The sequence below is a fragment of the Helianthus annuus genome, chromosome 5, assembly GCF_002127325.2.
Source record: "Helianthus annuus cultivar XRQ/B chromosome 5, HanXRQr2.0-SUNRISE, whole genome shotgun sequence".
Lineage (NCBI taxonomy): Eukaryota > Viridiplantae > Streptophyta > Magnoliopsida > Asterales > Asteraceae > Helianthus > Helianthus annuus.
In genome coordinates, this window is record NC_035437.2 from 36561836 (window position 1) to 36633924 (window position 72089).

Sequence of the window (72089 nt, forward strand, 5' to 3'; positions counted from 1 at the left end):
CTGATAGAATTTAGTGAAGCTCAGAAAATCTGATGATTAATCAGAAATTCTGGTAATTTTTCAGAACACCCATCAAACCATCAGAATCTATTCATACACCAGAAAATTCTCAAGATAAACTGAAAATCTGATAATATATCAGATAATCAATTTTTTATCAGAAAAATCTCTTGACAACCAGGAAGTTTGACAAGTCAACAGAAAGAAGCATCAGAAAATACTGTCTTTAACCAGATTCAAAGAAACTTATGACCATCTAAATTTTTGAAATAAGTTTCTCTCAAAATATTTTTTTTCTGAGGACTGGAACAAGCTATATGACAAATACTTCCTGAAAATCAGAACAAAGATGTGGAATTCAAAACTGCAATGTAAGTAGAAATCTTCAAACTCTACTTATTCCCTCTCATCTCAAAAAAAAAAATGCTGATTCAATTTCTGTAAATGAATCAAATGCATTCTGATGATATATAAAGGAAATCCAACTCTCAAAAGCATTACTCAAAGTTTTTCTGATATATATCATCAAGAGGAAAACTTGGGAAGATACATAATCTTAGAAAAGGTTTTTATTGGACCTTTTGAAACAGAAGGGGTCCCACATGGAGAAAAGGTACAAGTTGGACATTAGTGTTTATCCGCTAAATCCTTGGTATCTCTAATTTTCACTAAAAGATTTACATTAAATTAGAGATAAACCAAAGGTTTTTCAAAAACGGTTGTTTCCTAAACGGATTAAAATATCATTAAGGTGTCATTAATCACCTTGAATACAAACAACCTACAAAAAAACACTCAAAGATCTCTGTCTTTGTTCACTATAAATACATCATTCAAAAAACAAAGACTTCCATCTTCAACCTTCAAACTCAAAACCCTAAAACCCTTTTCCGAAACAAAAACCCAAATTCTCAATGGCAGCTATCAACATCAACATGCCACTAATCGAACACTCTGTTCCTTTAATCACCGAAGCTGAATTTCTTCCATTAAAGAGCAACAATGAAGCAACGAATGACAATATTGAAGAATATGGTATAAAGTGTCAAATTCTCATTGAATTTCTGATCACAAGACCGATAGCTCAAGCTTTAACAAAGACCAGAGAGGTACCAGAAAAACTCTTACAACAAGCTGTAAAAACTCTCAAAGTCTCAAATCAGATTGAGCTAACATCACATGTATGGGGAAATATTTTTATTACAATCTCACCGGAGAAAATAAGGGAATGTTTGGAACTACCCTTAAGCCAAAGCTATGAAGAAGCACCAGAAAAAGAAGATATGTTCTCACAACTTGATGCTGTAATGGGTTACAAGACAAAGGTTTCAAAAATCAATGAATTCAAGAGAAACAAGCTACCTGCCTTCTGGAAAGTGTTAATGGAGATTCTGAACAAGTGTTTATCATAAAAAATTGGAGGTACAGATCAGATAAATATGAATTTCTGACAATCATGTTCAGTCTCATTAGTGGGTTGAATATTGATTTTGGAATAGAAATATTTAATTTGAACAGAAGATCAATTCTGGCTAAAACTGGAAGGATAGATTCACATCTACCCTTTCCCAGATTTTTGTCAATCATAATTTCTGATGCATTTTCTGAAAGGAACCTAGAAATTCCAGCATCAGAAAATATGTGGAAAACAGAAATCATGAGACCTTGGACTGCTGTAGGGTCTTGGAAGTCATTTTATGATGTACCTGTTCTGTCAGAAAGAATGATGTATCTAATACCAGAAGATTCACCATACAGAGCAGAATACCTGAAGATGTTAAGCAAAAAGCCAGAAAATAAAGAAGGTTTTCAAAATGTTTCCCCATGGAGCATGATGCACAAGAGTCAAGCACACCAAGAATGGAGCAGCAGGGTGAATTTGATCCTCATCCAGCTGATAAAGATGTGAATATGAGTCCTGTGGCAGAAGAACATCATGCTGAAATCTCACATATGCGAGAAACAGGTGCACAACACTCTAAACTCAATATATTTCATAATTCTGAGAGTGATTCTGATGAGTCAATTCAAGGAAAGTTTGAAATTTTACATAGAGGCACTGTTTCTACAAAACAAAATGTGAGCGAAACTAAAGACCCATTTTCTGAATCAGATTCTGAGGAGGAAAATGTGGTGGCAACAGGTGGAGATCAGGTTACTGATCAAGGAAACCTGGATGAGAAAACTAAGAGTTTCTCAACAACTCATGGAGAACCTGAAAGGGTTCAAGGATATGAGGAAAACCAGGACTTGAATATGTTTCAGTTTTCTGGTGAGGGAACAGAGAATATGGAATATTTCCATCCTCTTAACCTCAGAACAGCAGAGAATGTGTTTTCTGCTGGTGTTAGAGGTGGAACATCTGTTGTTTCTCCTATTTACCAAGGACATCAATCTATGTCCACTAAACAACCTCACAAGGAACTTGAAGATACAACTGCCACTGAGAAAACAACTATAGAAAGAAAACTTGATCTGATACTGGGAGATATCAGAAATCAAAAATCAGAGATCAATGTTTTATCAGAAACTGTCAAAGTTGTGCAGAAGCAGACAGAAGATAACACTGCAACTCTCAACAAACTATAAGAGTCATCAGAAAACAGAGAGAGCTCATCAGAATTCAAGAAAGCTCTCAATGACACATAACTTGTTAACCTAAATGTCTTAGTGTACCTAATATAGCTGTGACATATATTAAAGCTCATTAAGGTAATAACGGTAAATTTGTGGATGTTTCATCAACCATAACTCATCACGTTAACATAGTGTGACCTGATTAATAAAATGCATTATGTAGTTTGTTTTTAAAAGGTAATTATTGTAGATTATGTAAAAAGAAGTTATTTACAAGATGTTTCTGTTTATTTAGAATTAAATGTGCTATGATTTACACAAAACGACAAATATATCATATTTATCCATTTCATTAGAAACAACTATTACGAGTGGGTTTAATATTAAGTGAAAACTTTATGGTGATATCATCATCATTGAGCCGCTAGCAATAACCATCAGTGCTCTGAATGTGTTGTTGACTATTCGTAAATATAAATCAATTGGTAATCTGTATTGCATGTAAGCTCAATAGGTAAAGTTTTTACTACGTCCGGTTTGCCTGTGGAAATTCACTTATGAACCATATTCAATAAATAATACATATTTTGTGATGTCTTTTAGCTTTGACTTAATGTTAATATTTTTAACATATGTTATTTTTTCTCACTAATAAAAATTATGGATCCCTCATGGCCACTTGATTATTGTATAATTCATCAGAAATATGGAAATGAATATTTCCTCATGGCCACTCAAAAATGAGTCGTAAAAGCCATTTGCAAATGTAATTTCCTTGGTCAAGCAAAACAAATAAAAGAACGAGTCATATGAATAAAGACTTTGGATGTATTCATGTATTATATATTATTACACATGTATATCACAATTCACAATACATTTCAAGCTTATTCTTACTAGAAAGGCAAGATCACATAAGACATTTTTTTTGAGGGTAGGGGGTTGTTTGAAACACTACGTAGTTAACATCAAGGAAGTATTACATACATCTTCATTGTTCAATACTTAAATATGGGTTCCAGTAACCCTTAAGAAATGCTTTGCATATTTCTTGCCAGCACTTGTTATCTGGATCTGCAGTTTCCAGCTTTGACCTTGCAACATTAGCTAGTTCAGTCTGTCATTTTATGTTCAATGCTAATCAGTTTTGTTACTCAAGAGACCGCAATTGAGTTGGGGTAGATGAACAAGGAGATTGAGATGAGTTACATACCTCAATGGAATCTTGATTGAGAAGGCGGTCTATAAGATTGTTTAAAATGTCTTTGGGGTACTCTGGATGACCTTGAATCCCTAGAATATGATCCCCAATTGTGAACATTTCGACTCCTGTTTTATCAGAGAATGCTATCACTTGTGCTCCCGTTGGCACCTCCCACACCTGCGCTCGTTCATATAATATGGTATAAGTTCCTTTACCATGATGTGGTTGCATGAGGGCACATCATTAGCATTTTTAGGAGTTTCTAGCAGGTTCTTGAACTTTTTTTAGTCCGAGTCAGTTTGTCAAAGAAGCACACTCAATTGGAGTATACTGATCAACAGAAGAGACTCATTTTTTTTTTTTTAATTTTCCCATGTCAGACTATTCGAGAAGTTCACTTACCACGTGAATATTTGGTGTCACGTTTTTAAGAGTCCACTACACAAGGTAGAGAATTGGCTAAAAACCATAACTACTTCAAAAATCTACTAGAAAAACTTTGCTAAAATGGCCACAAATCAAATAATTCTAGGGTATATGTGATTTTTGGAAGAGATCAAACAAAACTCGATCAAATGGGTTTGCTAAAATGCTTGAGCATGTCTAAGACAAGATGAGCAAATCTTTTCAACTGTTTTTTTAAGAGAGAGAGAGAGAGAGAGAGAGAGAGAGAGACCTCATCTTGGTGGCACTCAATGATGATGAGAGCTGGGGGTGTCTCAATGAAAGTTTCCAGAAAGCTGCAAGGGGAGAAATCTTTGACAATGTTCACTTTCCTTAGGCCAATGTCCCAACCACTATCTGATTTTCCGACCTTTCCTCCTAATGCCCTACACAAAACCTATTTAACAGAAAAACATAAACAAGTTAGTTCATGGTCATTAGTCTCGTACGTTTTAGGATACAAGATGCATCGTTAATTAATTACTTGATTTAAAAAGTAATATAAAAGGAACCGAATGCTCGATTGGACCATTGGCATTGATTTATTTCCCTAAAACATAATTTTCTACAAATGAATTATAAATATAGAATCTTTTTATTATGTTCAGATGTATTGTGATTGGCACTTCCCATACAACCAGTCTACATCTCTTCATAGGCGGCACTCCCGCCCTCTCTCCACCCCTCTCACATCCTCCTCACGAACGCCTTTGTACAAGGATTTTTCGGCGTCTCTTTCTCATCCACGTCTTCCCTGCCCGTTTCTCTTTCTTCCACATCGGACCAAGGGCTTCCATGGGCTTGATGGATGAAAAGAAATAGATGTTTATGTGTGTGTAAATCCCTAAAATCATACCATTGACCTTTTCCCTTTTGCACCTTTTCTTTTCAGTGCTTTCATCAATTTGAGAGATTTTCTGAAAGACTGTCAACTTCATCTCTATCATTTGTAGTTTATCACTTTTCCTTTCAAATTCTAGTTTCTAGATTTAGTTTACCATCAATTCAGTATTTATGGTAAAAATGAATGAAAAAAAAACTAAAAATAAGATGAGTAATCTTTATGGTACAAAAGATTGATATTAAGGCACCTTTTAGGTTTTTCTTTTTTATTCAAAATCAAATAACTCACCATTTTTGGCAAAATATGCAAATGGAAATTTTGGTACTTACCAATTTCTCTAGAGCAAACACTAGCAGTCTCTAAACAAAAATATATAAAAGCAGGTTACATTACAGCTTATCCTTATGTGATTGCCAATATATAGAATACACATAAGTCGAGAATTAGCTTTACCAAATAGTTATAAAATCAATAACATTATCGATTATTTTTATTATTTTATTGGGAGAAAGATTTCACCTTATCCAAAGAAAGGGTATTTCAAATTTAAAATTATCACGGACATCGTCTCTGGTCAATTATGAGGAACTGTGTTACTTAAACAATAATTAAGACAGTTAATTAAATAATCAGTATACAAAAACTGATATAATATTTTTTTTTTAACATAATAATTATTTGAGTTTTGGCACTTAGGTAAGACGTGGCAACCAAAACTTATGAAAACATAAGATTAGAGTTAATTTATTAAGTTTACTGACACTGAACTTTTTGAAAAAGTTATAAACTAGAGCTAACAACCCAAATAAGAAAAAGCATGATCATTTGCTTTCACAAAAATTGTAGTCCAGGTTTTGTGAAACATAACAATTTTGCCATGAAAGAAATTGATTAATTTATGATGCAAATATTCTAGTGGCCAAGAAATGTCGCATTTTTTTTTGGTTACAGAAGAAATACTAATGGGACCTCTTTCAGAATCTCCATATATCGTGGATTATATAAGGTGACAGGAATAAAATGGAAAATTAGATTCGTGGCTAAAGATAATTATATGATTATATCTTGTTACTCAATTCAAGTGTTGCGAATATATTTTAGTTAAAGATGATATATTCGATGTTATAATGTTATATAAGGTTGTATTGCATTTGTGATATGAAGTATCTTAGAATTTGGATCACAAAACCCTTTCTAAGGTATGGGAAAAAGGTATCTCTATTATTATAACCAAGTTACATGATTAAAGATACCTGGTGGCCAAAGCAAATGCCAAGGACTTTCTTTTGCATGGAATATAGGGTTTGCAAAAGATGACAAAGTTCAAGAATCCAATTGTCATCTCCATAAGCATCATAAGGGCTTCCACTCACAACAAACCCATCATAGTTTTCAAGCTCATTCATATCAGGGAACTCCCCATCTACAACCCGGTACATATCCCACTTCTCTTCTTGTTCTTCATCGTCCCCAAAAGCCGCAACAAACACATTAAAATACCCTCCGTACACCTTCTTCACATATTCTGAGTCTCTTGCTGCTAACAGTAATGCATACCTTCTCTTGGATTCACATTCTATCCCCATTTCAGTGTGTTTTTAGTGTGTAGAGAAAGAATGCTCTTATATTTTGAGTAGTTTGGTGTTTAACAAAGGATGTGCTGCTTTTATATAGAACATAGAGAATAAAAACAAAGATTCCAGATGGCAGAAGTTGAATAAATAAAGAATAAAGAATCCATATAAGTAAGTGTGAATGCGATAATATAATTTAGTGGGGTGGGAATCAAAGATGACATAAGAAAGCTTAGGTAAAACCATAGTCACAGAATTCGTCCATGAAGCCACGAATTTCGTATTGGTACGAAACGTACCATCCGGAATTCGTATCAGTATTGTACGCTATCAATTCGTGAATTGCATACATCAAATCGGCGTTTTTTATACATCAAATCAGCGTATTTCAGACATCAATTCAGCATATGCAATTCATGAATTTATCCGATTTCGTTTTCTAAAGTAGCGAATTTGTAGGTATAATACGTATTAGGGTTTGGAAACGGCGCGTATGAAAATACGTACAATTGGCGGGATTATATAAAAAGCGGGAAACACAGAGAATACGTATGGTACGTTTCCATAATTCTGACCAGTTACCAAATCCCAGAAATCCATAATCATGTTTATATATACGCTGATTTGTTACTCAATTTCACACAATCACACCTTCAATTACACTGCATTCATTCCAATTTCACACCTTCACAATCAAATGGCTTTCGGAAAAAAAAAGCAATTACAGTGATGATCAAGAGACACATGTAAGCGAGACACAAGATTTCATTAACATTGATGATGAGGTTCAGGAAATATCGGCAGCAGGTGGAAGTCAATCGAAAAAACGAAGTGAAGAAACGTCTTATGATCCAACAAAGCCGCTCGTTAGTGAAGTAACCTACACGGGTGTTGGTACGTTTCTGCAGTTGATTAAATTAAATAGTGTGATTAAATCAGCATGCTTAACTTAATATTTGTTAGCAATATTAGTTTGTTAGCAGATATTTGTACAGATGGCAAAAGTCTGAAACCATTAGTTTATAGTTTAATTTAATCATCAGCATGCTTAACTTAATATTTGTCAGCATGATTAAATTAATATTTGTACAGTTGATTATATTTTCTTTGATCAGAGAAAAAACTTATATTTTATTGCTTTATGATTTAGACAAACAAAAACAACCCCAATAAATAGGGATACAAGAATGATAAATACGGAAATATGAGCTGGATGAAGGATCCAAAAGATCCTAACGGCTAAATGATTGATGCTAAAATGATGAAGGAAATCTCCCAAAAAAAGGAAATGATGAATAATTTCTGATCCTATAATTTTATTTTATAACACTCCCCCTCAAGTTGAGTAGTAGGGTCTCCGAAGCTCAACTTGTTGAGGCAACTGTTGAACAATTTCCCGTTGACAGCCTTGGTTAAAATGTCTGCAAGTTGATCTTTAGAGGGAATAAGCGGAAGTTCTACAATCCCTGCTTCGAGCTTTTCTTTGATGAAATGTCTATCAACTTCCACATGTTTTGTACGGTCGTGTTGGACAGGATTTTCTGAAATCTATATGGCGGCTTGATTATCTCACATGATTTTACTGGGCTCAGTTTGGGGAAAATCAATCTCTGATAAAAGTTTGTGTATTCTGCTAATCCTCGTGCAACGCCTCGGAATTCTGCTTCAGCGCTAGACAAGGCGACAACCTTTTGTTTTTTGCTTTCCATGTAACTAAGTTTCCACCAACCAAAGTAAAGTATCCCGAAGTAGATCTCCGGTCATCTTTGTTTCCTGCCTAGTCTGCGTCTGTATAGGCCTGAATCTTCAAATGTTTGTTTGGCCGAAACAAAATCCCATGGCCTACAGTCCCTTTAAGGTACTTTATGTTCCTTAGAACTGCATCCATGTGATTCGTTTGTGGTCGGTGCATGAATTGACTGACAACTCCTACTGCGTATGCAATGTCAGGGCGGGTATGTGAAAGATATATAAGTTTGCCCACCAATCGTTTTCCTTGTCTGCCAAATCTTTTCCTTCTTCTATGTAGAGTTTCTGGTTGGTCATTATGGGAATGTCAACTGGTTTGCAGTCAATCATCCCTATCTCAGCCAGGAGATCAAGAATATATTTTTTCTGACATATGAAAATCCCTTGTTGAGATCTAAGAACTTCAATCCCAAGAAAGTACTTCAGTCTTCCTAAATCTTTCATTTCGAACTCGGTGAAAAGACTTTCCTTTAACTTCTTAATTTCTTCTTCATCATTACCTGTAATAATCATATCATCAACGTATATAATTAAACAAGTTACAAATTTACCAGTTTGTTTAAGGAATAGTGTGTGGTCAGAATTGCTTTGTCGGAAGCCATATCCTTTCATTGCCAATGTAAATCTGCCAAACCAGGCCCGAGGGGATTATTTAAGACCGTAAAGAGTCCTTTTTAATCTACACACTTCATTAGCTTTAAAGTCTTTGGCAAAACCGGGGGGAGCCTCTATGTAAACTTCTTCTTCTAATTCTCCATGTAGAAAAGCATTTGTGACGTCAAATTGATGAAGGGGCCATCCTTCGTTTGCAGTGATGGAGAAAAGGACGCGAATAGTGTCAATTTTAGCAACCGGTGAAAAAGTTTCGAAATAGTCAATCCCATATGTTTGGGTGTAGCCTTTAGCTACGAGTCGAGTTTTATATCTTTCAATGGTTCCATCAGCTTTGTGTTTGATTGTAAAGACCCAACGACATCCTACTGGTCTTTTTCCTAAGGGAAGAACACCTTTTTCTCATGTATCATTTCTTTTGAGTGCTTCATTTCTTTTTCCATAGCATTTTTTCAATTTTTTGAATTCAAGGCCTGTTCTATAGAGGTTGGTAGTTGCTCCTTATACAAGGAAGTTGTGAAGGCTTTGGCTTCTTTCGATAAGTTACCATTTGCAGTATTTGCCATGGGATATCTAGATGACCTCGTTTCTTTTTCTGGAGAGTATCGTTCTGGAGGAATCCCCCTATTAGCTCTTGGAGGCAAGACATATTTTCCTGTTGTTTCTTCTTCCATATCGTGTTCTTCTTGTTCTTGTGTTGGTTCTTCTTGTTCCTGTATAAACTCTTCCTGCAAATTTTGATCTAATGCACTCTCATTGTTGTTAGTTTCAGTATTTTAAGTTTCATTTATTTCAACGTGACTTACCTCAGTATCTGGACTAGGGAAATCTTGGTTAGTGGCACTAACGGTGGGAGCATCAATTTGTGGACTAGGAGCAGGTGCCTCATCCCGGTTATTGTGATGGACTTCTCCTTAAAAAAGGAATCTTGGTTATCCTGCTTAGTGTGTCATATGCCTTCTCCCCCTGACCACTGTGCTGGGGGGTATAGAAGTATTCGGTTTCAAGAAAGTCACAATTAAGGGTAGTGTACATATGTCGTCGTTTTGGACTATAGCATCGATATCCTTTTTGATCGACACCATAGCCAACAAATACACACTTCTCAGCGCACGGGCCAAGTTTGCCTCGATCATGTTTAGGTATACGAGCATAGACCGTGCATCCGAAAACCCGTCGTTGTAACGTGAGAGGTGGAGGAATTTTAGTTAAATCGGACAAAATTTGGATGGGAGTTTTTGAATCAAGAGCTTTAGTTGGGAGACGGTTGATCAAATAAGTTGCAGTAGAAGCTGCTTCAGGCCAAAAAAATGTAGGAACCCTTGACTCAAGCAATAGGGCGCGTGTAATTTCTAAGAAGATCCGATTTTTTCGTTCGACAGTGCCATTTTGTTCAGGAGTATGTGGACATGTTTTTTTAATGCCTTTGTCTTGACAAAATTGTTTCATGGAATTGTTGACATACTCTCCTCCGTTGTCGGATCGAGGGATTTGAATATTAGTCTTAAATTGTGCTTGTATCATGGCATAAAATATTCTAATTTCTCGAAAACTTCATTTGTGTTTTTCAAAAAATAAATCCATGTCATACGAGTGCAATCGTCAATAAAAAGAACAAAAAAACGAAAGTTTTGTCCTCCAATGACCTCAGCGGGTCCCCAAACATCTGAGTGAATAAGAGAAAAAGGTAACGCAACTTTGGTGTTATTTAATTTATAAGTTTGTCTATGACTTTTAGCTAAGACACCCATTATTATTAGAAAAAAGTTTTGGAAATAAAACACGTAAATAGCCAATAGATGGGTGTCCTAATCTCCTATGATCATTCCCAGTTGAGTCACTTCATCCACATAGTACAATCCCAATCGTTCAGTGCCACGCCCAATGATCATTCCCGTCCTGATATCCTGGAGAATACAAAAGGTTGGATGCATCAAGATGGTGCAATTTAACTCTTTTGTAACATGACTAATGGATAACAGTTTACGCGACAGGGACGGGACGTAAAGACAGTTTGAAAGTTTTAAAGTGGGAAATATCTCAACAGTTCCTCCTCCTTTGACAGGAACAACCCCCCCCCCCCCCGGTTAGCGGTTTTGATATGGTCAATTCTAGGAGTATTTTTATTTCTAATATCGGATAAATCATATGTTAGTTTCTCCAGCGAAAGCAACACCGCCAAATCCCCCACTGTTCTGCTCGTCGCTCCTGCCAGAATCTTCGCCGCTCCTGCCGAAATCTTCGGTACGGTTGGTGGCGACTGCTGCTTTCCCTCCATCTTTAGTACTCTTCTTATGGCCATCGCTCCACCATTCAGGGTAGCCAACAATTCTGAAGCATTGGTCTTTGGTATGCCTCATCATTCCACAATGGTCACACTTAAGGTTAGTTTTATCGATCTTGGGTTTGAACGGGAAGTCTGAGCGGCGCGTCTGCCCCTGGCCGCAAGCCCTAGGGCTCTGTCACTGTGGTCAGGTCGAGTAGTAGCTAGCCCCGCTCCGATTCCTGATTGAGTTCCGGCAGTGGTCCCAAGGATGTTTTGGTGTGCGGTTTCCTTTCGGACTGCCGCATATGCTTCTTCTGCCGAGGGAAGCGGATCCATCCTAAGGATTTATCTCTTGATAGTATGATATTGTCTGTCAATTGCGTTAAGGAACTGAAACAATTTCTGCTCTGTTCTCAGTTTATTGTAAGTGGTAATATCAGCTGGGAATGTCATGGGATTTGGATCTCTTCGATCTATTTCTCCCCAGATTCCTTTCATTATGATCCAAAATTCCTCAAGAGGGGTTCCATTCTGTTTAATTCCATTCGCTTTGACATGTAAATCAAAGGTTTGGAGCTTATCTTTACCACTGTTGTATGTGGTGACGAGAGCATCCCACAAGGCTTTAGCAGTGGGAAACTCGTTCAAGTTGCTTGCAATTGTTGGTTCAATATTTTGTACTAGCCATGAAAACACTACGAGGTCGTCTTGTTCCCATCGCTCATACCCATCTTCAGTCGGTTTGGGAGGTGCCGGATTTCCTGACAAATGACCGAGAAGAGTTTTTGATTTACCTTCAATTGCTACACGAATCATACGAGCCCATAGGGCATAATTTTGATTGTTAAGTTTAAGGCTGATCATGAGGCTATCGGACAGATTGTGTTTGTGTTTTGGTTTTGGGATGATTGAAAACCATTGAGAAGGTTGGCTAATTGGATTGAAAGGTCGGTATTATTTTGAACAGTCGGGCCGCCGTCGGAAGACATGGTGGCCTTGGCTATGGTTGTTTGAAGCGGAAGGGGTAGATGATGAGCAGTTCCCTGAATCGATTCAGAACTGCTCTGATACCATATTTTCTTTGATCAGAGAAAAAACTTATATTTTATTGCTTTATGATCTAGATAAACAAAATAGAGATACAAGAATGATAAATACGGAAATATGAGCTGGATGAAGGATCCAAAAGATCCTAACGGCTAAATGATTGATGCTAAAATGATGAAGGAAATCTCCCAAAAAAAGGAAATGATGAATAATTTCTGATCCTATAGTTTTATTTTCTAACAGATTAAATTGCTAGCTTAAGTGCTTAACCATTAGTAATGCTGTTGTCAAAAGTCTGAAACCATTAGTTTATAGTTTCTGTTGCTTGAAACCATTAGTTTATAGTTTATGTTGCTTGAAACCATTAGTTTATAGTTTCTGGTGTTGATTAAATTAAATACTATGTCAAAAGTCTTCTGTTGTATTAAATAATAGTATGTTGTTGTTGTATTAAATAGTATGCTGTTGTCAAAAGTCTGCTGTTGTTGTATTAAATAGTATGCGTAATCAGTATATTATGTGGTATTAATTCAGTTTACTTGCTACAGGGAAGAGCAAGAATCCTGGCGGTAGTAAAACATGGGTTTGCAATCGCTGTAAGTGCACGTTTACGAGCACTTACACAAAATTCATTACCACTTTTTAGGGCTGATGGAAAAAAAGCCGACATTAAAAGATGTTCGGTCCTACTTAGAGACCAGGAGAAGTTAAAAAGGCTTTTGAACAAGGTAAAAGAAGCAGAATCTGGTGGAGTTTCAAAGTCGTTAAAAAATTCGGTTCTATCGAAAAACTCATCCTCGAAGAAACTCCTTGAAGAATCGTTTGCCATGTTAAAGAGAAACGAGGTAGATTTGAAGATTGTTCATGGTTTATGTGCTAACGGGATCCCACTAAATGTATTACGCAACCCACAATTTATTGAAATGGTGAGTGCGATCAAGAAGGCACTAGATGGATACAAACCCCCATCTAGTGAAAAAGCTAGATGTCACACCCCAACCGATGGCGGAATCATCGGGGCGCGGCACTGAGCGAAACAGATTGTTCAGAAGTTTCCACAACAACTATCATACAATTCAGTTATATAACACGTCCCATACCGTGTCCCAAACAATAAGAAGTTATCATAGAAAGCAACTAAACAATATGGGAACTGTTCCGACAACTCGGATTCTTAATTATTACAAACCAAAAGTAAATATTGTTTTAAGACCTCTAGACATCTACGGTGGATCTTACTGACTACAGGTGCCAGTGCAAGATCTACAGATAATTATGGCCCTGGAACAGGTACGTGGACACTGTCCTAAGGTCACAGGCTCCTAGAAGTTTATTATTGCCTCGCTGCCCTAGCACGCTAGTAGCTTAAACACCTGTCACATACGTTAAAATAAAAGTCAATACATATAATGTAAAGGTGAGTACACAAGTTTGATATAGCATATAGAGTTCGAATAATTTACGCATAACCAAGCACGTACACAAGGGCAAATGATGCATGTAAATTATCAACATGGGACCATCGGTACCAACGACTTCGGGTTGACTGTCCGAGACAGTTCGCAATACATGATTACCACCGTAATCCATGCAAGTAATTGTCCTTAGCAACCCCCGTGTGAACGGGTGCTGAGTCCAAACTATAGTACTACGTTGCTAAAGCAGGTAGATAGCACTCCACGTGTAAACATAATAAACAGCAATCATTTAGACAAGTAATACATGCAAGTAGGTTAGCGTTCAAATAGTTTGTGTTGATTGTGATTTTGATAGTTTACGTATGTAACACCCAAAAGTGCTGAAAGCAAAAAGGGATCGAGTATACTCACAGTGGTTGATTGTGGATTGAAGGGAGCACTGAGAATAGGTTAGCCTGAATAGTTTTATAACACAACGATGAGTAACGCGGAAAAAGGTAAACAAAGGAAACTGGATTGGATAGGCCAATCGATCGGACAGCAGTTCGATCGAGTGGGCTGTTCGATTGGTTTGAAAGTCCGTTCGAACATCCATTCGATCGGCTGGCTGGCTCGATCGGCTGGTTCCTTCAAGTGGATTGTTTCTTCCTTTGATGTGAAGGATGTGTTTGTGTATGATGGCTTGTACTACCTTTCAAGTTGGTCGATCGAACTGCTGTTCGACCGGTTAGCCCAACCGATCGGTTAGCACTTTGTTGTTTCCAAGTATGTCACTCGATCGGTTGGTATGTTCGATCGGGTGACATTCCAATGCTTTGAAAAGTCTAAGTGTTTGAAAGTATAGTATCTCATGATCCGAGCAGTAGTGATTACAATCGAGTGGCATAGTCGATCGAACAGTACCTCGTCAATACTACACTTTGTGAGTTGGTGGGTCTAAGTGCTAGTCGATCGGTTAGCCTAACCGATCGGCTGGCATAGTCGTCCGGTTGGGCTGTTCGATCGAACAGCCTAGCCGTTCGGCCAGCTTCTCGATTTGGTTAACTTATCACCTAACACTTGGTTATTCCCGTTGTTCGTTGGTGTTTTAGAGATATTTTGACTACGAGTTGAACCACAAAACTGAAGTCCCTATTTAGCCTACTGACTTGAGCAGGAATCACCCAAACTCGGTCAGAGACGGTTTGGAACCCAAGTTTAAGTTTAACCCGGAATCGGTATATCTCTTGGTAGAACCCGAATCTTGAACCATGTGTTTGTTTAGGTCGATTTGTAAATCGGTTCAAGTCTCGTTTTCATCTTCTTGAGTGTAAAAGAGTTGAAAGATAGATGAAAACCCATCTTCCAATCCTTTTCCACCGTGAAATGTTAAGATCTATGGAAGATTTTAGGTTATTGATGTGGAAATCGGTTAGATCTAGCTTATTCATGGTTGAATGAAGTCAAGAACATGAAGTTCTTGATGAACACCAAGAACACCATGATGACATCACTCAAGAACGCCTAGATCTTGGTGATTTCATGGATGAAATTCAGATTTTGAAAGATAGAAAGGTGGAGAATCGATCAATGAACAAAAACGTACAAAGATTAGAGTGAAATACTTACAGGTTTGAGAGAAATCTTGGATTTAGTGAGAAGAAGAGGCTGGTCGGTCAGAACTTTTCCAAAAGTGGAAAGTTTGACAAAGACAGCCCTATTTATAGGCTTCCAAAAGAGGAAAGGTCAGCTGATCGAACAGCATTCCTGATCGAGTAGCTGTCCGATCGAACAGTCCTGTTCGATCGGCTAGCCTGTTCGATCAGGTTGCCCTGTTCGATCGGCTAGCCTGTTCGATCAGGTTGCCCTGTTCGAACGGCTTACCTGATTTTGAGTGTCTCGCGACGATTTTCGATATTTCGAGTTCGATGAACGATGATTTGAGGATGATAGAATTCCTAATCAAATTACTTTTAGTCCCAGCTATTATATCTAACATGCAAGCATCCTTACAACTTGTTTCCAAAGTCGGTTTCGATTGAGTTTGATTCACCTTCGAGTCTTGATTGATTTGATTGATTCACCACACACTTTAACATAAGAATAAACATGCACAAATAACACATAAGACACACACACACACGTATAAAAAGTACTAAAATCCCCACACTTGCGTTTGATGATTGATTTGATTAGCTTGATTATTGATTGACTATCTTTATTGCGTTGTTACTTCCTATCACTCACAGTCGGTCGCTGATTCTCAGTTCGATTATCGGTCGATTAGTTTAATTATACAACACTTACTCCAAATAATACGAAAATCAAAATGAAACTAAAATGAAACTAATCTTTAATTCCAATAACAGTCAACACTTGACTTTGACTTTGACTTTTGGAAAACACGGGGTGTTACAGTCTCCCCTCCTTTAGGGAATTTCGTCCCGAAATTAGGCCGAGAACCGTACATCGCCGTGTGATTTTACCTATTTGATGCTTCAGATCTATCTGAATAACTGCGGGTACTTGGCCTTCATGTCACTTTCGAGTTCCCAAGTGAACTCCGCGCCTCGTTTGCCTTCCCATCGTACTTTTACAATAGGAATGCGAGAGCGTCTGAGTTGCTTGGTCTGTCGGTCCATGATTTCGACAGGCTTTTCCACGAAGTGTAGCGTCTCATTGACCTGAAGATCGTCGAGTGGTATTATTGCGTCGTGGTCGGCTACACATTTTCGAAGGTTTGATATATGGAAAGTCGGGTGGACATTGCTGAGTTTCTCCGGTAATTCGAGTTTGTAGGCAACTTTACCGATCCTTTCCAGAATCTTAAAAGGTCCAACAAATCGAGGCGCAAGTTTCCCTCTTTTGCCGAATCGGACTACTCCCTTCCAAGGCGATACCTTTAGGAGCACGTAGTCGCCAACTGCAAATTCGCGGGGCCTGCGTCGTTTATCGGCGTACATCTTTTGTCTATCCCGGGCCTTTACCAAATTTTCCCTTATTTGGTGGATCTTGTCAGTCGTTTCTTGTAGAATCTCGGGCCCAGTCAATTGTGAATGACCGACCTCGTGCCATACAATAGGCGAGCGACATCTCCTACCATACAAGGCTTCGAAAGGTGCCATTTCGATGCTGGAGTGATAGCTATTATTGTACGAAAATTCGACCAACGGTAGGTGTTTGCTCCAACTACCACCAAAATCAATAACACACGCACGGAGCATGTCTTCAATAGTACGAATCGTTCTTTCAGTCTGCCCGTCGGTTTGCGGGTGGAATGCGGTACTCAAATTCAGCGTCGTACCTAGAGCTGCTTGAAAAGTTTCCCACAATCTCGATGTAAACCGAGCATCGCGATCCGAAATGATGTCTCGAGGCGTACCATGATTCTTAATGATCTCGTCGGTGTAGATTTGGGCTAGTTTGGCCACCTTATAGTCTTCTCGTATTGGCAGAAAGTGGGCTGATTTGGTCAGACGGTCGACTATAACCCAAATACTGTCGTGACCTGATGGCGTGGTCGGAAGCTTAGTTATGAAATCCATAGCTATGCTTTCCCACTTCCATACGGGTATCGGCGGTTGTTCGAGTAAGCCTGAAGGTCTTTGGTGTTCAGCCTTGACTCTTGCACAAGTTAAACAGCTACCAACATATAGAGCAATATCCCTTTTCATCCCAGGCCACCAGTACTTGTAACGGAGGTCCTGATACATTTTGTCCGCACCGGGATGAATGGAATATCGGGATTTGTGGGCTTCGTTCATGATAATCTTTCGCAAATCTGTCCTCCTCGGAACCCAGATTCGGTCCAGATAATAGAATATCCCGTTGGCTTTGCTCACGAGCTGAGTTCCATCGTGATAGATTCGTTCTTTCTTCAACGTACGCTCGTTGAAGCATGCGTGTTGTGCTTCGCGGATGAGAGCTTCGAGGTTATACTGAGCCTGGATGTTTCGAACACCTATCACGTAATTCTTTCTGCTGAGGGCGTCTGCAACTACATTCGCCTTGACTGGGTGATAACGGATCTCACAGTCGTAATCGTTGAGAAGTTCTACCCATCGGCGTTGACGCATATTGAGTTCCCTCTGGTTAAAGATATGTTGTAGGCTCTTGTGATCGGTGAAGATCGTACACTTTGTACCATACAGGTAGTGTCGCCAAATCTTTAAGGCAAAGACAACTGCGCCTAGCTCAAGGTCATGGGTTGTATAGTTCTTCTCGTGGATTTTGAGCTGTCGAGATGCGTAAGCTATAACCTTGTCTCGTTGCATGAGAACACAGCCAAGTCCAAGGTTTGAAGCATCACAATAGACAACGAAGTCATCGTTTCCGTCCGGCAGTGTAAGAACTGGTGCATGGCACAGCATGTGTTTGAGAGTTTGGAAAGCAGTCTCCTGCGCGGTTCCCCACACAAAAGGCTTGTCTTTATGAGTAAGGGAGGTAAGCGGTACAGCAATCTTTGAGAATCCTTCGATGAATCGCCGGTAGTAACCAGCTAATCCGAGAAAAGAGCGAACTTCTGACGGATTCTTTGGCGTAACCCATCCCTTGACTGCCTCAATCTTTGCAGGATCAACGTGTATACCCTGACTATTCACGATGTGACCCAGAAATTGAACCTCCTCCAACCAGAATTCGCACTTGGAGAACTTGGCGTAGAGTTGGTTTCCCTGAAGTAACTCGAGAACCAGTCGTAGATGCTGCGCATGTTCGGCCCTCGATCTGGAATAGATCAGGACATCGTCAATAAATACAATGACAAAGCGGTCTAAGAATGGTTTACACACGCGATTCATCAGATCCATGAAGACCGCGGGTGCGTTGGTCAAACCAAACGGCATGACAACAAATTCGTAGTGGCCGTATCGGGTTCGAAAAGCGGTTTTGGGTATGTCTTCCTCTTGAATCCGCAACTGATGGTAGCCTGAACGTAGATCAATCTTGGAGAAATACTGAGCACCTTGTAATTGGTCAAACAGGTCATCGATTCTAGGTAAGGGGTATCGGTTCTTGATGGTCAGCTTGTTCAATTCCCGGTAATCGATGCACATCCGGAACGACCCGTCCTTCTTCTTGACAAAAAGGACTGGCGCGCCCCATGGAGAAGTGCTCGGGCGAATGAAGCCTTTTTCAAGTAACTCTTGGAGTTGGTTTGAAAGTTCTCGCATCTCAGAGGGAGCGAGTCGATATGGAGCCTTGGCTACTGGGTTGGCTCCTGGAATAAGGTCGATTCGAAAGTCGATATCACGACTTGGAGGTAATCCAGGAAGATCATCAGGGAACACCTGAGGAAATTCTCGGACAACAGGAACATCATTGACTTCAACTTTCTTTTTCTTGTCCGTCTCTGCTACAACAATGTTGGCCAAGAAGGCTCGATATTCCTTGCGGAGATATTTGCGAGCTTGAAGACAGGACATGAGCTTGAGATCTTTCGCAGTAGTTTCACCATAAACACATAGAATATCACCACTAGCTAACACAAAACGAATCATCTTATCAGCACACACAACTTCAGCATGGTTTTCACGAAGAAAGTCCATGCCTACTATGACATCGAAACTTCCGAGCTGCATTGGAATGAGATTAATCGGGAATATATGATTGTTGAGCTTGAGAGTACAATCACGGAGCACAGAATTGACAGCAATGGTTCTTCCGGTAGCGACTTCTACTTCGAAGGGTGTCGAAAGATAAGAGCGCTTACGTCTAAGAAGCTTCTCAAATTCAAATGACACAAAGCAGTTATCGGCTCCAGTATCAAACAAACATGATGCATATATACCATTCACAAGGAACGTACCATTGACCACGTTGTTGTCAGCTTGAGCCTGACGTGCGTTGATGTTGAAGGTTCTGGCGTGAGCGGCTTGTTGTTGAGGCTGTTGTTGTTGTTGCTGTGGTTGTTGAGCTTCTTGTTTCACCACCCTGTTCGGGCACCGGTTTGCGAAGTGGTTAGGGTCACCACATGCAAAGCAGGTCCGAACATTGTTTGCTGGGGCCTGTGCAGCTTGAGGAGCTTGAGGAGCAGGGAGTAGAGCCTGGTTGACAGCGACTTGAGCTTGAGCTTGACGGGGACCATAGCGGCAACTCGCAGTGAAATGCCCGTAGACATTACAGTGAGCGCAGAATCGGCAGGCCACACCCACCGGGTGATGATAAGAACATGTAGCACAGAGTGGGTGGGGGCCGGTGTACGCACGCTTAGCTGGCGGCGCATTGATCACTGGCGCTGAACGCTGTGGCTGTTGCTGCTGGGCTGGTACAGACTGTAGTGGAGTAGCAGTGGTTGCGGCAGCGCAACTCTTCTTCTTTCTTCTCCTTGAGGACTTGGAGGCTTGAGCAGTAGGGTTGTCGGTTGATGCTGCGGTGACTTGATGCAGAGACTTGTTTGGCTTATCCCAGACACCAGCCTTAACTCGCTTGTCGTTAATCTCAGCAGCGAGTAGGTAGGTTTCCTCGATCGTTGCGGGTTTGGCGGCGTGAACAAAATCTGCAACACAATCCGGAAGAGCACGGATGTATTTCTTGATGGTCATGTCAGAAGTCTTGACCTGGTCTGGACAGATAATGCTCAACTGCTTGAAACGGGCAGTGAGACCAGCATTGTCTCCCTCCTTTTGCTTGATACTCCAGAACTCATCCTCCAACTTTTGGCGTTCGTGGGGAGGACAGAACTCGTCCATCATGATCGCTTTCAATTCCTTCCACGTCAGCTCGTATGCAGCGTCGTTCCCGCGCTTGTTCCTTTCTGCGGTCCACCAGTCCAAAGCTCGCGACTGGAAAACACCGGTAGCATTGAGAGTACGGAGGTGATCTGGGCATCCGCTTTGACGAAGGGTAACTTCCACAGAGTCAAACCAATGAAACAGAGCCGTAGGGCCATCTTCACCGGTAAACTCTTTTGGCCCACATGCCTTGAATTGTTTGAAGCTAAAAGTAGCTTTGTTGGAGTCCTTGGGCGTGAGGGTTCGGGATTCCTCAGATGACTTGCTTGCGTTCTCGAATACTTCACTCACAGCCTTTGCTACTGTTTTAGAGAGGATAGCAGCAAGACGACGATCTCTCTTCTCCCGACGAGTAAGACGTTGACGAGGCCTTGATGATGACGACATGGTCTGCAATAGACATCGCCATAGGGCTCAACACAACGAATTTGAATCTCGCACGTCTTAGTTTACTAAAGCTTAGAATCACGTCGCATCTCACGTCACGTAACACATATAAACACATAAACCCATAATCACAGAGACACATAAGCACAGAAGCAATTAGAGCACCTAAGCAATTAAGCAATTAGAGCACTTAAGCAATTAAGCAATTAGAGCACTTAATTTCCTAAACACGTACGAAATTTTATCACAGAAGCAGTCAGAAAACAGAAACCTATATCCACATGTCGAGTGTCGTTTGTTTGCATATCAGATAGTATCACACTGTATCGTCTAACTTAGTCGTATAGCGTAGCCTAGCACACTGGTTTCGTTTAGATCACATCAACAGGGATTTGAATCGAGATAAGATAGCAACAAAGGTCACGCTGATTGATAGCAAATGGAGCAATCAACGAATCTTAAAACACGCAAACAGGTAAATCATATAAAATCAACAAAGCAACACTCAAAATCGGAAAATGGATTGTCTGCGGCTACTAGACTTTGACTAACCACGGCAATTTAACTATTCACAGTTGACTTGTCGTCACTTTCGACTCTAGTGGACATGTTTCTGCCTCGATTCTTGGGCATTACGCATGCGCATTCTAGGTCATACTCGTGAGTTCAGGTCGTTGGAGTCCGTCAATTTGCCTTGGCGAGATAAAATAAAGTCGGAATAACTGCCAAGGTTAGGGTTTCACCCCTAGCTTAGCGATTTCTTCCTTGTTTTAAGAAAATTTAGAGGAAGTTTTCGTCAATTCATGGGTTTCAGCCCCGAATTTGGTATAACTTTCCCCCGTTTGTTGATAGAAAATCACACAAAATAATTAGCAAAATTTTGTATTTTCAGGCAGGAATTTGCGGATTTCACTCCTAATCCCGTCCAAATTACAAAATTTGGCTCGGTGTTCGGATGTAATGATAGAATAGAAGGAAACAACATAAATCAAGCACATAAACTTGGTCTCTTGGTTCCTAACTATAGTCTAGGTTTCTAAGACAGCGATCCGGACTAGATCGTGTCTAACCTAATTCCCTATAGTTATGGCTCTGATACCAATCTGTCACACCCCAACCGATGGCGGAATCATCGGGGCGCGGCACTGAGCGAAACAGATTGTTCAGAAGTTTCCACAACAACTATCATACAATTCAGTTATATAACACGTCCCATACCGTGTCCCAAACAATAAGAAGTTATCATAGAAAGCAACTAAACAATATGGGAACTGTTCCGACAACTCGGATTCTTAATTATTACAAACCAAAAGTAAATATTGTTTTAAGACCTCTAGACATCTACGGTGGATCTTACTGACTACAGGTGCCAGTGCAAGATCTACAGATAATTATGGCCCTGGAACAGGTACGTGGACACTGTCCTAAGGTCACAGGCTCCTAGAAGTTTATTATTGCCTCGCTGCCCTAGCACGCTAGTAGCTTAAACACCTGTCACATACGTTAAAATAAAAGTCAATACATATAATGTAAAGGTGAGTACACAAGTTTGATATAGCATATAGAGTTCGAATAATTTACGCATAACCAAGCACGTACACAAGGGCAAATGATGCATGTAAATTATCAACATGGGACCATCGGTACCAACGACTTCGGGTTGACTGTCCGAGACAGTTCGCAATACATGATTACCACCGTAATCCATGCAAGTAATTGTCCTTAGCAACCCCCGTGTGAACGGGTGCTGAGTCCAAACTATAGTACTACGTTGCTAAAGCAGGTAGATAGCACTCCACGTGTAAACATAATAAACAGCAATCATTTAGACAAGTAATACATGCAAGTAGGTTAGCGTTCAAATAGTTTGTGTTGATTGTGATTTTGATAGTTTACGTATGTAACACCCAAAAGTGCTGAAAGCAAAAAGGGATCGAGTATACTCACAGTGGTTGATTGTGGATTGAAGGGAGCACTGAGAATAGGTTAGCCTGAATAGTTTTATAACACAACGATGAGTAACGCGGAAAAAGGTAAACAAAGGAAACTGGATCGGATAGGCCAATCGATCGGACAGCAGTTCGATCGAGTGGGCTGTTCGATTGGTTTGAAAGTCCGTTCGAACATCCATTCGATCGGCTGGCTGGCTCGATCGGCTGGTTCCTTCAAGTGGATTGTTTCTTCCTTTGATGTGAAGGATGTGTTTGTGTATGATGGCTTGTACTACCTTTCAAGTTGGTCGATCGAACTGCTGTTCGACCGGTTAGCCCAACCGATCGGTTAGCACTTTGTTGTTTCCAAGTATGTCACTCGATCGGTTGGTATGTTCGATCGGGTGACATTCCAATGCTTTGAAAAGTCTAAGTGTTTGAAAGTATAGTATCTCATGATCCGAGCAGTAGTGATTACAATCGAGTGGCATAGTCGATCGAACAGTACCTCGTCAATACTACACTTTGTGAGTTGGTGGGTCTAAGTGCTAGTCGATCGGTTAGCCTAACCGATCGGCTGGCATAGTCGTCCGGTTGGGCTGTTCGATCGAACAGCCTAGCCGTTCGGCCAGCTTCTCGATTTGGTTAACTTATCACCTAACACTTGGTTATTCCCGTTGTTCGTTGGTGTTTTAGAGATATTTTGACTACGAGTTGAACCACAAAACTGAAGTCCCTATTTAGCCTACTGACTTGAGCAGGAATCACCCAAACTCGGTCAGAGACGGTTTGGAACCCAAGTTTAAGTTTAACCCGGAATCGGTATATCTCTTGGTAGAACCCGAATCTTGAACCATGTGTTTGTTTAGGTCGATTTGTAAATCGGTTCAAGTCTCGTTTTCATCTTCTTGAGTGTAAAAGAGTTGAAAGATAGATGAAAACCCATCTTCCAATCCTTTTCCACCGTGAAATGTTAAGATCTATGGAAGATTTTAGGTTATTGATGTGGAAATCGGTTAGATCTAGCTTATTCATGGTTGAATGAAGTCAAGAACATGAAGTTCTTGATGAACACCAAGAACACCATGATGACATCACTCAAGAACGCCTAGATCTTGGTGATTTCATGGATGAAATTCAGATTTTGAAAGATAGAAAGGTGGAGAATCGATCAATGAACAAAAACGTACAAAGATTAGAGTGAAATACTTACAGGTTTGAGAGAAATCTTGGATTTAGTGAGAAGAAGAGGCTGGTCGGTCAGAACTTTTCCAAAAGTGGAAAGTTTGACAAAGACAGCCCTATTTATAGGCTTCCAAAAGAGGAAAGGTCAGCTGATCGAACAGCATTCCTGATCGAGTAGCTGTCCGATCGAACAGTCCTGTTCGATCGGCTAGCCTGTTCGATCAGGTTGCCCTGTTCGATCGGCTAGCCTGTTCGATCAGGTTGCCCTGTTCGAACGGCTTACCTGATTTTGAGTGTCTCGCGACGATTTTCGATATTTCGAGTTCGATGAACGATGATTTGAGGATGATAGAATTCCTAATCAAATTACTTTTAGTCCCAGCTATTATATCTAACATGCAAGCATCCTTACAACTTGTTTCCAAAGTCGGTTTCGATTGAGTTTGATTCACCTTCGAGTCTTGATTGATTTGATTGATTCACCACACACTTTAACATAAGAATAAACATGCACAAATAACACATAAGACACACACACACACGTATAAAAAGTACTAAAATCCCCACACTTGCGTTTGATGATTGATTTGATTAGCTTGATTATTGATTGACTATCTTTATTGCGTTGTTACTTCCTATCACTCACAGTCGGTCGCTGATTCTCAGTTCGATTATCGGTCGATTAGTTTAATTATACAACACTTACTCCAAATAATACGAAAATCAAAATGAAACTAAAATGAAACTAATCTTTAATTCCAATAACAGTCAACACTTGACTTTGACTTTGACTTTTGGAAAACACGGGGTGTTACACTAGAACCACATTACTTGACGCATGTGTACGGGATGTTGAGAAGTAGCTAACACCGGTCAAAGACACTTGGTACACACAAGGAGTGTTGATCGTCTCGGACGGGTGGACGGATGTCAAACATAACCCATTGATTAATGTTCTCGCGGTAAATTCTCTTGGTGCCATGTTTATGCACGCGTGAGACTTCTTAGGGGTAGATAAAAAGGCTGGGGTGATTGCTAAGTATCTGATTGAAGCAATCGAGACCGTTGGATCAAGCAACGTGTTGCAAGTCGTAACAGACAATGCGACTAATTGCAAAAAGGCTGGGCAAGAGATCGAGAAGGTATATAAGCATATTTTTTGGTCGCCTTGTTGTGTGCATACTTTAAATCTTATTTTTAAAGACTTGGGGAATGAATTTTATTGGCTAAACGACACATATAAGAAAGGTAAGGCTATTGTTAAGTATTTTCTTAACCATACCCATGCCTTCTCGATATTTAGAAAAAATTCAAGATTGGAATTGTTGAAGGTTGCAAAAACAAGATTTGCGTCACATTATATACTTTTGCGAAGGTTATTGGATTGTAGGGAGGCACTAGCCACTACTATCGTCACTACAAAAAAAAAAAAGTCTATTTAGTGGCACACACTTTAGTGGCATTTAGCTTTTGTGCCACTTATTTAGGTTTTAGTGGCACTTTACGTGTGCCACATTTGCTTAGCACACGTTTTTAGTGGTGTTTAGTTCTTATGCCACTAATTTAGATCTTTAGTGATACTTTCCATATGCCACTAAAATATTTGATAACTTTTAATGGTACTTTACGTACGCCACTATTTCGTAAGTGCTTCTAAATTTTAAAATCTTCTTTTAACCCTTCTTAAAACACTTTAATAAAATGTGTCTTGAAATATATACCCGACCCGACTACCTGAAACCACACACCCGTTTACCCGAACTATATACCCGGATTTTTTAATTTATATTTTTATTTTCCATTAACCGTTGTCTATTAGTATTTTTATTTTTGTATGTTCATAATGTGAAAAAATAAATTTTCGTTTAGTATATGTATTTGATAATATTATTTATATTTTGTATGTTGTGAAGTATATACATATAAGTGTACAAGTATAGTAAAGTTATTATTAATTTATGATAAAACTTATATTATGTAATGTACTTTTTTAATTTATAATTGTTGTATAAATAAAATACATAATAATTGTAACAGTAAAAGAAATGTATTTGAAAACCCCAATATATATCTTTTAACAAATTAATGGGTATATCTGATACTTACGGGTATATTCGATACCCGACGGGTAATTACCCGACAAATACCCGATGGGTATTGGGTCGGTTATGGAACACAATTTTACAAGCGGGTATAGACATAGGATTACTAAGGGTATAAGGAGTGGTTAAACACTTTAAAGTGGCAAAACAAAAAACTGACCAATCAGAGCGCGCCATGTCAATTTGGCAAAAGTGTATTTGGCAAAAGTGTTTAAACTTTGCTGAAAAGTGTTGGCATTGGTTTAAACACTTGCTGAAGTGGTAACCTTTTATGATTATTTTTTTTTTGCAATAATTAATTTAATATAAATAAATTAAAAACAATAAAGTTTCATAAATTAAATTAAAAACATCAAAGTTACACTAAATTAAAAACCAATAAAATTACATTAGCATGAAACAATTTAAACTAGTCTTCGTCGGAATCGGCCAAAAGATGGGGTAAATCTTGACTTGCGAGATGATCTATGAGATCGTGTTTGAGTCTCCAATGGGTGTCTTCATTCAACAACTCGCCCAACACCGTATCGTCTAGAGCCGGCTCGACCGGAGGATCCCGATGAGATTTTGAAAAAAAAAGAATGCTACTATCGGATGAATCGTCGCTACTCATGGGTGGGAACCATAACGGGGGGAGTTCATCCGCCATTTTGTAAGGTAAACTTTTAGAAGGAATTGGTTTGTATGAGTATTTGGAAAGTATATGGTTAAATGGTTTGTGATATATATATAGAGTTTAATTTTTTAAAAAAAAAATTATTTTTTTTTTATTTTAAACGGTCATATGACCGTTGGAGTGCCCCCCCCCCCTTTTCCCTTTCTTCTTCTCGAGTCGGCATAGGGTCACCGAGATCCTTGTTTTGCCGCGACCAAACTTGGTCGGCGGCGGTGTTTGCCGCGCGGCAAAAGGCTTTGCCGCCCCCATCTCGCAACCACACCGTATACCCTAATATCCGACCAAAACCCGACCCATTACCATTCGCATCCCTATTCAAATCCCTCTCAAATTCCGCACAACCCCCCCCCCCCCCCCCCCTTTTCCCTTTCTTTTAAACGGTCATATGAGTTTAATTTTTTAAAAAAAAAATTTTTTTTTTTTTATTTTAAACGGTCATATGACCGTTGGAGTGCCCCCCCCCCTTTTCCCTTTCTTCTTCTCGAGTCGGCATAGGGTCACCGAGATCCTTGTTTTGCCGCGACCAAACTTGGTCGGCGGCGGTGTTTGCCGCGCGGCAAAAGGCTTTGCCGCCCCCATCTCGCAACCACACCGTATACCCTAATATCCGACCAAAACCCGACCCATTACCATTCGCATCCCTATTCAAATCCCTCTCAAATTCCGCACAACCCCCCCCCCCCCCCCCCCCCCCCTATTAATATCTTCCAAAAATTTTGAACTCCCTCTCAAAGTGGGTGTTTGGGATTCCTTCTCAAAAAGGACTTTTGAGCTCAAAAGGACTTATTAACCTACTAAAAGTTAAAAGTAATCCCAAACATCATCTAGAAAAGGACTTATATATCTAAAAGGAATCCCAAACACTCTGTGAAAAGGACTTATATGCAGTTTTTTGCCTTCAAGAAGGAGAAGTCAATAAGTAAGAATTTCTTACTTCTTGCTTCTCAAAAGTCCTTTTGAGTGAAAAGGAATCCCAAACATGCCCAAAATTTGCCCCAACTATCTCAGATCTTCCCACAAACCCAAATTTTCCCAAATTCCCTCTCAAAGCTTTGAAGTTGTCAGGAATTTCTCCATAGTTCATTTCCATCTGAGCATTCATTTCCAAATCTTTCTGAAACACTAGGGTAAACAACATATCTGATGCATGCGCTAGGTTTGGAGTGTGTTTGGATGTGGAGCTGAGTTCCGATGGGTCACCAGTGCGGTAAGGGATGGCGGTGTTCTGTTCCGGTACAACAGATGACGAGGGTTATCTTGCACTTCATCGATAGGATGCTTCGAGTCGATTCCGGTAAGTACATCAGCTCTGATTTGCTTAGGAAACCGCATGGTTTATCTAATCTACATCCACCACCGCCATAGAGTATAGCAGGAGTTTCTGATAATAATTTAATTTATAAATGGCTCGTGTTTTCTTGAGTAACTCCGTTTTGTGGTTGTTTGATTTCCACTGCAACTATTCCAATTCAGGGTTCTATCTATTTCCATGAACAAAATCATCAGTCTGAATTTTATATTACTGTAGGTATGATTCCCAAGTTGTTATTTGAAAGGAAAATCTTTGAATTTCTGTTAAAACTGTTTAATTTAGATTTTGACGTGTTTGTTACTCTGTTTCTTGATGCGCTTGGGTTCAAAACCCTAATCCTATTTGTTTTTTTGTTAGACGGTTCACGACACGGATGTTGGATGTGAACACGTATTAGTGTTGATAAGCTTGATTGCGCTTCTTTGTTGCACGGATTTGGGTCTACTTCGTACACTTTAGATGTAGGCATTACAGGCACCAAGCGATTAAGGTAAACAATCGCTTCTTTGCTTTAGGTTTTAACAACCACAAGATGTAACAAATTTTAATCTATAACAAATTTCATTTGATATATGCTGTTACATGTTTAGTGGTGGAATGAGATTTTTAATGAAGTATAAATTACACTTGGCAAACCGAGTGGGTCGGGTCGGGTGGCTCGTCAAAATGGGTTCGGGTCAAAATGGGTTAATTAAAAAAGGGTTGTTTTGGTTCGGGTCGGAATGGGTTCGGGTCAAAACGGGTCTCGGTCAGAACGGGTTTCGGGTCGGTTTATAAATGTTTTTTTACGAGAAATAAACATACCACTTTGATCCAAAATAACAAACATGCTTAATACAGACAAAACCTCAACTAAAAGTATGACCCGTCCTTATGATTGGAATGTAAGCCTAGATTACTTTTATCTCACTGTCCTAACACTATATAAGAACTAGTAACCTCGAAAGAACAGGTAAAACTTATAAGCTTATACACAAAAAATATAAAATTAACATTATAAATGGTACAACGTACCGGAATAGCGTACCGGATCGTAGCGAATTCGTGCCATCTAGTAAGTGGTGGTTTGTTGGTTGTTCGAAAGTGGCTGGGTTGTCTATGTGTAAAGGTAGTAAGATAAAGGTTGGGGAGCACGTGAAGTTTACGTTTCCGATGGAGAGATCGTTGACCGGTCCCCCACCGGGGAAATTTGGCGGTGGCGGGAGGGGTAGGCAGCCAGCTGCGTGTTCGGAGATTGTGAGGTTTTCTACTGTGGCTTCTGGGGAGGTATATGTCTGATGTCTTTTTATATGTTTTGTTAGGAAATGCTAAATAAACAGTATGGACTTATGGTTATACAGGTCATATGTATGATAGGTTAAAATGGTCGTATGACTTGTTATATTGATAGATCATACGGGCCATTATGTTTCATACGGGCGGTATGAGTCGGTGTTCGCCAAAATCATATGGACCGTGTGAGGCGTTAAACTGACATAGAAATGACTGATGTGAGGACACACATACAGGGTTTTACGTGTAAAGTGTATCTATGACTATTTCGCTTTGTCATATGGTCCGCATGATGATGTCATGTAGTGTATCTATAGTGGCACCCGTTTTCTTTTTTGTTATGTGGTCGGGTAGCGATGAACAAACAGTTAAGAATTATGAAGGTTTTTTGCAGTTTTGTTAAGTAAGATGCAAGAAAGCATTTGGTAAAATTCTATGAGCTTATACAATGATACTTGAACACTACTTTTATGAATTACGAAATAAGTTGTTCAGACCAAGCAGTTTGAAATTGCTTATTCACATTTGACAGTGATTATTAAAATTACAAGTTTACCCTCACAATAAGTGATTTTTAATAAGCTGAGTATGCACTTCTACCCATTGCCACAATATGTGATGTGAGTATTGAATCTTTGTTTAACTGAATCGTAAAGTTGATGTTAATCTTGTTCAGATTGATAGGATCCCAAACGAGTGGTCTAGATGTCTTTTGCCTCTTGTGAGAGATAAGAAGATTCAAGTTGAAGGTTTCTGTAAATTTGCTCCTACTAATATGGGACTTATGGATATCCTTAATCTATCTGTTAGGTATGCAAATTTTCTATTTCATTAGAATAAGAGTTAGATGATTTCATATTTACGTTAAAATTTAGATAAATAATTTCTTTACGTATTTTCAACAGGGTGTACATTAATAGTTCCATTTTACACAAAAGTCATCAGACCTCTCTCAAAGTACCCAACAGTTCCACTGATGAAATGTCCATGCATCCCCTTCCGACCTTGTTTCGGTTACTTGGACTAGTTCCTTTCAAAAAGGTATCTTTTCATCGTTTCGTAAAGAGTAAAATGTCATTTTTTTCCTTGAGGTTTGACAAGTTTTGCGACTTTCGTCCAAAGGTTTGTTTTTTTTTTCGCATCTGGATCCAAAAGGTTTGAAATCTTGTCATTTCATCCGTCTCGTTAACTTCATCCATTTTTCTCCGTGAGGTCTGGGGTATTTTCATACCTAAAGTAAAAAAAGACCGAATTACTCTTTAAGTGAATACTTGCACATTATGCTAAATGCCTGTACATAAAATGAAAAATACCAAATTGCCGTTTAAGTTAACAAAAACGACATAAGTACCCCTGACTTAACGGAGAAAAATGGATGGATTTAACGAGCTGGACGAAAATGGCATGGATTTAATGAGCCGGGTGAAAATTACAAGATTTCAAACCTTTGGACGAAAGTCGCAAAACTGGCCAAACTTCAGGGAGAGTATCCTCAATTGTTAGTGTTAAATTGTTATATATATAAATTTTGTATGATAATAAAATTACCGATATCTCACCGTTATCCCACTGTGATAACATATCTCAAATATCGTTCCTTGACCGATATCCGATATTTTACCGCATTTAACTGCATAGTTTGAGATTTTACATAATCCAATATAACGTCAGTAATAGATAATGGGTCCAAATTTATAACTCTTATCTATAAGTTATAATGCACTGCTTGATAGCTAATTCGCCACATCAACTATATTCATTTTATATTTTCTTTTGTTTCTTTATGCAGGAGGAAGTTTATAGTTTATGTGAACGCGTTTTCAGAAGTTTGACTTATTTTCATGCTAATTTATCAACTATAGTATATATTTCCATGCCACATAACTTATCTTAAGGTAACTTTGACTTTTTTTCCTTTACTTTAGTCAACTATTAATGATTTGTGCATTCCTTCTCTTTTGCACTAGCCGTAAATGTAAAATCACTCTTTTTAACACATCTCAATCCAAAGTTGAAAATAACATTATGCACATTATCTCATATGTAAAAAAAATCTTTTGAACTGTTTGTTTGTATTAACTTTAATCCACTTATGCATTATTTTTTAGGTGGCTTTTTGTTACCGAAGAAGATAATAAAAGCTTACCCTGCTTCCAGGTATGTGTATGTTCTATAATTAGCCCTTCTCCTTCTAGTGGGCTATATTTGATTAAAAAACTACATCAATAAAAAAAGAGATTGCATGTTTAAAGAATACACTCTGGGCATCTTTTGATCCTATTGATCTATTCACCACATTTTTAGCATTGTTTTAGTTTACCAATTGACCCGTTTAAGATAGAAGATAACTCAGTTGACCAATTATAAACTAATGGGAAAGATTCTCATCGTGAACCCTCTTTTCGTTAGGTGATGGCAATATAGATAACTAGATGTATTGAAAGAACCACCCAATCTTTGGCTGAAGAGAGCTTAAAGTGATGTCAAAAGAAGTAAATTCGTCTTTTTTTAATTGCTCTTACATCTTTAATGGCTACGATTATGAGATCTAATCATTTGAACATGAATTGTGAAATTTCAGGTTGAATATAGTGAATTGGCTGATGCGGCGACAATAAGAAGTAAGTGCAGGGAACAACTATGAAGTGAAATAGATTCATGAACGCAATGGAGTTTTGAGTTTTTGTTCAAACATTTTTTAAATACTTGTTTTTTACGTTTGATATTTAGACTTAGGTTGACACTTATTAGTTATTTCTTTGCAAACATTTGGAATCTTTGGAAGATGATTGATTGAACATTTTAATTGAATTGATTATATTATTATGATTTCTACAATTTACAATTTTATTTTTATTTTTTAATGTAAAAAAATAATAATTGTAATCAATAAAAATTAATATGATAAATAATTTGATGTGATTTTTGTGGCAAAAAATGTGCCACTAAAAGCCTATATACTTTGTGCGGCAGATTGAAAAAGTGCCACTAAAAGGCTTTAGCGTCAGCGCTTCTAGTGGCACTTTTTTGTGTGCCACCCATTCCTACAGGTGTTTTTAGTGGTACTTTTCTGTTGTTTTATGGCACTTTTTGTATGTCACTAAATGACATTTTTTTTTTGTAGTGCGTCCTCAATTCTTGACGGGATTGGATGAAAAGTGGGGATGAAAAGGCTAGAACAGATGGGGCAAACATCACTGAAACGATTAAAGATGAAGGGTTTTGGGAATCCGTGGAGAATATTTTAGCTATTACAAAACCTATTTTTTTGCTAATCAAGTTTTGTGATGGTGAAGGTCTTAAGATGGGTGAAATCTACGAAAAGATGGACAACATGGTAGGAGAAATCAAAGATGTTATGAAGGATAACAAATATGCAGGTTATTTTGAGGAAATTAATCAGATTGTTTTGGCTAGATGGGATAAAATGTCAATCCCACTTCATTGTTTGGGGCATGCTTTGAATCCAAGGTTTTACGATAAACATTATCTACAACAGTTGGCACCCAATAACGTTAAAAGAAAAGCTCCGAACCTAGACGTGGAAGTTGCAAATGGTGTTATAGAAGCGTTTAAAAAAATCAGGGAAGATGAAGAGGAACAAAGTATGTTGCGGGCACAATTTGCAACATTTCATATGAAAAAAGGTATTTTTTCGAGGACCGCGGCACAAGCTGATGCCGTGACAATGGATGCAGTTGATTGGTGGGGTACATATGGGTCGGAGACACCCGAATTGGCGGAGGTGGCAAAAAAAGTGCTCTCTCAACCGATTAGTAGTTCTTTGGCGGAGAGAAACTGGAGTACATACTCCTACATCCATAATGTCAAGAGAAATCGTTTAAATTGCGATAGAGCAGATAAACTAGTTTTTATTCACTCTAACATTAGGCTTCAGAGTCGTTTTTTAGAATCATATAAATCTGGTCCCCACAAAAAGTGGGATATGAACCTGGAAAGCACGTATATTGAAGGTTCAAGTGCTCATTTGGAAGAAATGGTTTGGGAAAATCTTGTTGAAGAAGACGTCGATAACAGGAAAGGAAAAAGGGCACGTCTAAATTAGGATTTTAAAATTTATGTTTATGTTTTCTATTTGCTAATATGAATAATATGTTTTGATCATTTAGATTTATGAAATTAGTATTTTTGCTTTAATTTGTGTATACCGAACCAGACGTAATACTACACCGAACCGAACCGAATCGTACCGGATCGTACCGAAATAAACCTACCCCCTCCGAACCGAATTCGCACCCACTAGCGAATCGCGAACCCGAAGTTTAAATTCACGGTGAAGACAACATGATAGATTTTTTGTCACTTTGTAGATCTTTGGTAACCCAAAACATAAGGTATACCAAAGACTTTTTTTGACATGAAATATGTATGTTTAGGATTTAAGAATATTGAACATTAGCTTAGGAAAACATGATAGATTTTGTGTCACTTTATAGATCTTTGGTAACCAGAATATAATGTATATTTATGAAAGGCGAGTCCTAATTGAGTGTGGCCATGTCCATACCTTATGGTTATATAGTACGAGTTATAGCAGCATGTAAGAAAAAGTTAAGTTATGATAAAATCAACTTTGAATCAGCATTGTATATTGAGCACAACTCAAATACAATAAGAATAGTAACCCCATTTAGTTCACTTATTGCAACTTATATACTTCGGTTGGGTGATTTGACATTCATGTGACAATAACTTTATTAATTCCTAACTGTTGAGTTAAAAGAAAAATAAAACTAATAACGTTATAAGTAAATAGCACGTACGGTTCAACATTATAATTTGTTCAAAAATTATTGTTACTATATATTTTCCGTCCTAATTATTGTCCATCTTAGGGATTTGGTACTCCATAGAGTTGTAATATGAAAGATGAAAAAGTTACAAAGTGGAACAGAGTGAATCTATGAATTTTTTTTGACAACTTCAAACTAAAATGAAAACTGCTATAGGAACAAATTCTACAATAACTATTCGAAAGTTTCTTTTCAACCTAGACCTTCGCATCAACGTGTAGCTTGGACCAACCTGTATCAAGCTGTGAGGACAACAACCACCCTTTGGCAAGGAGCTCAACAATAAGAACAATAACTAGAACATATCAAACTTTGAGACCATGTTCTAACACCATATGTGATGGTTTGTGTGTAGAACTCAACATGCTCAAGTCCTTGAGCACAAACCGAGAGTATAAGAGCCCGATCAGATCAACTAAAATAATTGATGCACTCCTGGAAATGATGATGTATGTTGAAATGATGACATCAACTTATAGAAGAACATTAAGTAACCGAATCTCATTAATAAACAAACCTCTTAGGGCTTACTTAGGTCTATAGGGTAGCCCACTTGGTAGAGACACACGTCTCTTAAAGAGGAGGTCTCAGGTTCAAACCTGGGCAAGAGGGAATAATTAAGTATTATTGGTGTAAAGAAATAATATTAGTTGTTAACAAATATTAGAGACAATGTAATTATGATTAGTTGGAGGTGATTCTATGTAATATTATGTAAATGTGGTTGGTATTTAACTTCTCATCATTGTAAAACCCTAATTACAATCAATAGGAAAATTGGGTCACATCTTCTTCTATTTTACCAAAATTCTTTGATCAATAATTCCAAAAAAGGAAAGGGAATTGGATCCACTCGCTTTGCTCCGTACCAGTTTGCTATGGAAAACCTTTCACGACGCTCGACCAAGGGTAGAGGAGAAGAGAAGCAAGCCCCTCTAGTCGAATCTATAATCCATAGAAGTCCCAATAGAAGTTTACTGAAATGGATCTTCCATGGACGATACAACAAAATTACAATTACACACACATAAGGGTGTGTTAGCTTGGTATCAGAGCTAACCACTGCCGTCACCACATAACCATCACACCACTACCACCACTCGACTACCATTACTTATCACACTGAAGGTTGTTTTTCAATCTAGGTCATCACAAATCAATCCCACATCACTACAAAGCTTTCTATCAGATTGGTTTTTACATCACAAGTTGATTTCTCAAAAAAAAAAAAAAAAAAAAGACAGTTTTTTATCAGGTTTTTTCGTGGATCTCCCTTCGGCAACAATCAAATCTTCAACTGGCGACATATAAATATTCAGCGACACTCACCGATGGCAGATCTCTTTTGAAAGACAACATAATTCAGTTCACCATTCTAAGTGACATTGCTTAGCAACCTCATGAATGCAAGTTCAAAATTGTCGACACCATTTCCAAGGATAGTTCTTAGCAACACTAAGACATTGTCGCCACATTCCTTGACATTTTCAGTGACAATACAAGTTTCCCTTGAGCAATAATTAAAATTATTGCATTTACATCAATATAGAGGGCATCTAACAACTCACACAAGTTTGCCTTTGCTCTATCTCCAACAAACTATGGTATTGGATGACTATGATTAAGCTCTTCTCGATTACCAACAACTTATTTGGCTACATTGATGGGTATATCCCTTGTCTCCTACTATTGCCACTGCTTCTGATTCAACCACTACTGTCACAACTAATCAAATCTATGAATCTTGGATGACAAATGATGCACATCTCGCATGATCATTATCTTCACTTTTTTCTAAAGCATCTATTGCTCATGTCTAAGGGACTACTACCCGAGAATTATGGGACTCTCTTGCTCAAGTTTATGTGCCACATACTGCCTCTAGGGAGTACATGCTTAAGACACAACTTCTTAAATTGAAGATGAAAGGTGATGAGACGCCACTCAATTACCTCATTCGTGCAAAAGAGTATGCATCTACGCTTGCGAACATCAATGAACCAGTACATGGCTTGCGTGACGAATACGATGGTCTCAAAACACACGTTTTGGCTCGTCCAACTTCTTTGGCACTCAATGTGTTATTTCGTCTACTCACAAACCAAAACCAGATGGTTACACAGTTTCCACAACCCAACCCACTTATGTTACTGCCTTTTTTGCACAACAAACACCTGCTCAAACTCCCCAATACTTCCAAACCTTGCAAGAAATGGCATCATCCCTTGGTTATTAATTGATGTCAGTTATCTCTAAAATAACTTAGCCACCTCAAGCGTACTACAGCGCTCGTCCTCCAAGTAATTGTGACCAAAATCGAGGAAGTTAGAGTGGCCACCAGGGGATACAACAACAACAATGAAAACTACAATAACAACATCAGAAAAGGTCAATCGTCAACTGTAGTTAGGTCTTGTGGGCATCTGCACAAAACCTGGTTTATGGTTCATGTAACCGGTGTGGAATTGTGCATCTTCCTTCTGACTGCCCAAATCATGATCCTTCAACTATCCGAACTCGTCCCCATGCCACTATGCAGATTATCAATCTCAAGTAGGATCACCAAGAGGCTATACCTGGTTTCTTGACATACGAGCAAACAATAACGGAGCACCAAATTTGACAAGTTTTGACAACTCCGATGCATATCATGCAAATAATTCTCTCCAAGTAAGCAATGGTAAACACCTTCATATTCTTCATATGGTTCATCAAAAATTCATTCTTTAAATAATTCTTTCTACATATATGACATTTTTCATGTTTCTAAAATTAAAAATCAACTCCTATCTGTTCAAAAAATCGATTAAGACAACAATCTTTACTTTGAGTTGTAAAGTGGGTCACCTAGTTATGAACATGAAACATGAATATATACTTGACTAGGTAACCCAACATGGCCTCCACGTTCCATTCACAGCCCAAAAGCCTCATACGACCCAAATCCCAATACAGACTAACCAAATTAATCCCAACTCATAACCCATAGCTCACCGAATATATTTAATACACCAGTCTCACATATTTAGACCCTACAGTTTCAATTAAGTGTTTTTAGTTCATAGTTGGGGTATGCAAAAAACCGAATTAACTAACTGAACCATAACCGAATTAACCGATAAAACCGAATCGAAAAAACCGAACCAAATAAAAAACAGGTTGGTCGGTTAATGGTTTTTTTGAAAATCGAAATTAGCGGGTCGGTTATGGTTATCATTTTTTCCATGCCCACCATAACCGAACCGACATGTAATAAATCTTTGTAGGATTTAGGACTTTTCACCATATTTTTAATATTTGATATTTTTGACTGAAGATTTTTAGTGCTTATGGGTTTTTATATCATGTTGTGGTTTTGGTTGAATGTTTATTTGAATTTATGGAATGTATCATATCACTTTATTTGAATATTTGATAATAATTGGTATTAATATTATAGATTATATGTATTTTTTAATGCTATGTAATATACTAATATATACATATATGCAATAACAATTTATTCCATGTTAAAAAAAATTAAGCTATTTATAGCTAAGCTAAATACACGGTTAAACACCCATAGCCGACCCACTATAACCATCAAAACTGAATAACCATAACCACCATAACCGATCGGTTATGGTTATGGTTATCCAATAACCGACATTGCGGTTATGGTTATGGTTTTTGGTCAAAACCGACCCAAACCGACCCATGCACACCCCTCCTGGTGTTTTGGTTTTATTTATCCAATGGTGGTTTATGTTGCAAAAGCATTGTGTTTTTACCATAATTTAATAATTGTCTAATGTACTCTTATACCATGTGAAAATTATTAATAATTAGGGTCAATGGTATAAAAGTAATTAGACAATTTCTACAAATAAAAACCATATACCTCCTGTAAATGTAACACAACATGATAAACTCTTTGTTTCCTGCAAAATAAAATACCATGTACCTACTAAAAAAAACACCTTTGTAGCAACAGAACCAAAAATACCTAGTTAAACGTAATTTTTTTTAAAAATATATAACAATTTAGTATTCATATTAAAGATAAAAAATGCTCGTTATTGTGATGTAATTTATAAAATAAACATGTGTATTAAAAAGTTACCGACGTTAATAAAGATGGGAGAAACTTACATGTGAGTAGCTGAACTTAAGATACGCTGAATTTACCGTTATACCCTTAATCCAAGAAATTAATCAATAAATTTAAAACACATATTATAAAATTGGCACTCGTTTAATCTCATCCATTAATTATTCTAATATAAAGATCCAAGATACTTCTTGCAGTTTTATGAAAAAAAAAAAAACACTTGGTAGCTTAAATCCACCCTATATATGTTGAGGATTGGCTATAAAGGCTAACTTTTCTAAGAAACTAAGAAGCCATAAAATTATGACATGTGGGAATCTCAATTTTTGGGAATCTCAATTTTTATCAACAATGGTATAAAAGTAACTTAGATCATGGATTATGTTTGATAACTATCATGCAGTTAAATTAAACACTATGTACCTTTTACAAATAAAACAACATTATTCCTGCAAAACATACAAAATACAATATATACATGCGACAAATAAAACACCAATGTATAAACACTAACGTTTGATTAGAAAAAAAAAGATCTAATTTCTGAAATTAAAACACAATGGTCTTAGTAGCCTCCATTTATAGATCAATAATACAATAAAAGAACCAAAAACACCATGCACTAAAAACACCTAGTTAAATCGGATTTTATTTATTTATATAGAGCGATAATGTACTTATATTAAAGATGAAAAACGGTCCTTATTATGGTGTCAGTTAAATAAACTACGTATAAAGAATTATGGAAGTTTAAAAATGATTGGAGACTTGCATGTGACTTGCTTGTGGGCTTTTAAATTTAAAACATTTCGAAATTACATTTGTACACCTATACTATCAAATCAATCATTGAAAATAAAACACATATTACAAAAAAAAAATCATTAATATAATCTCATCCATCCAATATTCTAATCCATTGATCCATTTGGTTTCTTAACCTTCTTATACATTATGAAGGAGTTCGTAGACAAACCTTACCATATATATAGATACATACATACATACATACATACATACATACATACATACATATATATATATATATATATATATATATATATATATATATATATATATATATATATATATATATATATATAGGGCAATGCTCTACAAGAAACCTTGAATTTTTAGAAAACCTTGGAAACCCATCTAATGGCCTACATTTGGCCACATGTCCCAGCTTCCATAATATCTTTTTTTAATCTTGAGGGCACATTGGTAATTCTACATATTCCTAGCCCACTCAAAAAGTTATCTTGCCCAAAGTGATTTGACACCCTCATTAATATCTAACATCACATCATTCTCTTCCATCCTCCTCCATTTTCGATGAACCAAATTCAAATTAGAAAGATTCTTTTTTCATAATTTCTTCATCTTCTTAAACCACTTATTTCAAACTAGATCCACCATTAATGAACTATGGAGCATCCATCAACAATGGTAGATCTATGGAGCACCATTAATGTACTGTGGAGTATTCATCTTCCTAAACAAGATCTTTACTACGATCTGGGCTAGTGGGCTTTGGTTCGCTTTTCTTCTTCTTCTTCTTCTTCTCTCACCTTCCAATGTTCGTCCAGATCTTGTGGTGAACAGGGGTGTGAATAAAGTTTCTTCCTTTTTTATTATTTGATTCGATATGGGTCCGATTTTTGTGGTGATATTTGCGATGAGGTAATCTTGATTTAGTTTCTTGATTTGATTATTGCATTGTCGATTTTTGTTTGTTGTTTGGATATGATGATTTAGGGGGATCTCGTTAATGTGAAACACGAACAACAAGTCTATTAATGCTCACGTTTTTATCTTGCTTGTTTGCTTCTGTAGTTTTTTTCTTTTCAGCCGATTATAGAATATGGGTTTTGAAACACGAACACCAAGTATAATAGTTAATGTTCGTAATTAGACCGTTAATGTGTCTTATAGATTACAAATTACAGTTTGTATAATTCCAACCGTTATTGTGAAACACGAACAACCGTTAATGTTCGTATAGATTACAAATTATAGACCGTTAATGTTTCGTATTTTAGATCTTTAATGTTTATGTCATTATCTTCATTTGTGTCCTTATTTGATGTTGTTTTCTCATTTTCAGCCATTACACTTGCTGAATGAAAAAACCATGGTTATGAATGTGTTAATAGTTATGTCTGGTTAACAACTTAACCGTTATCTTATCTTTTTGTTATTAGGATGGTGATGGATACAAGGGAAACAAGATCCAATTCTCGGGACCATTGGTTTCGTCAAACGTGGATCAGATGCTTAAGGATCATGACCATGTTTATATTACAGCACAACACAACTAACATGTGTTATAGTTTGATCTTCTGGACATATGTTTTTAGAAACGAAAAGCCAAGTTTGTCTTACAGCACAACCAACGTAACACGTGTTATAGTCTGAACTCTTGTTTCACAGCTAAGCCAAGTTTGTCTTACAGCGTAACCAACGTAACACATGTTATAGTCTGAACTCCTGTTTCACAGCTAAACCATAGTAACATGTTATAGAGACATGTATTAGGGTATGACGATGTATTAGAGACATGTATTAGGGTATGACGAATTAATTGCAGGTTTTTAGTTCTGTGTACTTTGTTAGTTGTTGTTTCAGTTGTGTAAGATTAATTTACAGGTTTTTATTTTTGTGTCAAAAAATTATGCTTGGTTTGCTTGCTTGTTTGGGCTTTTGATCTAAATAGTAACTGTTTTTTGTTGGTTTGGTTGCTTTGTTTGGGGCTTTTGATCTGAATAGTAACTGTTTTGGAAACCACTAGCTTATACATGACACCATGATGGGTTAAACCAAGATTATAACAGAGGCTTAACACATGTTATCCCAGGTACGGTGTTACAACATTAACTTGTATGTTCCATATTATCAAGATTACGATATTAACTAAGCTCACCATTAAACTCATCGCCACCGTCGACTGTTTTCACCCTTGTCACATGTTAAGAAATTACATGTTCCGAACAAATAAATTGTAACACATGTTAGATCAGTATATACACATCATGGTGTTTTGTAAACCACTAGCTTATACATGAATACATGTCAGGTTACAAAAGATTATAATAGAGGCTTAACACATGTTATACATTCCAAAATGTGTGAAACAAATGACCCGTTTCATATTATATATTCCAAAATTACCGGTACATCATTTTCTTAGTGCTATGTATTTTTGTTTACTAGTAATATGTAATGTGAGACTCTTATTGTTTTGTCTAGTACACGATGTTAAAACAGTATGGACTTAACACATTCTGGAAGTCTTAACACACGTTATAAAAGAGGCTTAACACACGTTATATCAGGTATACTATGTTGTTATCAAGTTGCTATTGGAGTTTATGCATCCATTCTGGAAGTCTTAACACACGTTATAATAGAGACTTAACACACGTTACACATGTTACAGTATGTATATACAAATCATGGTGTTTTGGAAACCACTAGCTTATACATGACACCATATTGGGTTAAACCAAGATTATAACAGAGGCTTAATAAATGTTATCCCATGTATACGGTGTTACAATATTTACTTGTATGTTCCATATTAACTTGTACACGTGTTACGATCAGTATATGCACATCATGGTGTTTTGCAAACCACTTTCATATACATGAATACAAGTCGGGTTATAGTGGATGCTTACATGTTATCATATGTATACAAGTGGGGTTACAACAAGATTACGATATTGTACAAGTGGGGTTACAACAAAATTACGATATTAACTAAGCTCACCATTAAACTCATCGCCCCCGTCGACTGTTTTTACCCTTGTCACATGTTAAGCAATTACATGTTCCGAACAGACAAATTGTAACACATGTTAGATCAGTATATACACATCATGGTGTTTTGTAAACCACTAGCTTATACATGAATACATGTCAGGTTACAAAAAGATTATAACAGAGGCTTAACACATGTTATACATTCCAAAATGTTATCCCAGGTATACGGTGTTACAATATTTACTTGTATGTTCCATATTAACTTGTACACGTGTTACGATCAGTATATGCACATCGTGGTGTTTTACAAACCACTTTCATATACATGAATACAAGTCAGGTTACATCATGGTGTTCTGTTACAACATGAACCACCAACACATGTTATAAATGAACGAAGACTTCTTTTCCAAAGGATGTGACTTATTTAATTTCCTCGCATTAACGTCGCCTACATCCATCCAGCTGGTCAATTGAATATCTTTTATGGATCTGTTTCTATAAATCAACACACGTTACATATCATTCTAACAGGTGCTTAACACATGTTATGGGTATGTCTCTGTAAATCAAGCAACCCAACAAAAAAACAATTATTGTTAAGATCAAAAGCCCCAAACAAGCAACCAAACCAACAAAAAAACCCGTTTAAAATCTCATCCTAAAGTTTTGGATTTATTTAAAATACATGAACATTAACCATTACTAGAACACGCATTAACTTCGCCTACATCCATCCAGCTTGTCAATTGAATATCTTTATGGGTTTGTTTATGTAAATCAACACACGTTATATAACATTCTAACAGGCGGCTTAACACATGTTATGGGCCTGAGTCTGTGAATCAAGCAACCAAACAAAAAAACACTTACTATTCAGATCAAAAACCCAAACAAGCAACCCAAACCAACAAAAAATAGCTACTGTTAAGATCAAAAGCCCCTAACAAGCAACCAAACCAACAAAAAAACCCGTTCAAAATCTCACCCTAAAGTTTTTGATTTATTTAAAATACAAAATCATATTAACAACCATTACTAAAACACTTTCAGCACACAAAAACATATTAATAACCATTTCAACACAAAATCAAGTGTGAAATGATATTTCAAGAACACTTACCGGATCTATAACCGTCCGATGAACACGAAGAAGATCTTCAAACCTTCTTCTCACACACACACTCGTGCGTGTGTCTTGTTCTCTCTCTAAAACAACATACTTCAAACTTCTTCTCTCTCACACACTTGTATGTGTGTTCTTGGTGTTATAGATGAACATGATGAAGATTGTTGTTTCTCTCTCTAAAACAAAAAATTCATCTCTCTAAAAACCTTCATCCTGCCGTCGTTCTCTCTCTAAAACAACAATCTTCAAACATTTTCTCTTTCACACGATGTAGATCTGAACTTGAAGATCGAAACTTTCTCTCTCTAAAAACATTCATCTTGTCATCGTTCTTCTCACACATACACTCGTGCGTGTGTCTTTGTGATTTTTTCAGATGTCACACCCCGACCGCGTATAACATGCAACCGCGGCGGAAAACGTCGGGGAGTGTTGTGAACAGAATTAATTTGTTTCATAACCATGGCATACAAAGTTGTATTTTATTTATAAACAAGAGTAGTACATTGTTTCAAAACAAGAAATACCAAGTTCATAACATATTTATACTAGCCTATCTTCATTGTTAGGCTCTAAGGCACAGGTCCGCCCTAGTACTGTGATCAACGTCTTATGGAACAACTCCTGAAAACACATGTGAAAGTAGGTACGTCAGCATAAAAATGCCTGTGAGATACATAGGTTTTGTGAAAATGTGATTCATGACTTGAGTTTAAAGAATGTTTAATAACAATCAGTCATGAACCTTGTACTTTGTCTTGCTTTGTAAATTATTTGAAAAACGATAACATCAGATGATATATATAGATAAGTGCAAGGTTAAACGAGTAACCAAGTAAAATGAGTTGAATATGATAAGTTGTTTTTGTAAGATGATGTTTTATGAAAAGTATGTTATTTGTATAAAATGTTATATGTTTTAAACTGAAATGATTTAGATAACGCTAAGATATGTAATATTATACAAACATTTATATATAGGAAGTACCAGCGGCGTATCCACCATGTTTGCACCATATTGCATACTCCACGTTACTCAAACCATTTACCCAAACCAATCCATCAAGTAAATTGCTCATGTATAACCCAAATGTCAAGTGTTATTGTGTAAACCTTGTCAAATGTCTATGTTCAATGTAAACCACCAAATGTGTATGTCGATGTCAACGTGTTTATGTTCAATGTAAATCATGTAATGTGTAATCCCAAAATGTACCATGTATGGTAAGCGAAATGTATCAACTTAAACCATATGCACAAAACAAGTCATTGAAGTAAAACGTGGTTTAGATCAACGTTATGTTCTGTGGAAAAATGCATGCTCTATTGATATTAACATTTATGCGGTATTGTAAACTATGCATACATCCAAGCCTTGAGACTGCGGCGATAAACCCTTAAACAAATTAAAGGTTTATCTAAGTTATGTATATCGAATTCGGTCATTCCTTCCAATCCTATCAAACCCAGGATTTTAGAAACGGGAGTTGTCAATTCCTATGGTACCTCTACCTACTAACGAACGGCGTAGCTAATGTTAATGAATGTATTGTCCCATGTTAAACAAACCAAATGTCATAACAAAATGAAGGCATGTGATGTAAACAATTGTACTAAGTATGCTAAGTAAGCATACGAAGCAGAAATGTTTATGTAAATCAATGTGCCCATATGCTGAGTAAACATATGCAGCAGAAATGTTCATGTAAATCAATGTGTCCATATGCTGAGTAAACATATGCAACACAAATGTTCATGTAAATCAATGTGCCCATATGCTGAGTAAGCATATGCAACAGAAATGTTCATGTAAATCAATGTGTCCATATGCTGAGTAAACATATGCAACAGAAATGTAATGTAAATCAATGTACTAAGTACGTACACAATGGGCATACATAGCATGAAATGTAATGAAATCATGTACTATAATGTACTAATGAGCATAGCAGATATACGATGTGAAAACATGGAAAGCATGAAAGTAACAGATAGGCACATGTGTTTCACCCCAAAACAGTTGGAAAACAGTAAAAGAGGGGTTCTATGTACTCACCTGAGATTGCTTTGGGTTCTTGTATAATAACCAGATAATGCTAAAGATCACGGGATATCAAACGGCACCTAATAGGTAGCTATGTTAATATACCGGACCAAATCAAAAGGATCGGATAGTACGCGGGTTCGTAAACCAAACGAGTATGGAGACTCGTGTAATATGGTTTAACAAAGCCTACATACTAAAATGAAACTTAACCTAAGTGCTTACGGTCCATCACGACCCGTTTAGGTAGCTTATGCTACCTTACGCGTCGTTCGCGTAGAACGCGTCTGGAACGCCTAACATCGTGACCACTAGGTATAACCCCGGAAGGTTACAACTATGGCCACCTAAAGTGTTTGGTCGGATCCTAATGATCGACCAAATGGGTCGGGTTCGAAAGTATAAGCGATGGTTTAGATCGCTTACCTTACGACCCTATATAAGCACTAAACTAAAAGTGACGAGCTAAGCATGTTAGAACATGCTTAACTAAGTTTGAAAACAGGTTTGACATCAAAACAAAAGGCTTTGATGCCCACGAGTAGTTTGGTTACAAAATATGCAAGAATGCACATTTTGGCCGAAACTACGACTCGTCACTGAGCCTAGATAACGTGGTGATCAGTAGGTATAGTCACTACGGACTATAACCATCGTGATCACGCTCACGTTATGAAGTTCCATGAACTTCGCATCGACCATAAGCTGGTCAATGCAGAAAGTCAACAAAACGTTGACTTTCGGACTCGAAAAGCGAATAAAAGAGCGAAAGAAGACTTACGGAGGGTCCCCGAGTGCTAATCTAGATCAAATAGCTCAGGTATGAAACAATGGTTCCAACTTAGAGCTTTAGATCTGATTCTTGTGGGTTTTTACACAAAAGGGGGGGGGGGTATTTATAGGAAAAGTGGAACCGTTAGGATCGTTTATCGAATATCGTGCAGCGATCTCGAGCGTACACTTGTCAAATTCTTGTGGTAAGTCAGATATTGGCTCTTGGCTCTTAATAGGGTGAAAGGGCATCGCCCCTTGATCGAACGAAAGGCCAAAACTGCATTAAATGCAGAATATTTTCTGTCAGACACCCTCACGCGGCCCGCGTGAAAGTGCATGCAGATCTTACGCGGGCCGCCTGGCCCCGTCTGATCTGCACCACTTGCAGAATTTACATATTTGGTCCCTGTTGCGTGTTTAAGCTATTTTCAGCCCTTCTAAGACCTGTAAAGCCAACTTTAAGGCCCTAAAATGATGCCTAAACATTGTGGACATGAAACATGCCCAAAAATATGTCGGATGTCGGTTCGTTTGGCCGTACGATCGCGATGTTCGCTTAATTACGACGGAATGCGCATAAGTGTGAAAGACGATCCAAATGACGCGACGAATGGATTTTTCTCATGCCAAACACTAAGGCATAATATAAGGATGCCTACATAAATTTTTGGATGTCCGGATGTATTCAGAACGTAAGTTATGCGCGAAAGTGCAAACTTATGCACTTTTTGACACTTTTAGTCTCTGAATGATCCAAAAGTTTGTTTTAGCATACCAAACCTCTCAAAGCCTATTTCTAAGCTATGTAAAGGATATTTATGGTATGTTTAACTTATGGACATGTACAGTTCAAATTGGCATACTTTCGCAGTTTGTCAAGTTTAGTCCCTGTAAGCGAATTAACTTGTTTTTGCTATACCAAAGCCTTCAAAACTTATTTCTAAGTTATGTAAAGGTTATTTAAGGTATGTTGAGTATATGTTGACGTTCTGGAGTATTTGTTGCATTAAACTGAGTACGTTTACGCACCAGTTTGCGTATATAATGCTCTAGAAAGCGATGTAGAGTTTGAGATTGAACAAAAGTCAAAACATGAAAGATGTAAAACACAACGAAACAAACATTAGGATCAAATAACATTGTTTTATTGATAATAGAACTGTTCATAATGATTACAAGCACAAATGTTACAGTCTCCCCTACTTGTGGAAATTTCGTCTCGAAATTTATTTAGAGGAAACTCGTGGAAAAAGATGCGGATATTTCGCCTTCATTTGATCTTCACGTTCCCAAGTAAACTCGGGTCCACGTTTAGATTCCCATCGAACCTTGACCAAAGGAATGCGCTTGCGTTTGAGCCACTTGACTTCACGTTCCATGATTTCCACTGGTTTCTCGACAAATTTCAGAGTTTTATCAACACGAATTTCGTCAAGCGGTATGTGGAGGTTCTCATCAGCTAAACACCTCTTGAGATTGGACACGTGAAAAGTTGGATGAACATTTCCAAGTTCAGGAGGTAACTCAAGTCTGTAGGCTACCTTGCCGATTCTTTCGACGATCTTAAATGGTCCAACGTATCTAGGTGCAAGTTTTCCTTTCTTTCCAAATCTGATCACACCTTTCCAAGGTGAGACCTTGAGTAATACACGATCACCTACTTGAAAATCCAAGGGCTTGCGTTTTAGGTCCGCGTAACTCTTTTGACGGCTTCTAGCTGTCTGAAGGTTATCACGAACTTTCTTTACCTTTTATGTTGTCTCTAAAATGAGGGCAGGTCCAGTAAGTTGAGCCTCGCCAATCTCATTCCAGCAGACTGGTGAACGACATTTTCGACCATAGAGAGCCTCGAAAGGAGCCATGTTGATGCTGGAGTGATAAATGTTGTTGTAGGAGAATTCAATCAATGGAAGATGTGAATCCCAACTACCACCAAAATCTATCACACAAGCTCTAAGCATATCCTCCAGTGTCTGGATTGTTCTTTCAGATTGACCATCCGTTTGCGGATGATAAGCCGTGCTCAGATTAAGTTGAGACCCCATAGCAGATTGCATGGTTCTCCAAAAATGAGAAGTGAAACGAGCATCCCTGTCAGAAATGATGTTCAAAGGAACACCATGTCGTGCTACAATTTCATCCATGTAGATTTGAGCAAGTTTGTCAGCCGAAAAATCCTCACGGATTGGCAAGAAATGCGCTGACTTTGTAAGACGATCAACGACTACCCAGATGGCATCGTGACCTTTCTTTGTGCGCGGGAGTTTGGTAATGAGATCCATAGTAATGTTTTCCCATTTCCAAACTGGGATCTCTGGTTGCTCCAATAAACCAGAAGGACGCTGGTGCTCAGCCTTAACTTTAAGACAAGTAAGGCATTTTGATACATATAAGGCAATGTCTTTCTTCATACCAGGCCACCAATACTGAATACGAAGATCCTTATACATCTTATCTGAGCCAGGATGAATAGAATAACGAGACTTGTGGGCTTCATCCATAAGCAAAGTACGAAGATTATCCTGGCTTGGGACCCACAAGCGGTCCATGAAATAATATGATCCATTGTCCTTCAGTTCTAGGGCAGGAGTTATGTGATAAGGAAATTCCTTATCCATCAAACCTTGTGAAACACAAGCTTGTTGAGCCTGAGAAATACGTGCTTGGATGTCGGTTTGAATAACAGATTGGACACGTACACAATGAAGCTTAGTACGTTCCTTGCGACTTAAAGCATCGGCTACGACATTCGCCTTACCAGGATGGTAGCGAATCTCGCAGTCATAGTCGTTTAGAAGTTCAACCCAACGTCGTTGCCTCATGTTGAGCTCTTTCTGATTGAAGATATGCTGAAGACTTTTGTGTTCTGTGAAAACCACACATTTTGTACCGTACAAATAGTGTCTCCAGATTTTGAGAGCGAAGACAACTGCACCCAACTCAAGATCGTGAGTGGTGTAGTTCTTCTCATGTATCTTCAATTGTCTTGATGCGTATGCTATGACTTTGTTTCTTTACATTAGGACGCAGCCAAGACCTAATTTAGATGCGTCGCAATAAACGACGAAATCATCATTACCCTCAGGCAATGTTAGGATAGGCGCGTCGCAAAGCTTTTGTTTCAAAGTCAGAAACGCTTCCTCTTGTTTGACTCCCCAATCAAATGGCTTGTTCTTCTGAGTTAGAGCAGTTAGAGGAACTGCGATCTTCGAGAAGTTCTCAATGAAGCGGCGGTAATAACCCGCCAGACCAAGGAAAGAACGAACTTCAGTAGGAGTAGTAGGCGTATCCCAATCCTTAATGGCACTGATCTTGGAGGGATCCACATGTATACCTTGTTCGTTAACAATATGTCCTAAGAATTGAACTTCTTTAAGCCAAAATTCACACTTGGAGAATTTGGCGAAAAGCTGCTCTTTCTTTAGGAGTTCCAATGTAAGACGTAGATGTTGCTCATGATCAGCTTGCGTCTTAGAATAAATCAAGATGTCATCAACGAAAACGATGATGAACTTATCCAAATAAGGCTTGCAGACCCTATTCATCAAGTCCATGAAAACAGCAGGAGCATTAGTCAAACCGAATGGCATGACTGTGAACTCATAATGTCCATAACGAGTACGGAACGCTGTCTTGGGAATGTCTTCTTCATGTACACGAAGCTGATGATATCCAGATCGTAGATCGATCTTTGAAAAATAAGAAGCGCCTTGCAATTGATCAAAGAGATCATCAATGCGAGGTAGGGGATATCGATTCTTGATGGTAAGCTTGTTAAGCTCACGATAATCGATACACATCCTAAAAGATCCATCCTTCTTCTTTACAAAAAGAACGGGAGCACCCCAAGGTGAAAAGCTAGGACGGATAAAACCTTTGTCGGAGAGCTCCTGAAGCTGCTTAGATAATTCTTGCATCTCTGATGGTGCAAGACGGTATGGAGCTCTGGCAATGGGATTGGCACCAGGTACGAGATCAATACGGAACTCGACTTGGCGTGCTGGAGGTTGACCAGGTAAGTCTTCAGGGAATACTTCGGAATAATCCTGAACGACAGGAATATCTGAAATAGACTTACCCTTGCCCTTATCTGCTGTAACATGTGCTAAAAAGGCTACATAGTGCTTTCGCAGATACTTCCGTGCTTTAAAACAGGACATGAGTTTGAGACCACCGGCAGGCTTCTCACCATGGACCTGTAGGATCTCACCTGTCGATAGCGGTACACGAACAATCTTCTCAGAACAAACTATCTCTGCGCGATGCTTGGATAACCAATCCATTCCCACAATAACGTCGAAGCTTCCAAGTTGCATTGGCGTGAGGTCAATAGGAAAAATATGGTCGTTAAGGTTCAACTGGCAGTTGCGTAGAACAGAATTAAGAACAATGGGTTCACCACTGGCAACCTCTACTGTCAAAGGTTTACCTAGTTTCGTTCTAGACACGCGAAGCATTGTCTCAAAAGACAATGACACAAAGCTCTTGTCGGCACCCGAATCAAAAAGAACAGATGCTGGCTGATTATTAATAAAGAACGTACCGTTCACCACCTCGTTGTCTGCTTGTGCTTCTTGTGCATTCATGTTGAAGACTCGACCTCGAGCCAGTGCCGGATTCTGGTTTGCATTCTGGTTCTGGTTGACTAGTCTTGGACACCGATTTCTGTAGTGGGTCCGATCCCCACAATTATAACATGCACCTGGTGGGTAGTTTGGTCGTGCAGCCTGACCCTGTTGCTGAGCAACCTGTTGAGCAGGGTTCTGAACTACGCGATTCTGAGCAAACCGACAAACATCGGCAAGATGACCCGACTTCCCACAGTTTGTACAGAAACGGCACTGATATTGTGGCTGGTGGTGACTGTTGCATCGATTGCACAAAGGTGCACTTCCTGAATAAGGTTTCTTGGCTGGAGGCTGTGCGGCTTGGTTGGGAGCTGCCTGGTTAGCTTGGGCAGTCACAGCAAAATTTTGGGAAGCCTTACGCTTCCTTGACCCCCTTGAGGAACCAGAATCCTTTCCCTTTTTGTTCTGACCTTTCTTACCATCTTCCTTGTCAGCTGACTGCTTCTTGCCCTTGTCACCCTTCCTGTGCAATTTATTCTTTCGAATTTGCGACTCAGTCAGTGTCGCTGATAACTCGATTGCCTGACGGAGTGTGGTAGGGTTGCTACCAGTAAGGATGTCTTGTACTGAGTCAGGTAGGCCGTCGATGTACCTTTCGATGGCCTTATCGAGTGGGGTAACCATAGTCGGGCAAAGAAGACTCAACTCCTCAAACCTATCCGTATAAGCCCTGTGCTCGCCACTATCTTGCTTCAAAACATCAAATTCTTTCTCCAACGCTCGTTGCTCATGACGAGGACAAAACTCCCTCATCATAAGAGCTCTTAGTTCAGCCCATGTCTGAGCTAGAGCAACTTCTGCACCTTGATCTCTCATAACCCCATTCCACCATGTAAGAGCCCTCTTCTGAAACACGCTTGAAGAAAACTCGACTTTGCGATTGTCAGGACACTACACGTGGCGAAAAGTGTTCTCGATGCTCTCGAACCACTGAAGAAGCCCAGTTGCTCCCTCAGAACCACTAAACTTGAGTGGCTTAGCCGAGCTAAAATCCTCGTATTTGCATGTACCATTGTTGTTTTTGTTGGCCTGGTTCCATTGAGCAAAGAGATTCGGAAATTGAGCAGCCATCTGCTGCGCAATAATCTCCGCCAGCTCGGCAGTAGCTATCTGGTTGTCGCGTCGAGGAGGCATTCTAGAAGAGAAAAACATGAAATGAAACGAGTGAGATGATTGGATGAAGAGAATGAGATGAAGCAAAATCAACAAAAGCAAAGATGGCGGTTATGCGTCGCAAAGCAAATAAGCGACATGAAATGTCTAGTAAAAGTGAATGGGTCAGAATTAGTGTATCGCAAAGACATGCTCGCCTATATGTGAACACTCACCCCAAGAGTTCCCAGGTAAGAGTGAGTGGTCTGATTATGTGGATTTGTACGAACACTCTAGCCTTAGACAGAAAACCCAGGGTACAGGCATTCACTCTTCCAGTTCGCACGTGTTCACACTATTAACCCAAAACTTTGACGGGATTTTTGAAATCCAAAGAGGTTCAAAACCATATAACAGAGGGTTCAAAACCTAGTAATCAATCATCCTCGAACAGATGATTAATTTTTCAAGCGGATTCGGAACCGAAGTCCCCGTTGTGGTTATCACCTAAGGGTAGGTGATGTGCATGTTTTAAACTCTAAACACAAGATAACTTGTGTTAGGGTCCTAGAAAGTTATAGTCTAGGTAAAAGCATTACTAATAACCTAATTCCCTATAACCAATGGCTCTGATACCAACTCTTCTGTCACACCCCGACCGCGTATAACATGCAACCGCGGCGGAAAACGTCGGGGAGTGTTGTGAACATAATTAATTTGTTTCATAACCATGGCATACAAAGTTGTATTTTATTTATAAACAAGAGTAGTACATTGTTTCAAAACAAGAAATACCAAGTTCATAACATATTTATACTAGCCTATCTTCATTGTTAGGCTCTAAGGCACAGGTCCGCCCTAGTACTGTGATCAACGTCTTATGGAACAACTCCTGAAAACACATGTGAAAGTAGGTACGTCAGCATAAAAATGCCTGTGAGATACATAGGTTTTGTGAAAATGTGATTCATGACTTGAGTTTAAAGAATGTTTAATAACAGTCAGTCATGAACCTTGTACTTTGTCTTGCTTTGTAAATTATTTGAAAAACGATAACATCAGATGATATATATAGATAAGTGCAAGGTTAAACGAGTAACCAAGTAAAATGAGTTGAATATGATAAGTTGTTTTTGTAAGATGATGTTTTATGAAAAGTATGTTATTTGTATAAAATGTTATATGTTTTAAACTGAAATGATTTAGATAACGCTAAGATATGTAATATTATACAAACATTTATATATAGGAAGTACCAGCGGCGTATCCACCATGTTTGCACCATATTGCATACTCCACGTTACTCAAACCATTTACCCAAACCAATCCATCATGTAAATTGCTCATGTATAACCCAAATGTCAAGTGTTATTGTGTAAACCTTGTCAAATGTCTATGTTCAATGTAAACCACCAAATGTGTATGTCGATGTCAACGTGTTTATGTTCAATGTAAATCATGTAATGTGTAATCCCAAAATGTACCATGTATGGTAAGCGAAATGTATCAACTTAAACCATATGCACAAAACAAGTCGTTGAAGTAAAACGTGGTTTAGATCAACGTTATGTTCTGTGGAAAAATGCATGCTCTATTGATATTAACATTTATGCGGTATTGTAAACTATGCATACATCCAAGCCTTGAGACTACGGCGATAAACCCTTAAACAAATTAAAGGTTTATCTAAGTTATGTATATCGAATTCGGTCATTCCTTCCAATCCTATCAAACCCAGGATTTCAGAAACGGGAGTTGTCAATTCCTATGGTACCTCTACCTACTAACGAACGGCGTAGCTAATGTTAATGAATGTATTGTCCCATGTTAAACAAACCAAATGTCATAACAAAATGAAGGCATGTGATGTAAACAATTGTACTAAGTATGCTAAGTAAGCATACGAAGCAGAAATGTTTATGTAAATCAATGTGCCCATATGCTGAGTAAACATATGCAGCAGAAATGTTCATGTAAATCAATGTGTCCATATGCTGAGTAACATATGCAACACAAATGTTCATGTAAATCAATGTGCCCATATGCTGAGTAAGCATATGCAACAGAAATGTTCATGTAAATCAATGTGTCCATATGCTGAGTAAACATATGCAACAGAAATGTAATGTAAATCAATGTACTAAGTACGTACACAATGGGCATACATAGCATGAAATGTAATGAAATCATGTACTATAATGTACTAATGAGCATAGCAGATATACGATGTGAAAACATGGAAAGCATGAAAGTAACAGATAGGCACATGTGTTTCACCCCAAAACAGTTGGAAAACAGTAAAAGAGGGGTTCTATGTACTCACCTGAGATTGCTTTGGGTTCTTGTATAATAACCAGATAATGCTAAAGATCACGGGATATCAAACGGCACCTAATAGGTAGCTATGTTAATATACCGGACCAAATCGGAAGGATCGGATAGTACGCGGGTTCGTAAACCAAACGAGTATGGAGACTCGTGTAATATGGTTTAACAAAGCCTACATACTAAAATGAAACTTAACCTAAGTGCTTACGGTCCATCACGACCCGTTTAGGTAGCTTATGCTACCTTACGCGTCGTTCGCGTAGAACGCGTCTGGAACGCCTAACATCGTGACCACTAGGTATAACCCCGGAAGGTTACAACTATGGCCACCTAAAGTGTTTGGTCGGATCCTAATGATCGACCAAATGGGTCGGGTTCGAAAGTATAAGCGATGGTTTAGATCGCTTACCTTACGACCCTATATAAGCACTAAACTAAAAGTGACGAGCTAAGCATGTTAGAACATGCTTACCTAAGTTTGAAAACAGGTTTGACAACAAAACAAATGGCTTTGATGCCCACGAGTAGTTTGGTTACAAAATATGCAAGAATGCACATTTTGGCCGAAACTACGACTCGTCACTGAGCCTAGATAACGTGGTGATCAGTAGGTATAGTCACTACGGACTATAACCATCGTGATCACGCTCACGTTATGAAGTTCCATGAACTTCGCATCGACCATAAGCTGGTCAATGCAGAAAGTCAACAAAACGTTGACTTTCGGACTCGAAAAGCGAATAAAAGAGCGAAAGAAGACTTACGGAGGGTCCCCGAGTGCTAATCTAGATCAAATAGTTCAGGTATGAAACAATGGTTCCAACTTAGAGCTTTAGATCTGATTCTTGTGGGTTTTTACACAAAAGGGGGGGGGGGTATTTATAGGAAAAGTGGAACCGTTAGGATCGTTTATCGAATATCGTGCCGCGATCTCGAGCGTACACTTGTCAAATTCTTGTGGTAAGTCAGATATTGGCTCTTGGCTCTTAATAGGGTGAAAGGGCATCGCCCCTTGATCGAACGAAAAGCCAAAACTGCATTAAATGCAGAATATTTTCTGTCAGACACCCTCACGCGGCCCGCGTGAAAGTGCATGCAGATCTTACGCGGGCCGCCTGGCCCCGTCTGATCTGCACCACTTGCAGAATTTACATATTTGGTCCCTGTTGCGTGTTTAAGCTATTTTCAGCCCTTCTAAGACCTGTAAAGCCAACTTTAAGGCCCTAAAATGATGCCTAAACATTGTGGACATGAAACATGCCCAAAAATATGTCGGATGTCGGTTCGTTTGGCCGTACGATCGCGATGTTTGCTTAATTACGACGGAATGCGCATAAGTGTGAAAGACGATCCAAATGACGCGACGAATGGATTGTTCTCATGCCAAACACTAAGGCATAATATAAGGATGCCTACATAAATTTTTGGATGTCCGGATGTATTCAGAACGTAAGTTATGCGCGAAAGTGCAAACTTATGCACTTTTTGACACTTTTAGTCCCTGAATGATCCAAAAGTTTGTTTTAGCATACAAAACCTCTCAAAGCCTATTTCTAAGCTATGTAAAGGATATTTATGGTATGTTTAACTTATGGACATGTTCCGGAATGTTCATTACAGTTCAAATTGGCATACTTTCGCAGTTTGTCAAGTTTAGTCCCTGTAAGCGAATTAACTTGTTTTTGCTATACCAAAGCCTTCAAAACTTATTTCTAAGTTATGTAAAGGTTATTTAAGGTATATTGAGTATATGTTGACGTTCCGGAGTATTTGTTGCATTAAACTGAGTACGTTTACGCACCAGTTTGCGTATATAATGCTCTAGAAAGCGATGTAGAGTTTGAGATTGAACAAAAGTCAAAACATGAAAGATGTAAAACACAACGAAACAAACATTGGGATCAAATAACATTGTTTTATTGATAATAGAACTGTTCATAATGATTACAAGCACAAATGTTACATCAGACCACATGATGCTGAAATTATCTTCAAATGAAGATCACCATTGAAGGATCACCATTGAAGACCATGAAGCTTTTCTCTTTCACATGATGAAGAAAGAGGAGAGAGATAATAGTGTATTGAAAGATTTGACTAGAAGAAAGAGGGGAGAGATGATGATACTAGTGGGTTTTGTCATTTCCAATGCCAAAAAGTGTTTTTCTTCTACCGAAAATGCCCTTCCAGCATCATTAATGTGTATTATAAAATTTCTTTTAATTATAATTCTTACCAAAATGATGAGAGCCATTGATCAAGTTAGATGAAAGCTAATCAATGGATGACAATGGGTTTGCATAGTTTTCTTAAAAAGATAGAGTTTCTTATATAGCCAAGCCCAATATATATATATAGGGTCAGGATTTAGAGAAAACGGTGGAAAGTGTGAGGAGGGAGAGAATGTTTATGGATCGTCAGATCAAAACAATCTATGGACTAGATGGCACAGTGGCGTTTTCGTAAATAACATCACTTTTATTACTGTGGCGCGCATCATTAAGGGTAAAAGGGTCTTTTGACTTCTCTACACAAAACGCCAAACTCATGAATAAAATGCTATTAAAATCCCACCTTAACCCACATAGCACACTTCATCCTAATCTAAACTGTAGGTCCTTTTTTCTCGGAGGATTAATACGGAGACCTATCCCTGTTTATCACAAACACGGTCACGAGTGCGGAATCCCTGTGATGATGCAAACCAAACAGAGTATGGTAAATAGCACGACAGATAACCAAAGATTCATTTTAGATTAAAAGGACGAGAACAACATCAAACATATACACACAATGCTTGAACGATAAACTCTCAGTTTCTCTATGCTCTCATGACTAAACTGTTAAAAATAACATGCAATATATACTGTCCACTGGCGAACTCCTATGTGATGAAGGTTATGCATGGCGAAGATTGATTCTTCGCCATACACATAACATGACGAACAATGAAGGTTCGCCAAGCATAAACATGACAGAGATTGGATCTTCGTCAATCATTAATCAAGACAGATTATATCACTAAGTTAAAACAAAAGACATAAGACAAGACTAACTATATGTAAACACTATGCACACTAGCATATGTTTAACATACATTACAAATACAGAGACAAAACGTCATACCAAGTAAGATAGGAGGATATCTGTCACACCCCCAAAATCCACCTGCGGAGTACTACCGCTTGGAGGCGTGACTGACCAGGATCCAGCCACCAATCATATTGAACAAGCAAATAAGTAGTTATAAAGTCTAACCAATACAATTGGTGTTCAAACAAAACATAGTTTAAGTTGCAAGCGGAAGCATAAGATTTAAAACCAAAACATAAGTTCAATTGTTTCCAAGTTTAACATGGCACGCAGCTATCCATGTCCCACAACGACTCTCCTCCGTGCAAGCTCCAGCTAAGTACCTATGGTCCTGCAAAGCATGTAGTAACGAGTCAACAACTAGTTGAGTGAGTTCACAGTTGGGTGTTCGTTTTAGTTTGTTTCGAAAACAGTTTCCTTTATCTGGCATCCTGCCGTGGGGGTTACCCCATAGTTGAAAACGTGACTTGTTTATTCCCAGTTACTCTGGCATTCCAGCCGTGGGGGCTACCCCGTGCTAGTTATCTGGCATTTCGGCCGTGGGGGCTACCCCATGTATACACTAGACTCGTTACCATATCGACTGCTGACTGTAGTCATGTTTATGTGCCCTGAAACTGTCAATGTCTATCATCATTGACGTGCCCCAGATCCATTAGTTCACGCCCGTCCTCTGCGGCATGGTGTGAGGTTTGTCAGACCTAAATAGCGCTATCTAACTAATGACCCGCTCGCCATTGGCCCAGCGATTAAGTCGATATAAAAAGGAGGGACTTCGTGATAGAGTTTTTGGTCTAGTACGAGTTATCTGTCCGTGAGGACGAGGAATTACATTCCTGAACCATTGCTGTCCTACCCAAGGAGGACGAGGAATCTACGTTCCTTAGCCCCATTCCCAACCCAGGGAATCCCATGCTTTGTAGAGGGTGTGAACTCACCTTGGTTTGCTCGGCAGATACACAGAAAAGTCAATCAAGTTGTAAGTAGTCAACTACGTCCTAACATAGATACCATTCAAGTCAGGTTCGTATCCAAGTAGTGCACGTATGTTCTACGCGTATACTAGCAAGTAACAATCATGGCATACATATCTAACATGGCAGTTCAACCACAGTTCGTAACAGGTTCCATAGTAACGTTCATGTAACAACCAAAGTCTAAGTGTGGCCCAAACAGTTGGACTCGTAATAGCACGCAAGCCCAAAACACGCATTCAACAGTAACACAAGAAGTCCATAAGTCCGGCCCATTAACTTAAGCCCGTAGCAGTGTGCAGGTCCAAACAGTGTGTACATGTATATGGTCTCGAGTCGAGACTGTGCGGTCTCGAGTGTAGCTTACAAGATCTCGAGTCGCAACCGAGGTGGTTTCGGGTCATGCATGTATTGGTCTCGAGTCGCAACCGGACTCGCAAGCATGGTCTCGGGTCATGATGTTTGTGTGATAATCATGTGTGGTCTCGAGTCGAGACTAGGGGTTCTCGACTCGCAACCTGTGTCGCAATCTATGTTCTCGAGTTATCAGGTTCATGGTCTCGAGTCGGAACCGGGGGTCTCGGCTCCCCAGCAACTGCTGATTCTGCACAGTTGTACTAACCAATGGAAATCCGATTTCATGCAACCTTATGTACTATCCATTTAAACATGTTTTCTTGTCTAACAATTTACTAAATTGGATCAAACAACTAGTTTTCAAATATTCAAGACACCTTCATATCATGTTCATGTTGTTCTTCATATATTCAAGTAGTTCATGTTCATCAAATATTCATCATATTTTAGAGTTTTTAGCATTAATCATAGTCATAACATGAATAACCATCAAAACACTTGAACATAACACATCTAATGGTCTCAATCATCACATAACACCGATTTCATGACATTATCTAGTATATATGCAAGCCGGTTTCATGAACATTAACAATAAGTGGTTTAAACCTCATTGTATATATCATCATACAAAATAAATACCTAGCATGCATCACTAACCTATATCATTACCCATCAACACCTTTAATCATGTATAAACTTAGCAAGCAAACATATTATCATATGACTTCATCAACCGATTATAAACACATAATCATCAACCCAAACACAAAATACAACAAGAATCACTAACCGGTTAGGGGATAGGAAGGGTGAACTCCAAATGCCGATTCCAAGCTTGAACCGAAGACTCTAGTGTTAACCGATTGGATCCGAGAATGAGGGAGTGAAAGTTTGTGCTTCTAGGGTTTTAGTGAGAGAATGTGGGAGTGTGTGTGTAGGAGGGTGTGTGTGTTGTCCAAGGAAATGGCAAAGATGGCTAGGAGTGCAATATATATACTAGCTCTTAAGTTGTTTACCCTAGTGGGTTTTCGAGTGGGGTGGAGAGGAGCATGGCCCGATCCGGCCCAACTGTTACTGTTCACTCGAGACCGCATGGTCTCGAGTCGTGCCCTTGGTTCTTGGCTCACTTATACATATATATACTATACATATAAGCACACACATAATCACATAATTTCACTTAGGTCATTTATTGAATCAACAAGTTAACTAATCACATAACGTTCCAAGCAAGTTACATCAAGATACAATGAAGGGTTCTAAATTTCGAGTTGTCACATCATCCCCAAGTTGAAAGAAATTTCGTCCCGAAATTTGGTGGCACTCACTGAGGAAGCTAGTTAAGTTGTATGGTTTTCCCGGTTATCCTGGGGTGTCACATCCACCCCCCGTTGATATGGAATTTCGTCCCGAAATTCCGTAGCTTCAGCCTCAGTAGTGGTTGTACTGTTTGCGAACAGTTGGGGATACTTTTGTTTCATCTGATCTTCGCGCTCCCAGGTGAACTCTGGGCCGCGACGTGAGTTCCAACGAACTCGAACGAGAGGTATTCTAGTGCTCTTGAGGACCTTAACGTCTTGGTCCGTGATTTCCACTGGTTCCTCGACGAATCGTAACTGCTCGTCGATAGTGAGTTCCTTCAGAGGAACTATGTGGGTCTCATCTGACAGACACTTCTTCAGATTTGACACATGAAAAACGTTGTGAACTGCACCGAGTTCTGCTGGTAAGTTCAGTTTGTAGGCCACCTTGCCTATTTTCTCTATGATTTCAAATGGTCCAACATATCGTGGGTTAAGTTTGCCTCGTTTACCAAAACGAACCACACCCTTCCAGGGTGAAACTTTGAGTAGTACCCGCTCCCCAACCTGGAGCTCAAGTGGTTTCCTGCCCTTATCGGCGTAGGCTTTCTGACGGTCTCGAGCTGCCGCCATGCGTTGTCGTATTTGAGCAATCCGTTCAGTAGTGTCCACCACATGTTCCGGACCAGTGATTTGACTATCCCCCACCTCAGCCCAACAAAGAGGTGACCGGCATTTACGCTCGTACAATGCCTCAAACGGAGCAGCTTTAATGCTGGTGTGGTAACTGTTATTGTACGAGAATTCCACAAGTGGCAGATGCTTTTCCCAGCTGTTCCAAAGTCGATTACACATGCACGAAGCATGTCTTCTAAGGTCTGAATAGTGCGCTCGGACTGCCCGTCCGTCTGAGGGTGATACGCTGTGCTCATATCTAAACGTGAGCCAAAGGACTTGTGCATTGCTTGCCACAGCTCTGAAGTAAAATGTGCATCTCGATCGGAGATAATAGAGGTGGGCACCCCGTGCCTCGAGACAACTTCCTTGAGGTATATTTCTGCTAGAGTGGAGAATTTATCCGTTTCCTTAATCGCCAAGAAGTGTGCGGATTTTGTGAGTCGATCCACGATCACCCAAATAGTATCGTTTCCGCGCTGAGATCTGGGTAGGCCAGTAACGAAATCCATGGAAATTTGTTCCCATTTCCATTGTGGTATCTCTGGTTACTGGAGTAGGCCTGAGGGTTTCTGATATTCTGTCTTGACTCGCGCACAAGTCAAACACTTGCTGACGTAAGTTGCTATGTGGGCCTTCATGCTAGGCCACCAATACGTAGTTTTGATATCATGGTACATCTTATCCGAACCAGGGTGTACTGAGTAGCGGGACTTGTGTGCCTCATCCATCACGAGCTCTCGTAGGTTGCCATAGAGTGGAACCCAAATGCGTCCTGTTACGTAGTAAGCACCGTCTTCCTTCTGTTCTAAGCGTTGTCTTGACCCGCGTAGGGCTTCAGCCCTGACGTTTTCTGGTTTCAGTGCTTCCATCTGAGCAGCTCGTATTTGGGAAGGTAGACTAGAATGGATCGTGAGTTGTAAAGCTCGCACGCGCTTAGGCGCAGGGTCCTTTCGACTGAGGGCGTCAGCCACAACATTGGCCTTACCCGGATGATACCTGATGGAGCACTCGTAGTCATTCAGTAGCTCGACCCATCGTCGTTGCCGCATATTTAGTTCCTTCTGCTTGAATATGTGCTCTAGGCTCCTGTGGTCGGTGTAGATGGCGCACTTGGTACCGTACAGGTAATGTCGCCATAACTTAAGTGCGAAAACAACAGCTCCCAGCTCTAAATCGTGTGTAGTGTAGTTCTTCTCGTGAACTTTGAGTTGGCGCGAGGCGTAGGCTATAACCTTATCTCGTTGCATCAATACACACCCAAGGCCTTGAATTGATGTGTCGCAGTAAACCACAAAATCGTCTGTGCCCTCTGGCAGTGAAAGAATAGGTGCACTACAAAGTCTATCCTTTAGGTGCTGAAAGGCTAACTCTTGTGCATTTCCCCAGCGATAAACAATGCCTTTCTGCGTTAGCGAGGTGAGAGGCTGTGCGATCTTAGAAAAATCCTTAATGAATCTCCTGTAGTTACCTGCCAATACCAAGAATTGGCGAATTTCCTTTGGTGTGTGAGGTGCAGGCCAGTTCTTAATAGAGTCTACCTTGGATGGATCAACGTGGATCCCATCCTTGTTTACCACGTGGCCTAGGAAATGGACTTCTCGAAGCCAGAAGTCGCATTTCGAGAACTTTGCGTAAAGCTGTTCGGTTCGAAGGAGTTCCAGAATAAGTCGTAGATGCTGCTCGTGTTCCTCCTGACTCTTAGAATAGATCAGGATGTCGTCGATGAAGACTATAACGAATTTGTCCAGGTAAGGCTTGCACACTCGGTTCATCAAGTCCATGAAAACTGCAGGTGCGTTTGTCAGCCCAAACGGCATGACCAAAAACTCGTAATGCCCATAACGAGTTCTAAAGGCTGTCTTAGAGACATCCTCTTCTCGAACTCTCAGCTGGTGATATCCCGATCTCAGATCGATCTTTGAATAGTAGCTCGATCCCTGCAACTGGTCGAACAAGTCGTCAATACGTGGTAGAGGATAACGATTCTTCACAGTCACCTTGTTGAGTTCACGATAGTCGATACACATTCTGAAGGTACCATCCTTCTTCTTCACAAATAACACTGGGGCTCCCCAGGGCGATGAACTAGGACGAATAAAACCCTTATCCAAGAGTTCTTGTAGTTGCGTAGAGAGTTCTTCCAACTCTGATGGAGCTAAACGATAAGGTGCACGAGCTATAGGCGCAGCTCCAGGAGCTAGTTCAATCTGAAACTCGACTTGGCGATGGGGTGGAAGACCAGGTAATTCCTCAGGGAATACCTCAGGATAGTCACGTACAACTGAAAAATCTTCTAGCTTCTTCTCTTTTTCCGAAGTGTCAATAACAAGAGCCAAAACGGCAGTGTGGCCCTTTCGCAAGCACTTCTGGGCCTTAAGGAAAGAGATGACGTTTTCAACAGCACTCCTCTTGTCGCCACGAATCATGAGAGGTTCACTACCGGAACCAGGAATACGAACGATCTTCTCGTTGCAAAGAATCTCTGCTCGGTGTTGGGATAACCAATCCATCCCAATGACAACGTCGAAACTACCCAAGACGATAGGAATAAGGTCAATAGAGAAGGTCTGGTTAGCGAGGACAAGTTTGCAACCTTTGACTACGTGTGAGGCCTCCAACTCTTACCATTAGCTAGCTCTACAGTGTGTTTGTTGTTCAAGGGTGTTGGAACACGCTTAAGCATTTGACTAACTTCTAGTGACACATAGCTAGTATCGGCACCCGAATCAAATAAAATTGTAACATAAAAGTCGTCGAGAAGGAACTTACCCGTCACCACGTTGGGGTCATTCCTTGCTTCACCTTGGCCAATCACGAACACCCGCCCCCTGGCACCATTGTTGTTGTTGTGGTTCCCATTGTTACCATTCCCCTGATTGTTGTTGTTGTTGTTGTTGTTGTTCTGGTTCTGGTTCAGTTGGGGACAATCTTTCTTGAAGTGGCCTTCGGCTCCACACTGAAAGCACCCTTTGTTGTTACCCTGTTGCTGCCGCTGATTCTGTTGAGCTTGCTGACGATTCTGATTGGCGGGGTATAAACTCCTGCAATCCTTCGCAGCGTGACCAGGCTTGTTGCACCGATGACAGTTGCCCCTGGTGCATGGCCCACTGTGGTGTAGGTTGCAGCGATTGCATTTGGGGTGATTCCCCTTGTACCCACCATGACTTTGACCACCAGACGATTGCTGATTGGGGCTCTTGTAGTCATCAGTCTTTCTCTGCTGAGACTGAGATTGCACAGAAGTTGAACCCTTGCTTGAAGCTCCATCCAATTTCCGTTTGTTGTCATTAGAGGTACCAGAAGTAGTTGCAGCACCTATGCGCTTTGGTAACTTGTTCTGCTCCACCGCCTGATCAGTAGGACGGTGAGCCAACTGAACAACCTGCTGGATAGTGGCCAGGTTTGCTGAAGTCACATGACTTTGGATTTCTGGCACCAAGCCCTTGAGAAAGAGTTCAATTCGCTTAAATAGAGGGTCCACCATAGTAGGACACAATAAGGCAAGCTCATGCGATCTCTTAGTATACGCCTCAATTTCTGACCCCGTCATCTTGAGGTTGTAGAACTCGTCTTCCAGCTTATGGATGTCATCACGACTGCAGTATTCCTCCCTGATCATTTCCTTGAAAGTTTCCCATGGGGTGGCGTTGGCAGCAACCAACCCCAGCATTTGAACTTGAGCATTCCACCACGTGAGGGCTAAACCCTCGAGAGTACCGGTAGCATACTTCACCCTGCGCGCCTCCGGGCATTCACACATTTCGAAGACAGATTCTAGTTTCTCAAACCAGTGGAGGAGACCTACTGCTCCTTCAGTTCCGCTAAAAGTAGTGGGTCGGCAGTCCATAAAGGTCTTAAAGGTGCACACCGGTGGCTGAGCATGTTGACCTAAGGTAGGTGAAAGAAAGACAGAGTTTAACACAAAGGTTGGTTCACGAGAGTAGGATCCTAAAGATCATAGAATGAGTTCGGACTGCAGGATATACCTCCTGCGTATGCAGCTGCAAGTGCTGCGGCAACTCGTTCGTTAATCAGAGCCGTCAGCCGGGCTTGTGTCATGTTAACGCGTCCACTCATGATCTTCATACAAGAGGGAAACATGAGTGAGAGAGGTTCGCGAAAGTGCGATGGTAGAAGGGAGTAAGCACACATGTGTTCAAGCAACAGTAGTTATACTAATCAAGCATACCATGGGCAATGTACTATGTAACTATCAAGTAGGCAATACACATAGATCATATCACCTAGAATGTCGAGCCTTGCATGTGGAGTGAAGCGTCGTTGTGGACCGTTGAGCACTGTACAGGTTATAGTCTGGTTTTAACAAAAACGTTTCTCCTTTATTAAAACCAAGTTCACTATAACCAATGGCTCTGATACCAGTCTGTCACACCCCCAAAATCCACCTGCGGAGTACTACCGCTTGGAGGCGTGACTGACCAGGATCCAGCCACCAATCATATTGAACAAGCATATAAGTAGTTATAAAGTCTAACCAATACAATTGGTGTTCAAACAAAACATAGTTTAAGTTGCAAGCGGAAGCATAAGATTTAAAACCAAAACATAAGTTCAATTGTTTCCAAGTTTAACATGGCACGCAGCTATCCATGTCCCACAACGACTCTCCTCCGAGCAAGCTCCAGCTAAGTACCTATGGTCCTGCAAAGCATGTAGTAACGAGTCAACAACTAGTTGAGTGAGTTCACAGTTGGGTGTTCGTTTTAGTTTGTTTCGAAAACAGTTTCCTTTATCTGGCATCCTGCCGTGGGGGTTACCCCATAGTTGAAAACGTGACTTGTTTATTCCCAGTTACTCTAGCATTCCAGCCGTGGGGGCTACCCCGTGCTAGTTATCTGGCATTTCGGCCGTGGGGGCTACCCCATGTATACACTAGACTCGTTACCATATCGACTGCTGACTGTAGTCATGTTTATGTGCCCTGAAACTGTCAATGTCTATCATCATTGATGTGCCCCAGATCCATTAGTTCACGCCCGTCCTCTGCGGCACGGTGTGAGGTTTGTCAGACCTAAATAGCGCTATCTAACTAATGACCCGCTCGCCATTGGCCCGGCGATTAAGTCGATATAAAAAGGAGGGACTTCGTGATAGAGTTTTTGGTCTAGTACGAGTTATCTGTCCGTGAGGACGAGGAATTACATTCCTGAACCATTGCTGTCCTACCCAAGGAGGACGAGGAATCTACGTTCCTTAACCCCATTCCCAACCCAGGGAATCCCATGCTTTGTAGAGGGTGTGAACTCACCTTGGTTTGCTCGGCAGATACACAGAAAAGTCAATCAAGTTGTAAGTGGTCAACTACGTCCTAACATAGATACCATTCAAGTCAGGTTCGTATCCAAGTAGTGTACGTATGTTCTACGCGTATACTAGCAAGTAACAATCGTGGCATACATATCTAACATGGCAGTTCAACCACAGTTCGTAACAGGTTCCATAGTAACGTTCATGTAACAACCAAAGTCTAAGTGTGGCCCAAACAGTTAGACTCGTAATAGCACGCAAGCTCAAAACACGCATTCAACAGTAACACAAGAAGTCCATAAGTCCGGCCCATTAACTTAAGCCCGTAGCAGTGTGCAGGTCCAAACAGTGTGTACATGTATATGGTCTCGAGTCGAGACTGTGCGGTCTCGAGTGTAGCTTACAAGATCTCGAGTCGCAACCGAGGTGGTTTCGGGTCATGCATGTATTGGTCTCGAGTCGCAACCGGACTCGCAAGCATGGTCTCGGGTCATGATGTTTGTGTGATGATCATGTGTGGTCTCGAGTCGAGACTAGGGGTTCTCGACTCGCAACCTGTGTCACAATCTATGTTCTCGAGTTATCAGGTTCATGGTCTCGAGTCGGAACCGGGGGTCTCGGCTCCCCAGCAACTGCTGATTCTGCACAGTTGTACTAACCAATGGAAATCCGATTTCATGCAACCTTATGTACTATCCATTTAAACATGTTTTCTTGTCTAACAATTTACTAAATTGGATCAAACAACTAGTTTTCAAATATTCAAGACACCTTCATATCATGTTCATGTTGTTCTTCATATATTCAAGTAGTTCATGTTCATCAAATATTCATCATATTTTAGAGTTTTTAGCATTAGTCATAGTCATAACATGAATAACCATCAAAACACTTGAACATAACACATCTAATGGTCTCAATCATCACATAACACCGATTTCATGACATTATCTAGTATATATGCAAGCCGGTTTCATGAACATTAACAATAAGTGGTTTAAACCTCATTGTATATATCATCATACAAAATAAATACCTAGCATGCATCACTAACCTATATCATTACCCATCAACACCTTTAATCATGTATAAACTTAGCAAGCAAACATATTATCATATGACTTCATCAACCGATTATAAACACATAATCATCAACCCAAACACAAAATACAACAAGAATCACTAACCGGTTAGGGGATAGGAAGGGTGAACTCCAAATGCCGATTCCAAGCTTGAACCGAAGACTCTAGTGTTAACCGATTGGATCCGAGAATGAGGGAGTGAAAGTTTGTGCTTCTAGGGTTTTAGTGAGAGAATGTGGGAGTGTGTGTGTAGGAGGGTGTGTGTTGTCCAAGGAAATGGCAAAGATGGCTAGGAGTGCAATATATATACTAGCTCTTAAGTTGTTTACCCTAGTGGGTTTTTGAGTGGGGTGGAGAGGAGCATGGCCCGATCCGGCCCAACTGTTACCGTTCACTCGAGACCGCATGGTCTCGAGTCGTGCCCTTGGTTCTCGGCTCACTTATACATATATATACTATACATATAAGCACACACATAATCACATAATTTCACTTAGGTCATTTATTGAATCAACAAGTTAACTAATCACATAACGTTCCAAGCAAGTTACATCAAGATACAATGAAGGGTTCTAAATTTCGAGTTGTCACAATATCCAACTAGGTAGACTTGACGGAACTTACAGACTCGATTACAAAAGCCCTATAACATATAACGTAAACAAGACAAAGTTACACACACATAAATGTACCAACAAACTCCCCCTTGTCTGTTACTTGGTCTTTGATCTTTGAATCTTCAGTGCTTTGCTGACCAGGTGCTTCTGGCGTGTATCCCTCGATAAAAACAGAAACAAGCGACGCGTTGAAATCGTAACGCTTGATGTGCGTCCTTGTTTTCATGAAAGATATCATGTCGAAATAACTTTTTGATGTCAGTCGCAGACATATTCATTATCCACATCGGATCTAGCATGCAGAAATTCTCTTGATCGTCTTTGAACACAATAACGGCCTCGTGCGTATTGGAGTCATAACATCATAACGCCATGTTTTCCAAGAAGCTCTGCTTCATCGGCATCAGTGGGATGTTGTCCATAACCTTCGTCGGCTGATAAACGAGCTTGTATCTTGCCGTGTTAGTGGACGGATCCAAAGTGTACTTTATCTGCTGATACATCGGAAATTGTGGCTTGTATAACTCGTCTTTCCAGCCTATCCTCCGATTTATCTTCAACTTTCGAGCAAACAACGTTGCTCCTTCAAACTTTGAGCGATTAATCATCTCCAGCTTTGTTAAAGCTGCAACATCATAAAATGGTAAGGACAGAATACTAAGCAACGATCTGAAATACTAGATGTCGTGTTCACGTTTGACGGCCATGCAATGGATTTCTTTGACAAACATCTAGCAAAGTATCTTCCCATGCAAGTTTTCTTTCTCGTATTTCAAGTAATCGACTTGAGCTTCAGCTGGTGTAGGCTTTGTAACCTTGGACAGGAACTGTTTTCTCCATTCTGTGAACGCATCAGGTGAATTATCTGTAGTATCATGATTTTTCAAACGTTCGTCGATGTCGTTCACATTTTCTTTCAACCAATCTTCATTGAAAGGAGTAAACTCTGCTCCGTCTTCTCGCACATAAGTCGATTTGTTATTATCACCTTCAAAGACAATCTCTTCAAGATTTTCTACGTCTGCTGTTTCGGGTTTACTGGGGATCTGATCAATAGCAGCATCTTCTACTGCTTTCATTTCGTTAAGCGCTAAAATATGTTCATCTGTGAGGTCAGCAACTAATTCCCCTTCTTCCAGACTTTCTCCAGTTACAGGATGAACAACCTGTAATGCAATATTAGCAGAGCTAAGAACAGTGGATGTACCAGCCAAGGAGCTTTCAACGTAAGAACTGCTCTCTAGCTGTTGTATTTCTTCTAAAGCTCCACCGGAGGTTCCTTGTGTAGATTCAATCTGTGGAGGCAAAGCAGCAATCTGAGTAGATTCAGTAGCTGGTGGTTGTTCAGATGTAGCGGAGGGGTCTGGGTTACCCGGATCTTCAGAATCATGATCACGTTTCTTCAAGGCTTCCTGTTGTTTGCATCGGTCAGCCCATATAATGTTAACACGCTTTCTGACGATCTCGAAACGATCATTGATTTTCTTGACCCCATCTGTTATCTTTGTATTGTGAGAGTTGTACCACTCTTTCATGTCATCATGCTTAGCTTTAAGAGTTTCGGCCAACCTTTGAACAGTAGTGCTTCTTTCTTTCAAACGATTCATATCAATACCACGAGCATTATCAGCATCTCGCATTTGCTGCAATTGATGTTTCCTTTCTTCATCAGCAGCTTTTATACGTGCATTCTCAGCCTTAAGTTGATCAATTTCAACTTGTTGGCGTGTAATCTCAGCTTGTTGTCTTTGAACAATGGACTTCAACGTATTCATCTCCAACTGTTGCTTGATAATGTCACTCTTTGTAATGTTCATGAACGCCGATTGCCTATCGATCTGACCTGCAGCAGCTTGCAATTGAGAGAATAAGAAATCTACCTTTTCGTCTGGCTGCATTTCAGAAAATTTTCTTTGTCGATGTTCTGAGCTATGCTGAGATGTAGTTGCTCGAATAGTGGATCCTATTGAGCGCGTAGGTGCAGCTTGTGGCGTAACCGTTGGCGTTTCAGCTGTTGAAGAAACCACAGGAGGTGGTTCAGTTGATCGCGGAGGAGAAGATATCATAGTGGAAGCTTCTTCGGCTGTGAGACCAAGATTTGGATCCATTTCTGCCCCATGAACAGTTTCTTATTATGACTTGGTCGATTGTACAGATGAAGTACCAATATACTTCCTGCTCGTTCTCTTCCTTCGAGCAACAACTTCCTTTTTCTTTAAATATTCAGTCTCAGTATCAGACGGAACATAATCAGCATCATCCTCCTGTCTAATCTGATGTGTCTTCCTAACCCCACGCTCGTCAAGATAGAACTCATATCCTGGTTCTGGCTCATTATCGTCAGAATCAGAATTTTCTTCATCACCTCGAGCAGAACTAGCACCAGGTGTACTAGCTGCAGATGCACCAATAGCACCAGTATCTCCACCGTCACCACTTTCATCATCACCGTCACTATTGCTTTCAGAAGAATCCAAATTCTTGCGTCCAAACTTATCTTCCATCATCTTTTTCAACTTTGGCTCTTCGTCGTCCGATTGGCTGTTGTCGTGACGCCATTCATCGTTTGTAGGAGCTACATACTCTGTGTTGGCTAAGGCTCCAAACATCTTCCTTGGATGATCACATTCTATGTATCTCTTTGCGGAAAAACCCTTAAATATCAATAAAGACTGTTCGTGCATAGCATCAATCTTGAGAATGTCGTTACCTGCCTTTAGAAGATTTGCATGTTGAACATTCATAATCATCTGCATAAATCTGGGATACATCCAGAATTTGTTGCCGGAAGTACGAGATCCTGTTCTTCTTAAGTTTTCTTTCATGTTTGTGAAGCTGAACTTTGAAATGCTGAAAGGCTTGTTTAACACCAACGCGACCATCAAAGCAACGAGATCATTCCCAGCCATATCATATCCAGCACGACTTTTGCTTAAACATTGAATCAGTACGTGAAGTAAGAATTTGTATTGCAGCGGCAATTTAGCTTTGTTGATCTGTCCTTCAAAGATATCACCGGTGCACTTCATTCTAAGTAGACAGCCACGCGTGCACATGATCGGAATAGAATCTGGAGCATTGGCATCATCTTGAAGTTCCAAAACAGAGTTTAGAATATCTGGAGACACATCTACGTTCAACTGGTTAACTTGCCCCTGAATTAGCTCCTTTCCGTCAACTTCTATGATCTTAGTAGATTCCCAGAAGGCCTTAATCAACGTCTTGTAAACCGGTGTTGAGAATGTAACAGCTTTGTTTATCCGTGATTCCCTTAACCATTGCGTAATCTTTTTGTAATCATCAAGCTTTCCTTCAGGATCTAAGAATGCTACCATATTGTGTCGAGGTTCGGACATGATTTCTTCTTCCTTTTTGTTAGTTTTCTTGGTGGCAGGTTCGCGTTTTTGTGCTTTCGGAGCCATTTTGTATACGACAAATACCCGCAATAAGACAAAACTACATAACACTTATAGAATACATATATGTATACACATTTAATGTACATTGTGAACATTAATCATGTATAGATATATATACTGTTAAAGAGTTATACATTGACAAATTTGAAAATTTTCTAAGTGTTGAACTGACGAAGAATGGTCCCTCTGACAAAGATTGATTCCTTAATGACGAAGAATTAATCTTCGTCGCCTTAGCTGACGAAGATTCATTGGTCAGCAAAAGTAAATTATAGTCAACTGGTATGACGAAGATTGAATCTTCGTCATTTTAAAGTTCGTCAATTTAGGGTTCGTCATTCCAAAATTCAATTTGGGGGTTTCGTCATAAGGATTGTTCGCCGAAACATGTTGAATCCCAGTTGATTCAACATCAATCAATCACAAGAAAACAAGCACCAATTGTATTTAAAAACACCATTTAACCAAACCATTTTAAACAATGTTTAAACAAACAGCAACCATACCCAGTTTTAATTAAAACACCAAAAACCAAGGCCCCTGTTTAATCGATTAAGCCATTCAAATATAACAAGGTATATGTCAATCATTTTAGATCAAAATTAACATCAGATCATCAAACAAAGTTATATCAACAAAAATAAATCTAAACAATTTCAAACCTAAGACCCTGTTCGACCATTATGTTACCCAAATCAAAACTCAAATGATAATCAGCATGCACATAGAAAAACTATTACAATCTTGCATTTCAAACCATATTCAGATAAGAAAAGAAAAACATGAACAGTTAAGCATAAGATATAATCAAACATCAACAAGTTTCAGAGGGTTTCAAACCAACATCGGTCACAATCAGTGGATTTAAGTGGTTCCGATCATGTTTTTGGTCCATCATTCACTTTAGATTAAGCTAGAAAGATCCGAATAGCCTCCAGACATGCAACAGGTGCATAAACCTCGTTGTCATCAATTCCCTCGATTTGCCGAAAGCCTTGAAAAACTAATCTCACCTAGTTGCGAATGACCACTCCACGATCATCCTTTTTGCATTTGTATACCCAACGAGTACCAATTTTCTTGTAATTGTTGGGTTTTTCAACAAGTCTCCAGACACCCAGTTTCTGGAATTGTTGCAGTTCCTCCTGCATGGCTTCCACCCAAGAATTATCCTTTATCGCTTCTTTCCAAGACTTTGGTTCTTCTTGTGAAACATAACACGCGAAGGACCAATCATTCTGCTATCCTGATTCTCTGATAGCTGAATATAAACCAAGATTCTGGTTGTTTCTCAACTGATTACGTGTCTGCACTCCAGTGTGG

At 39.4% G+C, this 72089-nt stretch overlaps 2 protein-coding genes across 11 annotated transcripts; one reads left to right on the top strand and one right to left on the bottom strand.

Annotated features, from left to right (window-relative positions):
* Positions 1–3387: 3387 nt before the first annotated feature.
* On the bottom strand, positions 3388–6710 carry LOC110940260 (gamma-glutamyl peptidase 3). Of its 2 annotated transcripts, none has more exons than XM_022181811.2 (4): positions 6323–6710; positions 4458–4622; positions 3791–3958; positions 3388–3671 (listed from the first exon to the last, which is right to left on the bottom strand). In XM_022181811.2, the coding sequence occupies exons 1-4, from the start codon at positions 6653–6655 to the stop codon at positions 3642–3644; spliced, it is 696 nt and encodes a 231-aa protein (XP_022037503.1). In that variant the 5' UTR covers positions 6656–6710; the 3' UTR covers positions 3388–3641. The 2 variants fall into 2 exon arrangements, with proteins under 2 accessions (XP_022037503.1, XP_022037502.1); XM_022181810.2 differs by having other exon boundaries at positions 3388–3694.
* Positions 6711–27464: 20754 nt separating this feature from the next.
* Positions 27465–33468, top strand: LOC110940384 (DNA repair protein RAD5A). 9 transcript variants are annotated; one of them, XM_035989799.1, is made up of 10 exons: positions 27465–28020; positions 28200–28254; positions 28396–29304; positions 29987–30120; positions 30216–30351; positions 31100–31205; positions 31419–31467; positions 31720–31802; positions 31892–31931; positions 32435–33468. In XM_035989799.1, exon 10 carries the CDS (start codon positions 32462–32464, stop codon positions 33374–33376), a length of 915 nt encoding a protein of 304 aa, XP_035845692.1. In that variant the 5' UTR covers positions 27465–28020; positions 28200–28254; positions 28396–29304; positions 29987–30120; positions 30216–30351; positions 31100–31205; positions 31419–31467; positions 31720–31802; positions 31892–31931; positions 32435–32461; the 3' UTR covers positions 33377–33468. The 9 variants fall into 9 exon arrangements, with proteins under 9 accessions (XP_035845692.1, XP_022037628.2, XP_035845695.1 ...); XM_022181936.2 differs by lacking the exon at positions 28200–28254 and having other exon boundaries at positions 28396–28528; positions 29061–29304; XM_035989802.1 differs by lacking the exon at positions 28200–28254 and having other exon boundaries at positions 28396–28528; positions 29199–29304.
* The last annotated feature ends 38621 nt before the right edge of the window (positions 33469–72089 follow it).

Excerpts from the sequence above, each read along its gene's own strand:
- LOC110940260 (XM_022181810.2), bottom strand. The coding sequence starts at position 6,655 with ATGGGGATAGAATGTGAATCCAAGAGAAGGTATGCATTACTGTTAGCA. Across the intron at positions 4,623-6,322 it reads GCATTTGCTTTGGCCACCAG|GTTTTGTGTAGGGCATTAGG; the intron begins GTATCTTTAATC and ends TCTGTTAAATAG. Across the intron at positions 3,959-4,457 it reads TTGAGTGCCACCAAGATGAG|GTGTGGGAGGTGCCAACGGG; the intron begins GTCTCTCTCTCT and ends GAACGAGCGCAG.
- LOC110940384 (XM_035989799.1), top strand. The coding sequence starts at position 32,462 with ATGAAAAGTGGGGATGAAAAGGCTAGAACAGATGGGGCAAACATCACT.